The 72089-nt window shown below is 40.6% G+C and overlaps 4 protein-coding genes and 1 pseudogene across 4 annotated transcripts; 3 read left to right on the top strand and 2 right to left on the bottom strand.

The window, feature by feature from the left end:
• Positions 1 to 6725: 6725 nt before the first annotated feature.
• Positions 6726 to 12115, top strand: LOC143592439 (phosphoinositide phospholipase C 6-like). Its single transcript, XM_077072352.1, has 9 exons — positions 6726 to 7267; positions 8043 to 8239; positions 8593 to 8728; positions 8818 to 9000; positions 9675 to 10057; positions 10586 to 10703; positions 10776 to 10928; positions 11625 to 11711; positions 11790 to 12115. Exons 1-9 carry the CDS (start codon positions 6911 to 6913, stop codon positions 12078 to 12080), a joined length of 1905 nt encoding a protein of 634 aa, XP_076928467.1. The 5' UTR covers positions 6726 to 6910; the 3' UTR covers positions 12081 to 12115.
• A 1577-nt stretch (positions 12116 to 13692) lies between these two features.
• LOC143592440 (putative F-box protein At1g32420) lies at positions 13693 to 14805 on the bottom strand. The gene has a single exon (XM_077072353.1). The coding sequence runs from the start codon at positions 14803 to 14805 to the stop codon at positions 13720 to 13722; it is 1086 nt and encodes a 361-aa protein (XP_076928468.1). The 3' UTR covers positions 13693 to 13719.
• A 4400-nt stretch (positions 14806 to 19205) lies between these two features.
• Positions 19206 to 19763, top strand: LOC143592443 (uncharacterized). Its single transcript, XM_077072356.1, has one exon. It carries the CDS (start codon positions 19206 to 19208, stop codon positions 19761 to 19763), a length of 558 nt encoding a protein of 185 aa, XP_076928471.1.
• Positions 19764 to 22514: 2751 nt separating this feature from the next.
• LOC143592437 (secreted RxLR effector protein 161 pseudogene) lies at positions 22515 to 23258 on the top strand (annotated as a pseudogene).
• Positions 23259 to 25913: 2655 nt separating this feature from the next.
• On the bottom strand, positions 25914 to 39048 carry LOC143592441 (putative F-box protein At1g47790). Its single transcript, XM_077072355.1, has 3 exons — positions 38965 to 39048; position 38558; positions 25914 to 26595 (listed from the first exon to the last, which is right to left on the bottom strand). Exons 1-3 carry the CDS (start codon positions 39046 to 39048, stop codon positions 25964 to 25966), a joined length of 717 nt encoding a protein of 238 aa, XP_076928470.1. The 3' UTR covers positions 25914 to 25963.
• Between the last annotated feature and the right edge of the window lie 33041 nt (positions 39049 to 72089).

A 72089-nucleotide genomic window follows, 5' to 3' on the forward strand; every position in this document is an offset into this window, starting at 1 on the left:
ACCACCCACAGACTAGTGGGCAAGTGGAAGTGAGTAATCGGGGAATCAAACGTATTCTCGAGAAAACGGTTGGTTCAAATCGTCGGGATTGGTCCAACAAATTAGATGACGCTCTGTGGGCCTTCCGTACAGCCTACAAGACTCCGACTGGTTCCACACCATTTCGGATGATTTATGGGAAGGCCTGTCATCTTCCTGTTGAATTGGAACACCGCGCTTCATGGGCCCTTCAAAGGGTTAATCTTGATTTACCCGCCGCAGAGGGTAATCGTTTCCATCAATTACATGAATTAGAGGAGCTCCGGGATCACGCATATGCACAATCATTTCGGTATAAGGAGCATACGAAGGAACTGCATGACAGGAAATTGAAGGGTAATAAGCAGTTCAAGTGTGGGGATAAGGTTTTACTGTATAACTCACGGTTGAGGTTATTCCCGGGAAAGTTGAAATCCCGATGGTCGGGACCCGTTCACGGTCACTGAGGTTTTCCCGTATGGCACGATTGAGATACAAGATCGAAGCGGGAAGTTTAAGGTGAACGGCCATAGATTGAAGCACTACATAGGAGAGCCGATAACTGATCAGATAGTCGAGGTATTCTACCTTGACTCATTCACCGAGGAATAGGCGTGATGGATGCATCACGCGGGAGACAGCCCGAGTTGTGTTTGTATTTTATTTCTTATGTTTTTGTTTTCTGTTTTGTACGCCGCTACATGCGAGCGAGTTTGAGTTGTTACAGGTATTATTATGCGCATGGTAGCTCTGATGGCGTTTTGGAACTGGTTCACCCTAGGTTGCGGTCGCGAATGAAATGCTATACGGTCGTTCGTTTGAGTCATACACAGATGATGAGAAATCTGCATCTAAACCAGGGGAGTAACCCGTTCTCTATTTTAATTTCTGTTCTCTCAAGTTTTAATTTTATGCTTTACGTTTTATTTTTATTTATTTTCCTTGTTCTCATCGAGGACGATTTCATTCTAAGTGTGGGGATGGGAATTTATTTTACTTAGTTGTAAAAAAAAATGTCCCTTGTTTCTAGTGTTTTTTGCATTAAAGTGGGAGATGATGATATTTATCGGAAATCGGTTTTTCAAACTACTAATAATATGAGATAAATAAAAGAAAACGCACTTAACTTGGGATGTGTCGGTAGGCTCAGCCTTGAAAATGAAAGGGCAAATTTGATAAAACGGTTAAACGGAAATCTTTTGTGGGTAAAGCGTTTTGTCCGTGGAAAATAAACAATGAAAGGTCGGGCCATACTCAAGCCTCAAATTTTGGTATGAAAAAGTGGAAATATCATGAGTTTTAAAAATTTGAATACGTTATCATATGATGCTTGGGTAGGTTTAACGTTAGAGTATGCCGTGTAGCCTGTGATATAAATCTTAAAATGCTAGTTTAGTGATTTACACCTCATCGGCGTATGGTTTTATAACCTTAAATCCTGTATTGATGGGATGCTTCTGGTCCGGAGACCATGGGTCTGTATGCAATCTATTTAGCTGGGTATTCACAATTCCTAAGTGGGGTTGTGTATATTTAAAATAAAGCCAAAGAGCAAACCCTTATAAGTCTATAAACATGATCACAAAAAGTACGAAAGTACAAATACACTACAGACTTGATCATCCACGCTGTTAGCCATGTGGGGTCCCCTTGCTCGCGTCTCATTACCATTAAGAAACGGACCACAAGGGACACGCTACATGTAACCCCTACAGATAAAATTTTGCATACTCACCTATGGTGATGGATTTGGGGTATTGCTTGATAACGGGGGTATGTCATGTTGTGGGGAACACTAGCTATAAATTAATTGAACCTTAATCATATCTAATGGCTGCTTGGTAGACTTTGATGCTTAAGCTTAGGTGGATAAACAATACCCTTGATCGTATTAACTATTCATAAATATTGAGCAACAAAGTTTTAAATCTGTTAATTTTGAGGTTTAAGTCAAGTTGGGGTGGTCTGGTCCAGTAAAAGCAGAAAATAAGCAGGTCTTAATTGTGTAAACCACTAAGTAATATTATTGTCGGATCTTATTTGTCTCGGTAAAGATTAAGGCATGGGTTTAGGTGGACAACAGTATCGATGATCGCGGTTTTTGCGTTTTTCTGAGCTTTAAAATATAACCTATATGTTTGATTTAACTTTGATTTTCCGATTCTGATCCAACTGCATTAGACTTTTTCAGGGACGAAAAAAGGTTTAAGTGTGGGGATGTTTGATGTGTAGTGAAACACACTTACTTTCCGTATCATTTTTATCATGTTTTAATTGTTTTTAGTATAATTATTAAGTTTTATGGTTTGTTTATGCTTAATATTACAAAGATGATTGTTTTCTTGTAAGTTATGAAGTTTGGTGGAAAAAAGAGTTAAATTGAAGAGTTTAGGGGCTTAATTGTGCAACTTTCAAACTTATAAGTCAAGGCCCGACCCAAGCCCACATCTTAAAGGCCTTATATAATATTATATTAAGTTGATTAATAAAGTTACCAGCCATTATTCAGCTACTAATCCCGAAAATTAAAAGAACCCTAACCTAAACCCTAAGTTCCGATCGCAAACAGCATCAGCCGGAAAAGAAGAAAGAAAAAAAGAAAGAAAGGAGGCGGCTGCTGGTCTTTGGCGGCTGGAGAAGGAAGAGGAACATTGGGGCAGCAGCTAGGGGCTTCAAACAAGCATAAATCTCAGCCATACTTGATAGTAATTCATCCATAAACTTTACTTTTTGTTCAAGAACCCTAACTTTGTTAATTTGATCTTTTGATTTGAATTGTTTTGCAATTGATTGATAGTTTGAGTTGTGATTGATTGTGTTTGGATCTTGAATGAGTTTTATCATGTTTATATTGATGTTTATGATGTTTACTTTGATTGTATGCTGCTGTCCAAAATTAATGAGTAGCTAATCTTGCTTGTTCTACCTAGGATAGATGATTGTTGAGTGGTTTTGACTTGTTTAATGGATTGTTAATGTTCAAGACTTAAATTATTGATGTAAGGTTTAACTAAACCATAAATTAGATTGTGTGTGATGGCTGTGTTTTATGTTTTATTACTTATAATCCTCTTGCATTAGTTAATTGAATTAGTTTTGATTAATTGATTGCTTGTTAGACTCTTGACTTGGTGTTTAGGGTTTATTTGCGGGGTGTACAACCGTAGGGATAAATGGGTAATATAAATTATCTAAAATCAGTTAAAATACACCTTCTTTGAGACCAAGAGGTGATAAGAAGTAATATTGTCTCGTTGCTTTTACTTGTTAGAATTAAGACCGCGCGAGAGCGGGTTTTTGTCTTGTCAAGTTTGAGTGTTTATGTGCAATTAGTTGGTTTAATTTGGGTTAAGTTAAATTGTTCCTCTATCCTTGGTGACATAGTATTTGTCTCCATTAGGATAGTGTGTCGGTGAGACCGAGAGGAGAGTCGTCATTTGAACACGTTAATAATTGTTTTTCCGGTTTATTCTTTAAAATCAACTAAAATAAGCTAGAGTTTGTTAGAGAGACTGAGAGGTAATTTGACTTTCTTAAACAAGTTTTAGTTGTGTCATCTTTTATAACCGGTGTCGTGAATATTTTCAATCCATTGTCTTGTTATTTCTGTCAACATGATTCATTCCTAGGTATACGTCTTTATTCATTGAATTTAAACCAAAGTTTTCAAAGTATTTTGTCAAAAGTTTTCGTTTAATTAAGTTAAGTAGTTTAATCAATTTTAAATATTAAAAATCATTTAAATATTATTTTGGTGAGTCTTAGTTAGAGTTTAGTAATTAAAAACGTTTTCACGTGTCTTCGAGTTCGATGTCCGGACTTTCCTTATCTGTGCTATACGCGATCGGTACACTTGCCATTTGTATGAACTAGGATAGATTGTTTGGTTTTTAAAGCTTAGTTGCGACTTGTGTTTTATTTATATATATATATATTCGCACATCAGCCACTAACAACAATTAAGGTCCAATAAGGCCCATTGATGAAAGTATGACATATTATTGGGCGTAACCAAACCATGACTCACTAAACTCATATTCAACCCTTTTAGAGCAACTATGATATGATAGAGACTACAATGGGTCACTAACAACAATCAAGGCCCAAGACGGCCCATTAATGCAAAGTATGACGACCAACTATGACTCACTACACTCCTATAACCTGTTAACGTAACTATGACATGATAGAGACGATATTGGCCATTAACAATCATCAAGGCCCAATATGGCCCATTAATAAAAGTATGACATGTTATCGGGCTTTGACACATGCTTATGGCTCACTACACTCATATACAACCCTCTTATAGCAACGGGGACATGATAGATGCTATAATGACCACTAATACCAATCAAGGCCCATTGATGAATGTATAACATGTTGGGCCATTGAAACAAATCAAGGCCAAATAAGGCCTATTGACAAAAGTATGGTGTGTTTCAGGCGTTAACACCTAACCACGACTAACGAGACTCCTATACAACTCTTTTAGAGCAACCGCGACATGATAGATGCTATAATGGGACACTAACACCGATCAAGAACTAGTATGACCCACTAATGAAAGTATGGTTTTTGGGCGTTAACACTGATTACTACACTCTTATACAACTCTTTTAGAGCAACTATAAATATCACTTATATTTATTTTATATGTTTTTATATTTAAAATACATTTTTAAATATGTATTTCACTTGTTTGATGACAACAGTTTGCTGACAGATTCGTTTTCCTTTATTTATTGGTATGTAACTTGATGTTAAACGATGATTACTGAACGATTTTTGATTCTAGGATATAGCACTATGAGTCTAGTTTCCAGAAAGGTAAAGTTTGTAATTTTTGGACACGTTTTGAATAGTTTTTATGATTTTACAAAAACATTGGTCAAAGCTGATTCGGGGAGTTATATTTTGGCCTGTCTTTCTGACACCATAACTCCCTAATGACAAAACCAAACGGGTTGTTTCCAGTTCTGAAGTTAGTATTATGAGTTTTGAAGACAACCCAATTGGTCTTGCACAATTTAGATTAATGAGTTGACAGAACCATTAAACAAGTGTTTGTTGTGCAATATGCTGAACTATTGGTACATATTTGTAATGGTTGAATTGTTGTGAGTTTTGTATGTATGGGAAAAATATAATAAATTTTTTTTGAGAAACCTAATTCATATATTCTACTGTGGTAAATTTTGTAGAATTTATACTTAATCTTTTCTTAGTGAATAAAATCAGTTTGTACACGCTATAATCTATCTCGTGAACTAAGTGATCATAAGTTAAGTTGTATGATGAATGTTTGGTTGATTTGTCATGATACGATGTGTGAATACATGTTAGGACTTTTTAGTACAGTTGATATTGATTATTATCACCAACGAGTCGTCGATTCAAGTTTTTGTTTGTGTATACATTATGTCTAATGTGATTGTGCGTGATAGTCGTCATGCTTTGAGGTTTCGCCTCACATTAACCCTTTACTAGTTATGATGCTAATATTTTAACAATTTTAGATTCAAAAAAGTTAGAGCCGAAATGGAAAAAGATGAAAGGAAGTCAAGAAACGAGTTGAAAGAACGAGTGCACCGAATGGAATAAATGGAAAAAGAACTTGAGGAAAATGAAGAAAGGAGGCAAAAACAATTTGATGAGTTTATGAGAAAGTTTGAGGTCGGTAGTAATTAGTAGTAGTTTCAAATGTTTTGAATTCATAACTTATTAGTGAAGGTTTGTTAATGTAACTTGCTTTTGAATCTATGTTATTGTGTTTGTTAAACTTATGAAATAGCCACATTTATCTATGTGTGACCAAAAGTATAAGTATGATAATAGCCACACTTTATATTACAAAAGCATTATGTGTGACAAAGTGTAAGACAATGGCCACACCACAAACTACAAAAGAGTGTTTGACTGGCAAGTTCACATTTTTAGCCACATTGACAATAACCTCCAGTGTCTATATGAAATGATTAGCCACACAATACCTCACTATGTGTGACGAAAAGTTTTACAATAGCCACACTTTAAATTACGAAAAACATTATGTGTGACAAACGGTAAGACAATAGCCACACTATAATCTACAAAGGAGTGTTTGAGTGGCAAGTAAACATTTTTAGCCATTTTTAATGTAATATCCAGTGTCTATATAATATAATTAGCCACACTATTATTAAATTTAAGTGGTCATTGCTTTGCTATATCCACACGGTATGGGTCACAATGCACGCTTAACACAACCCTATTGGCCACATTATTATAAAATTCATGTGACTGAAACATTAATTCATGTGGCTCTATACTTGCAATGGTCACTCATAGTAAATAGTCATGTGGCCATTTTCGACCGTTTAGCCACACTTATTGGAGAGGCTTCTTGATGGCCAGCAACTAATGCTTGTAGCCTTTAGCCACACTTATTACCACATAAGATCACTAAAAACTGTGTGTGGCCATATCATACCCACGGTGTCGCGACCTTTGGCCACATATAACCTGAACCAAATGTGTGTGGCTAAAGGCCTACGGCCACACTTTTTTCGTGTGGCCGAAGGTCAACATTCACGTAGTGACTTTACTCTTTATTAAGAAATCATAAATGTTATATACGAAAGGAATTTCTATTAATGAATGATAATTTATTCTTTTGAAATGATCCATTCTATTCCGCCTATTACATAAACAAAACAATACTAAGTGTCACATTATTCAAATTATCAAAATCAATATATCTAAGAAAACAAAATAAATAAACAACATAACCTCAAAAAACTCCCAACACATTATAGAACCGTTCCATGCGATCACCATTCTCCATCTTGAAACCCTAATTTTGACGTTCATCTTCATACATGCATGCAAACCCAAACCCACAAGAACCCACATGTACGACGATGGTGAGAGCAGAGATCAAAGGGTTAAAAGTGGCAAGTATAATTGTTACAAAATGTTCGGCTGTTTTGAACGCAAGTTCAAGATTACCGAACTGGGCCCACCACCGGACGTGATCGACGTATTCAATACATATACCAATGGTGAATTGGAGATGTCACCGCACAGGTTTTTAAGATTCTTGGTTGAGTTTCAGGGAGATGAAGGCATCACAATTCAGGATGTGGAACGGATCATGGACCGGGTTCTTGAGCCCTCAAGGGCCGATCTGACACGTTATGTTTTCACTGTTAATGATCTGTTTACTTATCTGTTACTCGATGACATCAATGGCCCCATAAAAACTCAGGTGTGTGTTTCTGTTGAATATTAGAGTTTAAGTGGCACCCACAGAAAAAAGATTGTTAGTTTCTTGAATGTTTTAAGCGGAATAGTAGTATGTAGATAGCTAATTAATTTGTACATTGTAAAGCAACATTGTCACTATATTATTATATTTGATGAATACGGATACATGTAAGTTTAGTGAAGATTATGATGTTAATGTAATACTCTAGTTTGATGTTAGGATCATATATATGCCATCGAATTAATTGCATTTTGTTGGTATATTTTTAGAATTTTAGGTCAATTTTAGAGTTGAAAATCCACAAATTTACCTAGAAAGTCAAAGTTGAGGTTCTTGGGGATGATGGAGATTGAGGTAGAGGTACCCCACATAAAAGATTGGTTCTTTACCAAGTTTCTTGAATGTTTAAGTAGATTAATATGTAGACTAATTAATGTGCACATTGTAAAGCTAACTTGGTCACATGATTCAACTATATCATTAAGTTTGATGAACACCAATACATTTAAGTTTGATGAGCTATCAAGCTTTTGTGACTTATATTAGCTTTTCACATAAGTACTAACAGTTTCAGTAAAAAGGTTTCAAAGCCTGACTATAGAGTATCGGCCATTAGGATCCAAATACAAGTAGAACAACAATGCTAGATGCCCACGAAAAAACCAACAACACACCCAAAAATACAATCTTTATGTGTTTACACGTCTATTTGCATAAAATATTTTAGCGTTTTTATGTTTGGTGTTATGCCCGTTAACAACTCGTATCATTTCAGGAACATCATGACATGACCGCTCCATTGCAACATTATTTTATATACACCGGTCACAACTCGTACCTTACTGGAAATCAACTGAGTAGTGATTCTAGTGAGGTCCCAATCATAAAGGCACTTAAAAGAGGTGTTAGGGGGATTGAACTTGATATATGGCCAAATAGTACAAAAGATGGAATTGATGTACTCCATGGCAGGTATGTATGCATTTATGATTCGACCCATTCACTTATGAATGGTTTATCTAAGTTGTGCTTTGTCCAAAACGGGCTGAACAGGTTGGAAGTCACCCAAAGTCTATATTTAACACATTAAATATTTAAATTACTTTTTATTCAAAAGGTTCAGATTATTAGTGTATAATATTGCCTTGCAAACGTTATTAATGAATTAACTATCTATACATTCTTTTAGAAATGGGCACAAAGTATGTTTGCGGGTCGACTCGACTTAGCATGTTTCGACTTGACTTATCATGCTTTGCGAACAAGCTTTCCTTTCATATCTACGAATTACAAGGTTTTGTGTTCATTTTTTTCTATGGGAATAGGACGTTGACAACTCCAGTAACACTTGATAAATGTTTAATGTCGATTAAAGAACACGCATTTGTTAAGTCTCCATACCCTGTTATAATCACTTTAGAGGATCATCTTACACCAGATCTTCAAGATAAAGTTGCGGAGGTTAGTTTTCTATTATTCGTTGATGTTTACAGTATAAAAAACTTTCTTTATCATTTTAGAGACTTAGTATTTCTTATGTGGATTTTTAGATGGTAACAAGCATTTTTGGGGATATGCTATATTTACCAAAGGAAAGTGACAAAGAGGAACTCCCTTCACCGGATGCATTAAAACATCAGATCATTCTTTCAACGAAAGAGCCGAAGGAGTACCTTGAATCCAAGAATGTGGACAAAGAACACTCGTCTGATGATGAGCCGGATGATCAAAGGGTGAATTGGCTAGAAATTTATTTATTTTTAAACCATTCAATCAATTTCATTTTGGTTAGGACCCGTTTTGACCCAAGCCATGTCGATACTTTTTTAAAGTAGCCCGATTTGACCCGAACCCATTTTGCTCACAACCCGCTCTGATATGAACCTGGTTTGACCTAGGGCTGTAAAGGAGCCAAGTGTAGCTGAGCTTGGGATCGGCTCATTTACAAGCCAAGCCAACTCAGCTTGGTTTGACCTTGTGACTCGTCGTGCCAGCTCGTTTGTTTTTCTTAATTAAGATAATATTTTTCACATATACTGACATTTATAAAAGAAAAAAAGTGTTATGTTATTATGCACATAATGCGTACTTAACAAACTACAAAATGTACAATTTATATATATCAAAATTTGGGTTATAATTTTGTGTTATGATTTGTATATATTAAAATTTGGGCTTTAATTTAAACGAGCCGACGAGTGAGCCAGCTAAATGAGCCTAATGAGCGGGCCAATGAGCTGAGCTTACCTTGGCTTGGGCCATGCTCATTTACAAACGAGCGGATTTCGAGTGAGCTTTTTTGAGCGAGTCGCAAGCTTTTTGAACAACCATAAATAAACCACACGCTAAGACAGTTGAAAGTTTAATCACTCTTTGGGTTTGTTTCAACTCGGTTTCTTAATGGCAGAGCAACAGTGATCATAATGCTGCTGCTGCTGATGATAATGAGAGAGTCAACTCAATCCTTGTCAAAAATGATGTAAGTAATAAATCTTGTGCAAATGAAGCATGCTCTAGCGCAACCCGACCATTATCATTATCGGAAATCCTTGGTGTGGATTATAAAGATGATGATAATGAAGAAGACGACGACGACGATGATGATACTGACGAACACTTTGGGCAAAAAACGACCCTTGAATACAAACATCTCATTGCTATTCGTGCTTCAAAACCAAAAAATGGAACAAGAAATGCACTAAGGGACAAGCCCGGGAAAGTGAAACGTCTTAGTGTGAGTGAAGATTCCCTTCTAAAAGCTGCAAATCTTTATGGAGATGATATTGTCAGGTAAACAAGTAACTATTATTTTTTGAGCGCTTAAATCAATTATACACACACACACGTACAAGAACAAAAAAAAAATAAAAATAGATCATTCGTTTTTCAATCTTAAAAGCTTTTAAATATAAGTAAATGATTGAAATCTAATGTTTATTCATCTTTCTTAAAATTCAAAAGAAGAAACAATATGAATAAATTTCATTTATGTATCACTAATTCAGTATATGACCTACACATGTGTAGGTTATTTGTATGCAATATATACCTACACATGTTTATGTAAACATTTCAAAGTTAAAATAATCACAAGTATATGTAAAAACTATTTTTTTTTAGAAAATATAAACCATTAGTAAACAGTTGAATCGATTTAGATTTGTTCTTTTTATTATCACAATAATTTAGTGTTCTGGAACAATACTTTCAAAGTCCCCTAAATAATACTTGCAATGCCAATTACGTTTTTGACATTCGAATGTAAGCAAGTGGCTAGTTCTTCTATTTGAGACTAAATAGGGGTTCACTTGCATATAGATTCACTCAAAAGTACATCCTCCGCGTGTTTCCAAAGGGAACACGGGTCACCTCTACAAACTTTAAACCACTTACTGCATGGATGCACGGTGCGCAAATGGTTGCCTTCAATATGCAGGTGAGTTTTGAAGTCAAATTTCTTGTTGAATCGATTTTGTTTATTTCTTACATGTTTATTGATTTTAATTAGGGGTACGGGAGATCGCTATGGATGATGCATGGTATGTTCAAAGCAAATGGAGGGTGTGGTTATCTTAGAAAACCCGATTTTCTTATGAACAAAGGCCCAAATGATGAAGTATTTGACCCCAAGGCGGAATTACCAGTGAAGAAAACTTTGAAGGTTAATAAGTCATTATACGAATATTGTCTGTCATTTAGGGTTAAGCACAATTAAGCAGTAGGATTAGGGGTGTGCACGAAACCAAACTGTAACCAGAATAACTGGCGTAATCGAACACAATAAAAACCGACGGTTTGGTTTTATGTTTTCTATAAATTAACTTCTCAGTTCAGATTCGGTATTGCATCAACCAAACCGAATGGTTCAGAACCGAAAAACTGATAAAATAATAAATTGTGCAGCCCAAAAATTTTTGGCTTAAAGTATAATTACCATATAATCATTAATTAACAAATAGTAATAATAAGGCCCAAAGTTTCAAGCAAATTCATTATTTTGGGCCATTTTTTTGCCAAAAGTTTTCAAGCCCAATGATAAAACAGACCGAACCCATTGTAAAACTGAATACCAAGAAAACCGACACGAAATAGCTTCCAAAGGCCAAAAACCGACCCAAAGCCAAGTTTTCATTGGCCTAGTTAGGGTTAGGGGCCGTCTGGCACCTGGCTGTACATTACGTAAGATTTCATATTAATATATGTCCTAATGAACCAGTGTGCACGAGTATATAACCCTTATGAGCTTAACTCTAATGGGCTTAACATTAAGTTACATACAGAATTTATCAGTCATCAATTTGTTTCTTGGATTTCAAGGGCCTCGAAATACTCTATAAATATGTGTTTTTATTTTCAGGTGAAAGTGTATATGGGCGACGGGTGGCGTTTGGATTTTAGTCAGACTCACTTTGATTCATACTCACCACCTGATTTCTATACAAAGGTTTTTATATTTCCTTATGAAATAAGATTCAAGGCATCTAAACAACTTTTAACAATCTCAAATAATGTGATCCAACAGGTGTACATGGCTGGAGTATCTGCTGATGTGGCTAAGAAGAAAACCAAAGTAATTGGAGATGACTGGACACCTGTATGGAATGAAGAATTCACATTCCCATTGACAGTCCCCGAGCTCGCTTTACTTGAGATTGCAGTACAAGAATACGATGTAGACAGCGATGACTTTGCGGGCCAAACATGTTTGCCCGTCTCTGAACTGAGACCGGGGATTCGTGTGGTTCCGCTTCATAATAAGAAAGGAGAGAAATTTAAATCTGTAAAGCTTCTAATGCGATTTTCGTTTGTATAAACATAATCACAGTGATCTCTATGCAAAAAAATAGGAAATTTTTACCCTTTTACAAGAACTTATGAATATTGTTTATAAGATATTTTCTTGATACCAGTCAAAATTTACAATAGTTTTAAAAAACTGTTTTCTTGAAAGCGCAAAAAGGAAATTTTGAAACTTTAAAAAATGTGACAAAAGAGGATTACATAATATAGTGATCATTAAAGAGGATTACATGTAACATATGTGCAAATGTCGATAGATAAAACATACATTATTTGCAATTTGCTAAGAGTGAATTAAGGCAAAAATGTGTGGTTAGACCATTGACTAGGATTGCATACAGTACTAGTGACTTGTTAAAAATAGGAATGATTATAATGATTTTTTTTTCAATTTTTTTTAAAGCAGTGATGTTTACGTCGCAATCGTATGAAAACGATTAACACAATGCGCTGCCAGCTTGTTGGATGCATGTTTTTTTTACTAAAAAGGTTGTTTGATGCGCTGCTAGATGATTTGCTGAATCACGTCAAGGAAAGCCTTGGCATTAGAAAGATGACATACATTATTGTGTGTCATATGTTTTCATGTTTAAAGCTCATGTTCTACTCAGTATTAGAATGGTTGTGACTTGCAACTTAGGGGAAGGTGCATCACAAGTTTACGGAAGTTATGCCCTGTGAATCTGTGATTGTGAATACATTTTTTGACACACCAATTCATATATACTTGTAAGAAAACAAAAGATTGTAGAGAGAAATTAGTGTATATTACTCATAAACATGTTTACATTATACAATAACAACATGAAGAAACTTAATAACATACACTAATGGTATTATTGTGATTTAATAAAATGGCTCAAACAAATTAGAGTAAAAGATCACTATCTGCTATTACCATACATTAGCCAAAAGTAAGGTTTATGTTTTCTGCCATTTTCTATGGATTAACCCATATACTGGGTTCATTCACACTTCACTGAGCCACTTTATTTTTTCTTCACAATTACGTTCATACAATATACGTGTGGCATACTATGGGGCCTATTTTTCAAGGTTTGTCAACCCCTAAGAGAATCGAATATTACCTTGGCTGTGAAATAAAAGCTGATTTGGATCTCAACAATGACTGTAGGAGTTTCGCAGTGACGTATCAAAACTGAAACGGGTCAAAAATGCCAAAAACATCTGCCAGTATATATAGTGAAATAATGAGGCAATACATAGATAACTGTAATGAAATCGTTACCACTGAGTCTATGTGTTATATTGAGTTTGAATTTGACTTCAGAAAAAGATGATACTAGTCATTAAAAACTTGACAGGACGTTAATGTGCTTCAAGTTGACTGCTGTTTGTACACGCATCGCCTTGCAACTGGCGTATGCAACTGTTAAATAAAAATCTAGCATTTACTCATATACTAATTAAGCATGTTTATAGTCAAATGATAATAGGTAATGATATTTTTCAGGTATGGTATTGGATTGGAAGCTAGACTAAAGCTATAAATGCTATTCCTGTGACACAGAGGCTTCATAGCATTGATATTTCAACTAATAAATGTTCTGTATTTCTGACAAATAAAAATAAAAAATAAAACAGCACAAAAATGAAACAACAGATGCATGATGCAATAGGGCCAACATCATCTATGAACGAATGGTAGAATCAGTGTAAGTGTAATTAAGCAGAAGTAATGATTCTGTGTAAAAGGTCATCATGAAGGCATAACCATAAATCCCAAGACCACTAGTGTGTCCTGAGAAGGGATCATAAACTCCAAGTTCTTTTCTGAGAATACTACTTCTGTACAAATGCTCGACCATCAGTTGGCCATTCTTTTGAAATCCAATTATTCTACCATCTTCCAACTTATGCATAACAGTGAATAGTTTTGTAAACGAGGATTGTGGAACACCATTTTTCAACATCTTCCATACATCACAAACTCGTTTCCCTGCATCATCTTCACGGTAGTTAAGCACGGCAAGAGACTCGTTGAGCCAAAATATGTGCCGACTAAACACACTTCTATAGTCCGCTAAAGTATCTGGAAGATCTAGCTCTCCAAATTCTTCACTTGTGAAGTCAAATGAAATAATTCTATAATTACTTGTAGCCAAATCAAAAGTATGCCAATGAATAATTACCCCATCAATGACTACCTGGGAATATGAAAATACAAGTGATTTATAAGGCAGATTCCTAAATACACTCCTCCAAGCCCTAGAGCTTAATGTGAAATCAGCCTGCCAATTATCACGTGTGATCTTGACAATCTTAGGGTCGCTAGTTTTAGGACAAACCCCAAAACCAATAACTTCGGAATGATACGGAAACATTATACCAACAGATTTCCTAATTGAGGGATTCCAAACAACAATCATCATATTTCCGTACCGATCAAAACTGAACAAACACACCAATCCGTGAGAGCAATCGAGCATTAACGGATAACTAGCAGGCTTAACAGTGAGAGGAAGTATAGGATAAAACATGCATTGGGAAAAGCTATCATCATCAACAATAGAAACATGCTTATCTTCCTCAGGAGCTACTTTGTACCTTATCAGCAGATGATGCAGGTTGACGTTGTGATGTTGAGAGGTGATAAATTCAGAGCTATGAATCACAGACTTCCACTGTTTCGAAACCGACCTGAATCGAATAAGAGATTTGGCAGGAAGATGTTTGATGATTTCTATCTGGATATCCAAAGGAATGTTGGGGGACATTGTTGTTAGGATTAAGCACACACACGAACCGAACACACACGCGAAAGCAATAAACGGACATGAGGATTTAACGTGGTTCAGTTTAAACTGGCCTACGTCCACGGGTGGCAACTAGATTTTCTTTATTAAGTGGCAAAGGATTACAAGTACATAACATTGTTTAAATAGAGACTAGTCTAGGGTTTGTAAATTATTGAACAAGAATTCCAAACCAGGCCAGGCTTCGGTCTGGCCACCCTACACCCGTCTGCCCTTTGGACTTCAAATAATAAACCGGGCCAACAAGGCCTATGAACCCAACAATCTCCCACTCGGAAGCCTTGAGTACTCTCGTCTGCACTCCTCATTGTACTTCTATAATCTATCATTAAACTTCTAGCTGTCACCGCCTTCTCATCAATTAACCTGAAGGCCCTGTTGAAGCTCCCCGGAACTCCAACACGTCAGTCACGGCTAAAACTGCCCCTGACCCGTTCTCTGTCCCTACCGGCTCCCACTGAAACAAACTACCGGATCCTGAGATACCTTGAGAACAAACACTCTCCATATTCAGCAAGTAATCCACTGGAGAGACTTTTACAGCTGGAATACTGATTTTCTTAATCCACATTCGACATGGAACTGTAACTGAAACACGACATGTGCCCCACTGTCACGATGTCCTTTGACTGATTTAACCTTCCTAGCTCGTTCAACCTGAATCTTCACTTTGGCTCTAGGTTTGTTACTTGCAAAACGAACCTTCTTCTGCCCACGAGATTCTGTAAACCGGACTTTGTCTTTCACCAAAACTGAATCCACTCCTTTCAGTGACATATCGACCATATACAACGAACTCATTTTCTTGCCACGAACAACCACGAGATTCCCTTTGACTACTTTCCACTGCCCATTCCCAAACTTAACATCGTGCCCCTGGTCATCCAACTGCCCAACTGAAATCAAACGTTTCTTCAAACTTGGAATAACCCTAACATCTTTCAAAGTCCAAGAAGTATCGGCTGAAGTTATCAAATCAACATCTCCCATACCCATAACCTCTAAAATATCATCGTTCGCAAGTCAAACCTTTCCAAAATCCCCAAACTTTAGATTCTTCATTGTTTCACTACAGTGAGTGGCATGAAACGATGCACCGGAATCCATCACCCAAGAATAAACGTTACTCTCAACACTGCAAACCAAAGCCTCATCACTACTGACTCCGTCATCTGTGTCGTCTTCTGTAACGTTCACCTCTTTCTTACCTTTTGGACACTGATTCCTGAAGTAACCCTTCTCTTTACAACCCCAGCATTCAATATCTTTACGAGTCTTAGACTGACTCCTCTTCCTGCTCCCACTGCCTCGGTGTTTTCCCCTACCTCTGCCTTCTGTGACTAATATATTACCTGCTGATTCACCTGAACTTCTGCGTTGTGAATCTTCTCCAATAATCAAATCCCGAATCGAATCAAAAGTAATTTTTGTAGACGAACTACAAACCGCAGTCACTGTTTGCGACCAACTATCGGGAAAAGAGGATAATAACAAAAGACCTTGAACTTCATCATCAAACTTAATGTCGACTGACACTAAGCGGGACAGGATTGAATTAAGATTATTAATATGCATTGCAATAGACCCGCCCTCTTTCATTTTTGTAGTAACTAGCTCTCGGATAAGATAGACCTTATTTGCTGCAGAGGGCTTCTCATACATGTTGGACAGTGCATCCATCATACCACGCGCTGTGGTTTCCTACATGATGTTAAATGCCACATCTTTCGACAACGACAAAGTAATACATGCTCGAGCCTTCTTGTCTAACTTCTTCCAATATGCTTCTGACATCTTTTCTGGTTTTTCATCTTCTAGCACTACATCCAAGTCTTTCTGACAAAGTAGCGCTTCAACCTGCATCTTCCACCAACCAAACTTTTGTCCATCAAACTTTTGTATCATAACCTTTCCGTCTTCTGCCATGACAATGACTAGGCGAAACTTGAATAAAAAATAACCCCCGAAAACCACAACAAAACCACCCGGCTAAACTGCACGATAAACGCCAAAACCCAATAATCAAAAACCGTTGCAAACTCACAAATCAACCCCAAACCTAAACAATAATCAAAAACTGAAACGAACTAGAAACGCAAACCTGCTTTCTCTAGCTTCTTTCTAATTAAAAGATGGCTAAAAAACAAAGCAATATAATTGTTTTTATTCTATTGTTGGTCGATGCTCAACGAAGAAAAACAAGGCCACTGTTATTTGTTTTTCTTTCTTCTTTGGATGATTCAACACAACAAAAACTTTGTTGATTTTTTTATTTAACTTGGCGTGGTGGCTGTGTGTTCACAAAAGAGAACAACCTTTTTACCTATTTTCTTTATTGTCTCTTCTGGTTGATGGACCCAAGAAACAGCGGCGGGGTTGACTACTGTATAGATCGAATAATCAAAGTTGAATTAATGGCCAACTGCCAAAAAATATAAAAAACGTAACCCAAGTTAGATCCACACAATTTCTCTAGCGACTGTGTTTCTCCTGTATGTAACCGTAACTTCGACTCTGATACCACTTGTTAGGATTAAACACACAAACAAACCGAACACACACGCGAAAGCAATAAACGGACACGAGGATTTAACGTGGTTCGGTCTAAACTGACCTACGTCCACGGGTGGCAACTATATATTCTTTATTGAGTGGCAATGGATTACAAGTACATAACATTGTTTAAATAGAAGACTAGTCTAGGGTTTGTAAATTATTGAACAAGAAATTCAAACCGGGCCGGGCGTCGGTCTGGCCACCCTACACCCGTCTGCCCTTTTAGGACTTTAAATAATAAATCGGGCCAACAAGGCCTACGAACCCAACAATTGTGACTTACTTCAGTTTGATTTTAGGTTTTTAATTATAGGATTAGTTTTATAGATAATGAGGGCTGGAACTTGGATGACAAGATTAATTCGTAGCCCATGCAGAAGTTGGGTTGGTTAATAACTCGTTTAACTTTAGTTCTTTTCTTTTCAAGTCTAGTGTGAAGTTATGTCTAGATTTTAATTCACGCTAGCAAGTTTACAAAATCGAATTCGACTTAGGTTGGATTCTTTATTATAAACACGTACATCTTTTTATACATATAAGCATTATACATAGAGGACTGCTCTGATCGAAAGTTGATTTTATATACAAAACGTACAAAGTGGGGATTAATCACACAATCTTATTTACATATTCACATAAATAAAAATGCAAAGTTAATAATAACCTGGTAGCTTTATCTATGTTTGACTTGTAATAATGAGCCTAATGACCAAGCCAAAGAGCTAACTTACATTGGCTCGGGTTTGGCTCATTTACAAACGAGCCGATTTCGAGTGAGCTTTTTTGAATGAGTCGGGAGCTTTTTAACAGCCGTAAATAAACCACACGTTAAGACAGTTAAAAAGTTTAATCACTCTTAATTTATAATGGGAACCGGTTTGTTTCAACTCTGGTTTTATATGTGTTGTGTGTGATAAAGATTGTTAGACAAAGATACATGAATGCTTTATTTTTTAACATTGGGACAATTGATTATTATAGGGATAATATATATATTTTAATTTTATTTGTCGGTTTGATCTATTTTATTTTCCATTTATTTTTCAAAGTTATTGTATTAATTAAAATTATTTGATAAACAAATCCAGATGGTGCACGGAGTCCTAATCAATTGTTTCATCTTTTGTTACATAAAGTCCCATATTGTTTCGTCTTTCGGTTAATTGAAATTATTTGTAAATAAATTCAGACAGTCATAGTATAGTACATAGATACCAGTGCATCAAGGTTTTTTTCAGTTTCTATACTTAACTGAGTCATTACTGACCGAATTCCCGTTACAACGTGCGGGTAATTCTGCTAGTTATATATAATTATTATTTATAGCATAAACTAACTGGAACTTGTAATTGATATGTTTTGTATGGGCAATGGAATTGACGAGGGAATGAAATGGTTGTGGGAATGGAATGAACAAGGTGTAAAACAGAAGCAACACTCGAAGCAAGGGAGGTTCGGTTCGGTCTCATAGGGGCGGTTGGAGGAGATCAAGGCTTGGTTACTTGGTGACCAAGTTACCTATCTTGTTGGTCAAGTTATTTCGTTAGTCGATTAATAAAAGAGAAATGAGTCGCTCCATCGTTTAGAGCAAACTTGGTGTTCGTGTTTGTTAGTTTGGTATTCGATATTCACTTGTGATTGTTTAACAAGTGGTATCAGAGCCAATTCACCAAAGCATTTGTCGTACGTGTTCATCGATCGTAGTCCAGCCTTTGTAGTTTTACTCGATTGATTGCTTCTGGCGATTGATCGACTGTAGATCAAAGACAAACCGGTGAAAAGAAGAAGGAACACACCTGTTAGTTATGGCAGATTTTCAAGGTCTTGGGAACGTGAAGAAGTTGAATGATTCGAATTATAACACATGGTCCACTTGTATGAGTTCGTATCTACAAGGGTCGGATTTGTGGGAAGTCGTCAACGGAGATAGCATAGAGGAACCAATAATTGATACTAACGGGGCAATACACAAGTGGAGAGTTAAAGTCGGAAGGGCGATGTTCATCCTAAAAACAACCGTTGAGGATGAACTGCTTGAAAACATTCGAGATATCGCGACACCAAAGCAAGCCTGGGACGCGTTAGCTATGTTGTTCTCTAAAAGAAACGATGCGAAACTACAACTACTTGAGAATGAGCTATTTTCTGTAAGTCAGAAAGAACTCTCGATTCCCCAATACTTTAACAAGGTAAAAACACTATGTAGGGAGATCGGGGAGTTAGACCAAGAAGCTAGAATCGGTCAAGCTCGTATGAAGAGGATTATAATTCACGGGTTAAAACCCAAATTCAGGAGCTATGTGGCTGCAATACAAGGGTGCCCAACACAACCCACTCTTGTTGAGTTTGAGAACCTGTGCTAAACAGATGGCCGACGTGTTGATTGGTGAATCGATCAAGAAAGAAGAGACGGCTATGTATGCTAATAAAGAAAAGGGTAAGTATCGATTGCAAAAGGTCAAAACCACAAGGGCGAGTTTGATAGGTCCAAGAAACAAGGAGGTCAAAATTATTATAAGGAACAAAGTTATAACACGGAGTTTAGTGGAAAGAAGGAACGAAACATGGGAAAGAAGTTTCCTAATAAATGTTATAATTGTGGTTTGAGAGGTCATATGGCTAGGGATTGTCCAACTAAGAGGGATGAAGAGGGGAATGTTGCAGCGACTCGTGAAGAGGAAGGATGGGATGTTGAAGCCCATTATGCAAGTGAAGAACCAATCATGGCTTTAACAACCACGAAAGAACGTAAGAGTTGTATGATGGAAGAATGGATTGTGGACTCGGGTTGTTCAAATCACATGACGGGAAATAAAGAGAGACTGAAAAATCCCGTTAAGTATGAGGGCAGTCGAGTCGTCGTGATTGCCGATGATTCACGACACAATATTGCCCATGTCTGGCATGTTCGGTTTCACCCTAGAAGCTACAAGGATGAGTACGTGTTGGATAACGTCTATCATGTACCAGGTAAGAAGAAAAACTTACTTTTGGTACCACAAATAATCGAGACGGGTAGATATGTTCTATTCGGGCCAAAAGAAGTCTTGGTGTTCGATGAGCTTAAGACCAAGTCGAAACCAGTCTTATGAGGGAAAAAGAATGAGGCGGTTTATGTTCTCTCGGCTGGTACAACATATGTAGAAAAGACGAAGTTAAACCAAAATATAGACATATGGGATAAACGGTTAAGTCATGTGGGGTGCTTAGTAGTTGGTCTACCAAAGCTGGAAGTTAACAAAGATGTGGTTTGTGCCGGGTGTCAATTCGGGAAGTCTAAACAGCAGCCGTTTGAAAGTTCCACACATCGATCAACCAAACCGCTAGAGCTTGTGCATTCCGATGTGTTCGGACCTGTGAAGCAAGCTTCAATCTCGGGTATGAAATATATGATAACCTTTATTGATGATTTTTCTAGGTTCTTGTGGGTTTATTTCATGAAGGAAAAGTCTGAGGCCTTCAGCAAATTTAAGGAGTTTAAAGGCGAGGCTGAACGGGAGACAAAGTATGATGTCGAGTGTCTTCGGTCTGATAACAGGGGAGAGTACACATCAAGAGAGTTCAACGAGTATCTAAAGGAGTGCAAGATACGAAGGCAACTTACATGTTCAAACACACCACAGCAAAATGGTGTATCCGAGCGAAAGAATCTAACTCTAACCGAACTATCGGGAAGCATGATTCATGATAAAAACGTACCAAGACGTTTTTGGGCAGAATCTATGAAAACCGCAGCCTATGTTAATAACTGAACACCGAAACAAAATATGAAGTATTCATCAGCTTTTGAAAAATTATTTAATACTAAACCGAATGTTAGCTATTTTCGTGTTTCCGGTTGCGTTTGTTATGTATTTGTGCCAGGTTATATCCGACACAAAATGGAAAAGAAAGCGGTTCGATGTATCTTCGTAGGATATGACAACCAAAAGAAGGGTTGGAGATGTTGTGACCCTACAACCGGAAAGTGCTACGTGTTTCGAAACGTGATCTTTGATGAAGCATCGTCTTGGTGGTCAGATAATCATGAATCCTTACCCGACTCACCGTTGTTGAAACAGAAAAACAAGAAAAACTAAATCTGGGTGTTCCATCTATATCATCATCAGACGATGAAGATCTGGTTAATGAAGGAAGCCAGTCAACAACTTCCAGACGCAATCCATGGCGAACAGGAACCAACTTCAACAATAATCATACGGTTGAAACAGAATCTGGTGAACAAAGTGTTCGGCGGTCTACTCGAGTGCGGAAGCCTAATCTAAGATACGCTAATGTGGCATTCTTAGAAAATTTAGAAGATTCAGAACCGGAGTCATTTGAACAAGCAAAAGGCAAAGATCAGCGGGTGAGTGCAATGAAAGATGAGCTTGATGCACTTGTGAAAAACCAAAACAGGGAGTTAATTCCAAAACCAAAAGACGTGAGGCCCATATCTTGTAAATGGGTATTCAAGATTAAAAGAAAAACCAATGGGCCGGTTGAATGGTTTAAAGCTTGCTTAGTAGCTCGGGGTTTTTCACAACAGTTCAGGTTAGATTATGAAGAAACATTTAGCCCGGTTGCTAAACTCACAACGGTTCGTGTATTTTTAGCCATAGCCGCAAGTAAAGATTGGATGTTATGGCAGATGGTTGTGAGTAATGCATTCTTGTATGGGGACCTCGATCATGTTATATACATGGATCAACCAATGCGGTTTGAAAGTCTTAAGTATCCAAACCATGTGTGTAAGCTCAAGAAGCCATTGTACGGGTTGAAACAATCACTGCGAGTGTGGTTCGGTAAAATTGGAGAATTTTTAGAGGCGAACGGGTTCGTTTCTACTTTATCCGATACAAGTTTATTTTTTCGAGTCTAATGGAATAAAGTCGTGGTGGTACTCGTATACTTGGATGATCTTATTGTTACCGGTGATCTAGTTGATGAAATTAATTAACTTAAACTAAATATGTGTGTCAGGTTTTGTATGAAGGATTTGGGTAAATTGAAGCATTTCCTTTGATTAGAAGTTGAGTATAAACCAGAGGGGATTGTGTTGCATCAACACAAGTACACAGCAGGGTTGTTGAGCAAATTTGGTTTGGCTAGTTGCAAAACCTGCTGTGACACCGATGGAGTGTAATGTGCGATTAAGGGCTAAGGAAGGAAAGGTTCTCGAGGATCCTATCATGTATCGGAAAATCATTGGTAGTCTTATCTATCTAACACTTACTAGACCGGACATATCCTTTGCGGTTGGCGTTCTCAGTCGTTATATGCAAGAGCCGAGGAAGCCTCATTTGGAAGCAGCTCGACGTGTGCTTTGGTATGTAAAGTTGAGTCCAAGTTATGAAGTATTGTTCAAGAGGGAGGCTAAGATCGAACTAGTCGGATTCTGTGATGCTGACTATGCTGGTAATCTGAGTGCTCAGAGATCACCCACGGGTTACGTATTCATGGTTGGGTCTGAAGCAGTGTCGTGTTGTAGTAAACGACAACCAACCATTTCGTTGTCCACTACTGAAGCCGAGTATCGTGCGGCTGCAATGGCAGCTCAAGAATGTACATGGTTAGCATTGTTGCTGGAAGAGTTGAATCAAGGAAAGGAGCACAAAGTCACGTTGTTTGGTGATAATTTGTCGTCTATAAAGTTTGCAGAGAATCCAACTTTTCATGCTAGAACCAAGCATGTTGAAGTTCATTACCATTTCATACAAGAGAAGATGCTTAAAGGCAAAATTGATTTGAAGTATGTTAACACGGAAGAACAGTTGGCGGATATGCTAACGAAGAATTTATCTGGCGCCAAGTTGATCAAGTTTTGCCAAGGTATTGGAATGGTGGAAACGAGTGTTGAGAGGGAGTGTAACACATAAGCAACACTCGAAGCAAAGGAGGTTCGGTTCGGTCTCATTGGGGCGGTTGGAGGAGATCAAGGTTTGGTTACTTGGTGACCAAGTTACCTATCTTGTTGGTCAAGTTATTTGTTTTTGGAAAAAGAATCGTTCAGACTTAGAATCTGATTATGTTTCTATTTTCTAGTCTTCTTTTTTTTACAACTTCTGTTTTTCCTATATAAGGATTATGTCTTTTATTTTCTTATATTGAATTTCGTTAGTCAATTAATAAATTAAAGAGAAAAGAGTCGCTCCATCGTTTAGAGCAAACCTGGTGTTCGTGTTTGTTAGTTTGGTATTCGGTAATTCACTTGTGATTGTTTAACACAAGGTAATCGAATGGATCATTATCATTTCATTTTTTTGTTTGGTTATCATGTGGGAATAGAATAAATTATAACTTTGTGTTGTTTGGTAGACGAAGGAATAAAATAAATTTGGTGGTGACTCGAGGTGGTGGTAGCGTGGGGTGTAGTGGTGGGCGGCGGCAGTGATCGGTGGTGGCCGGTGGTGGTAGGTGGCGGCAACGTTGGTAGTTGGTGGTGGTGATGGTGGCGGTGGTGGCCTGGTGGGTGATGGCAGTGGTAGTGGTGGGAGGGTGGTGGAGGTGATGTAAGGTGAAAGATTGAATGGGATGAAAAAAATAATTGTAGATAAAATGAATTTGTGATGTTTTAGAAGGAATATAACCCATTCAATTCTGCATTTCATTCTTATATACAACGCTACCTGAAAGTGAATGTGAATGTGAATGTGAATGTGAATGTGAATGTGAATGTGAATGTGAATGTGATTAATTGTTGTTTTTACAAACTGTTCTTAACAGCCCTATATAAACAAACTAAGAGTCACGATGTTTGACGATGAGATCGATTAGAGATACTTTCTCGGACAACCGTCAACAACCATAGACACTAGTCAACCATAGACATATTTCTTATATATCGTAGGAATATTCATCAAAACTCACATAAATAATGTGGAGTTATCTAGGAATTTAGCAAGCGTCAGTGACAAATAATTAACTTAGTGAATCATCACGTCTAGTGAATAAACTTTGGCCAAAGGGGTGACCGAAGTCATGGAAAAATATTTTGGAGGTGCCAGACTCAATACCTATAAAAAATTTCAAACAAAATCATGAAAATTTACACTACGAAACGAAAAAACTGGAACCGGGGACACGCGGGTCCCTAATAACCTTCGCCCCTGATCACGTCGGTCATGTCATTGGTATTTATGCCAATTAGATGGAAAAAGATTATAGTGGATGTCTAGTTCGATCAATACAAGTGTCTTTATACCGTTCATCCCAGTTCTTGTTGTTTATTCTTGATTGAATGTTTGCTTACATAAGTCCTTAGGTCCTTAAGTTTCTAATCATGAATAAAGCTTCTATTATAAAATAGGTAGATTTCAACATCATGTTTGTAATATGTATTGTCTTCATATTATAAAATAATGTACATGAACTGAATAACATATCCAACTTTTGTTGATACACATACACAACATAATATATTCAGAAGTTAAATTAGAAGAAACTTATAAAACACATGCAATCAACGATATTGAAACAAATTTGGTCATCGATAGCGGTTTAGATGTTGGTCAAATGTGCCAAAATCTAGTGAATCAATATTACATGGGTCGAAAGCATATATCAATCAAAATAGGAATGGGTCAAATGTGTCAATATATATATATAGTGAATCAATACTAAATGAGTCAAAATATATTAACCAAAATTGAAACGGGTCAAACCAGCCAAAATAAATGTGCCAGTATATGTAGTGAAATAAAGTTAAACGAGGCAACATATAGACAACTATATATAGTGAAACCGTTACTACCGAGTCTATGTGTTATATTGAGTTTGAATTTGACTTCAGAAAATATGATACTAGTCATTAGAACAATGCTAGATAATCGGCTAGCTACTGAACCAAACAAAAAAAAAAGTCACTAAAAACTTGATCGGGCATTAATCATGTGTTTCAAGTTGATTGTCGTTTGTACACAAATCAGCCATGCAACTGGCGTATGTGACTGTTATATAAAATCTAGTATGGTTTACACATATACTAAAAGCATGTTTATAATAAAATGTTAATAGGAAAGGATATTTCCAGACTGATGGAAGCTAGACTAAAAGCTATAAACGCTATTCATGTGACACAGAGGTTTCATTTGTATTGATATTTTTAATTATCAAATGTTCTGTATTTATGAAAAAAAAATGAAATAAAACAGCAAAAAACTAAAAAGTCAGAATGAAACAATAGATGCATGATAAAATAGGGCTAACATTATCTATGAAAGAATGATAGAATCAGGGTAATTAAGCAGAAGTAATGATTCTGTGTAAGAGGCCATACTTAAGGCCAAACCATAAATCCCAAGATTATTAATGCGTTCTGCAGAGCGGGGATCATAAACTTCAAGTTCTCTTCTACAAATATCACCACGTATATACCATTGTCCAGTTATCGGTTGACCATTCTTCCGAAATCCAATTATTCTACAATCTTCCAATTCAAGCGTGAGAGTGAATAGTATTGTAAACGAGGATTTTGTGCCGCCATTTTTCAATAACTTCCATACATCGCAAACTCCTTTCCCTGCATCATCTTCACGGTAGTTAAGCACGGCAAGAGACTCGTTGAGTTTATATATGCGTGGACCTAACACCTAGGCCTTGCTAAAGCATCCGGAAGATCTACCTCTCCAAATTCTTCACTTGTCAAGTCAAATGAAATAATCCTGCAATTCCTTGTAGCTATATCATAAGCCTGCCAATGAATAACCCCATCAATGACTACCTGAGAATCTGTAAACTCAAGTGATTTATAAGGCAGATTCCATGATACGCTCCTCCAAGCCCTAGAGCTTAACGTGAAAACCTCAGCCAGCCAATTATCACTATCACATGTCATCTTGACGATCTTAAGGTCGCTAGTTTTAGGACAAACCCCAAAACCAATAGCATGGTATTCATACGGCAACATTATACCAATAGATTTTCTAATTGACGGATTCCAAATAACCAGAATTTGCGTCTTTTGATCCATATAACACACCAATCCATGAGAGCAATCGAGCATTAATGTATAACTTGCTAGCTTAACAGTTGAAGGAACAGAAGGAGAAAACTTGTGTAGAGGGAAACTGTCATCATCAACAACAGAAACATATTTGTCCTGATAAGAAGAAACGTCCTTGTAGGTTATCAGTAGATGTTGCGGCTGAGCCTGGTAGACACTGTGATCAGAGATAAACGTAGAGCTATCGATAAGAGACTTCCACTGTTTCGAAACTGAAGAGGTATGTACCCGCCTCAACACCAAGCAAGGCGGGTCAACCCACAAGATAAAGACATTATGAAGGCACAAAGCCAAAACCTATGCGCATGGCGCATACAAAACATGCTCAGGCATCATATGCCCAGGCACACATATGCTCGCGCATCACATATGCGCGCAGCGCATCAGCGCGCGGCGCATATCACATGCTCGTGCATATCACATCTGCGCATGAAATATCTGCGCGTGAGAATAAAGAGAAGACCCCGCGCATCCTCAGGGTGAGCGCATATCATACGTGCACATAATCAACCTCGTCCTTATCCAAATCAGGATTAGGGCAACCTTGATTGTGCACATCAGACAACCTTCCAGAAGGTATCTTTTTAAGGAGAAAGAATATGCTGATGTTGATAGCTGCCGAATGAAAGGTCGACAACTCAGCATGACACATGTGTTACCACGTGATTACAACCAACGAGAAAGCGCCAGGTGTCCCAGAGGACACGTGGCGCAGTGCGATTGGAGGAAGCCAACGAGGTTGAGCCCAACCGGTGGTAACCCTAGCACTATAAATACAGCATCAACTCCACTTTTATGACACATTCACACTCAATCATTGACAGTTACAAGCAGTGATATCACATTCAATCATATTGAATTATATTCACTCACAGTCAGTTACAGAAAACACGCAGTCACACAATCAAGAGTATTCAGCGATTCAGCAATACTCTTGAGATTCACTGACTCACACATTATTATCTTCTCCACAAAGATACTGATTCTCACGCCGGAGGGTTACCCCAAAGAGGACCCCTCTGTCCCTTTCTGAGGGGTAAGTAACGGCGTTGTTCATTTTGTAGGTGGAAGAACACGGATTCAGAGGAACCATCGGTGAAACAGTTTAATCATACCCGAGGAAAGTAGATCTGCTACCAGTGAGTAGATCCACGTTTCTTCATTGGCGCCATCCACTGTTACAAACGGCAATCAGATCTAATCCAGATCTACAAAAAAATCAATCACCATGGTTTCTGGAGTTCGTAACGTTGATCAAGCTCTGGAGGATATTGAACGTGAGGGTGTTAACGACGGACAGCAGGTTCTGAGGGTTCCGCGTGATTCTACGCATACCACCAGCAACCGTCCCTTCGTCACAACCCCTCACGGCCAGACTGAAACTCCTCCAGACGATCACACGTTACAAAATATGGCCGGCGCGAAGCTGAAAGGACCAATGGGTCCAGAAGATGAAGCAAATGATCCGAATGAATGGCTCATAAACGAGCAGCGGCGTCTGATTGAAAAGTACAACGAAATGGTCAAGCAGAAGAAGCTAGCCGACCAAACACAAAGGCAAGCTTTTGATAAGCAGACTACAAAGAGGCCACGCGCGCCGGAAGAGGGACATTCTGTTCACACTGCACACACTGAGTTCAGTGATGAAGAAGTGCATAGCATGAGGAAGACACGGGATACTCATGCAGGAGGCTCACAGCTCCGCGCGCCTGTGAACATGGCGCCTGGAGCCAGAGCAGATCTGGATCTGCACATGCCGTACAGCCCACCGGTCAGAGGGCAAGTAGACGTAACCACGCCCTACAGACCAGCCATCCTGGTAAAACACTCAAAGTTTACTGCGCGTATCGCGCAGGCTCCCATCCAGCACAAGACAAAGATGCCAAGTGGTCTGGGCAAATATGATGGCACAACAGATCCAGATGACTTTTTGCAAGGTTTCTATAACACGGGAAACCTAGAGAGCTGGACGATGCCAACATGGTGTCATATGTTTGCTCGCTGCCTCACGGGCGCAGCGCGGGTATGGTTCGAGAGCTTGCCGACAGGGCAGATTGATGGGTTCGAGGAACTATTAGAAAAGTTCCAAGCCCACTTCGTACAGCAGCGCAGGCACACGCGCGATCCTGATGACATCATGCACTGCATACGCAGGAATGATGAAACGATTGAAGATTACATCACTCGTTTCAATCAGGAATCCCTGGCAATCGGGGGTATAACTGAGCAGCTCCTGCGCGTGGCCTTTATACAAGGCGCGCGCAGTGATCAACTCCGCCGGGCTCTCGTAAGCAAAGATGGTATGCCCACCACGTGGGCCAAGTTAATGGAGGCATCGCGAGTTTTCGCGAGAAATGAGAAACAGATTGCCCAAGATAGGGCAAGAGAAAGAGCGCATCAGGCAGAATCACCGCGCAGCAAAGATAAGAGGGCCAAACAGAACTCTGTATGGTCCAGGTTGCAGCCAACAAGTTTTTCTTCCGCGGAAAAACAAGCGCAACCAACCTCACCACAGCCCCAAAAAGAAGTTCGTAATCGCGGGGAGGGTGACAAGAGGGAGGGCGGCAGAGATCCTAGCAGACCTCTGCCAAGAATATGGACGCCCCTCACTAAAACACCTTCACAGGTGTTAAGTACTGAGAATGTCCAATTCAAGCCCCCCAAACAACTACACTACAAGGGACCGCAAAACAGTGGCAAATATTGTGAATTTCACAGGTCCCCGGGCCACAACACCGATGCATGCCATCATTTAAAGGATGCGATCGAGAAGGATGTAAAGTCAGGCAGGCTGGCTCACTTGGTAAAAAACCAAAGAATAGAAGATGAGCAACCGGAAGGAGCCTCTGCCAACAAGAAATATAAAAGAATCTGTGTGGCTGAGGGGGGACGACAAGGGCAGACGTCAAAAAAAAGAAGCGCGCAAATCCACGGAGATTGGCGCGAGGAGCAAGTCATCTTCCCAAGAATCAGGGGAGGCCCTTCAATAAGCAGTCCTCTCGTCATCACCACATACATTGCTCATTACGAAGTGTCAAAGGTCCTGGTGGACACTGGAAGCGAATCTGACATTATGTATGAGCAGTGTTTCAGAAAGTTAGACCCGGCAGACCAAGCGCGGCTCGAAATTGTGAACGCACCAATCTGTGGTGTCTCAAATGAAATCATACATCCCCTAGGCCAGATTCAGTTTGAACTAACTATGGGGGATGATGAGCACAAGCGAGCCGAAGTTGTCAACTTCTTGGTCTTGCCCACCACGTCATGCCACAATATGATCCTGGGTAGGGGAACGATTGCCCAATTTAATGCTGTACCGTCGCCAGCGCACGGCGCATTGGGGATCCCTACACCAACAGGCGTAACATTTGTTTACCGCGATCATTTGTGCGCAGTGACAAGCACGCCGCGGGAAGGGAGAATGAAACTTCCAATGGCTGACAATGCGCCAGAGAAGTGGATTTTAAACCCAAAATTCCCAGAACAAACGGTCACAATTGGCGCTACCATTTCAGACGAAACGAGATTGAGAATGAAAAAGTTGCTCACTAAATACACGTCGGTTTTCGCGTGGCAACACTCCGATATGACGGGAGTCCCGCGAGACTTGGCGCAACATTCTCTTAACACGTTCAAGTCGGTGGAGCCAATTGCTCAGAAAAAGAGAATCATGGGGGATGAAAAGGCGAGGGCCATGAATGAGCAAGTGGAGGACCTGTTGCGCGCAAACATCATCCGCCCGATCCGATACCAGACATGGGTAGCCAATCCTGTGATGGTAAAGAAAAGCAACGGGTCATGGAGAATGTGTATTGACTTCAAGGACCTCAACAAAGCATGTCCGAAAGACTGTTACCCCCTCCCAAACATCGACGCAAAGGTGGACTCCGTGGCGCCATTCAAGCTAAAATGTTTCCTGGATGCCTACAAAGGCTATCACCAGATTCAAATGGCACCACAGGATGAAGACAAGACTGCCTTCAGAACCAACAAGGGTGTTTTTTGTTACACAAAAATGCCCTTTGGTTTAAAGAATGCGGGCGCAACCTACCAGAGACTTATGGATTCAGTTTTCAGTGAACAAATCGGAAGAAATCTAGAAGTCTACGTTGATGATTTGGTGATCAAGAGCAGGGAGGAGAGACAAATGCTCAAAGACATCGAGGAAACTCTTCAGCGCCTAACGGAAGTTAACATGAAGCTCAACCCGAGCAAATGTACTTTCGGCGCAGAAGAGGGGAAATTTCTTGGTGTAATGGTCACTAAGGATGGTTTCAAGGTGAACCCTGAAAAGGTGGAAGCCATCCTTGACATGCATTCACCATCCACCATGAAAGAGGTTCAGAAGCTGAATGGTAGATTGGTGTCAATCAACAGGTTCCTAGCGAACCACGCCAGCAAATCTACTCCATTCGTTAACACCTTGAGGAACTGTTTGAAGAAGAGCCAATTCAAGTGGACGCCTGAGGCTGAGCAAGCTTTCACTGAGATAAAAGAATGTCTCATAAAGTTGCCAGCGCTCACAGCTCCACTTCCTGGCGAAACCCTTACATTGTACCTGTCAGCTGGAGACCGCGCGATCGGCGCAGTATTATTGGTGGATCGCAAGGGGATACAAACGCCAATATACTATGTGAGTCGGGTGCTCACAGACCCTGAGACGCGCTATTCCATCATGGAAAAGTTAGTTTTGTCACTAACACACGCGTCGCGCAAGCTCCATAGATACTTCAATGGTCATCCTATTGAAGTTCTGACTGGTTACAACATCCAGCAAGTCTTGCGACGCCCCGCGCTCTCCGGAAGGCTGACAAAGTGGGCGCTGGAATTAGGTGAACACACGATCACTTATAAGCCCCGTCCAGCGATAAAGGGTCAAGTTTTGGCGGATTTCATCACGGAAATCCCAGACGGAAAGATTGAAGAAGCTCAGCGCGAGGTAGACCCTCCGCGAGCAAATGATGAAGAAGATGTTTGGAGGCTATTCACTGATGGAGCCTCCAACAGCGAAGGGTCCGGCGCAGGCCTCAAACTGGTGGACCCTGATAATCATGAATATACTTATGCTATCAGGTTGGACTTCAAGAGTACCAACAATGAGGCTGAGTATGAAGCCCTGCTGGCTGGTTTGCGCATCGCGCGCAAGTTTGGGGTTAAAAGACTAGAGGCGCGTGTTGATTCTTACTTGGTAGCTGCTCAGGTCAACGGCCTATATGACGCCAAGGAGAACACAATGCCTCTGTATCTAGAGCAGGCAAAAAAGCTCGTTGAGCAGTTTGACTTCTTCAGAATCATACACATCTCGCGCAGCGAAAACAAGTCCGCTGACGCGTTGAGTAAAATGGCATCAACTAATTTTGATCACTTTGGCAAAGATGTCAGGGTGGAGGTAATGAGCAGCCCGTCAGTGCAAACGCAATCGGTCCTCGTAATTCATACAACCCCTTCATCCTGGATAACTCCAATAATGGAATTCCTGAAGAAGGGGAAGTTACCGGACGATCGCGCACAGGCGAGAAAGATAAGACACAAGGCACAGAACTATGAATTACTTGATGGTACATTATATCGGCGCTCTTATCTTGGACCGCTCATGAAGTGCCTGGATGCTGAAGAAGCAACCTATGTGATAAGGGAGATTCATGAAGGAATCTGTGGAATTCACGCTGGTCCGCGCATGGTGGTTGCCAAGGCGATGAGCTCAGGCTACTATTGGCCAGGCATGTACTTGGATGCGCTAAAAGAAATCCAAAAATGCAAGGCATGTCAGAGCTACGCGCCAAACACCATGCGTCCAAAGAACAACTTGATTCCAGTCACCTCCGCATGGCCTTTCCACAAATGGGCCATTGATATTGTGGGGCCCCTGCCGCAAGCGCAAGGGCGAGTGAAATTTTTGGTAGTGACGATAGACTATTTCACAAAATGGGTTGAGGCCAAGCCACTAGCAAAAATCACAGCTGAGGCGATGAAGCAATTTATCTGGAGCCACATCATTTGCCGTTTTGGCCTTCCCATGGAAATTGTGAGCGACAATGGCAAACAATTCACTGACAGGAAGATATCAAGCTGGCTCAAAGAATTGCACATCAACCAAATCTTCACGTCCGTCTACCACCCTCAGGGGAATGGCCAAGTGGAGCGCGCGAATCAAAGTTTGCTAAATGGGCTGAAGAAAAGGTTGGAGGGAGAATCCCATTCTTGGGTCGAAGAGTTACCTAATGTCCTGTGGGCGCACAGGACATTAAGCAAAACTAGCAATGGCGAATCCCCGTTCAGCCTAACCTATGGGACAGAGGCTATGATCCCAGCAGAAATTGGATGCCCATCCCATAGGGTACTCATGATGAGCAAAACTGATAACGAGCGCGAAAGAAGATTGGACCTTAACTTGCTTGAAGGGCGCAGAGAAGCGGCTATCATTAATGAAGCCAGATACAAGAAAAAGCTGGAAAAATATTATAATCAGCGCGTTAAAGAGTGCCACTTCAAGAAAAATGATTTTGTCCTTCGAAACAATGAAGCTAGTCGCGCAATACCCCCAGGAAAAATGTCCCCCAATTGGGAGGGACCTTATCAAATTTCAGAAGATTTGGGGAAAGGCGCGTACACTTTAAAAGATTTGAATGGAAAAAAGATACCGCGCGCGTGGAACGCGGCACAACTTAGAAAATGCTTCATGTAAAAAGTTCAAATTTGTAATCAAGGCTTTTAAGCCATCATGAATGATGATTCGCGCTATCTTTCAATATTTATCGCGCTATCTTTCAATATTTGTTCTATAAACCTTTGCATACATGTTTCACGCTTCCTTTATTAATTTGGAGCAATATGACAACACTATATTGACTTCAAAACAAAATAAAACGAAGTAAAACATACATGCGCGAGCCTTAGCTCAAACACGTTAATGAGTCTTAACTCTAAACACGTCAGGGCCTTAGCCCAAAACAAAGAGCCTTAGCTCAAAACACTCACAAACATCCATCTAACATCCCGCGCAGCTTGATCATAAAACTCCTTAAACCTAAGGCAAAGTACATGCCATAACATAGTTGTTAAGGTCTCAGGTCGAGATCGCGCGAGGAATCAAAGTGGATATCTGACTAACACATGCTGACATGTAATGGCTAAAACTCATACTTCCATGTAAAAACAGCGCGACTATGACGCGCGAAAAAGGAATTGTGAAAAGTTATCGCGCATGTCAGCATAAACGAGATACTGCGAAACCACTTACAAAATAGGACTATGGTTAAGTGAATAATTTCCTTACAACCTTGTTCTTATTTTAACGTGCAACCATATCTTATATCTATACAAGCAAACATGAAGAGATGAATGGAAATGCACGAGATGAAAGAAGGAGAAAACAAGTTTCATTCCATTGCATTGAAATTTACAAGTATGAGGAGTTACAAATTTGTAAATAAAAAATAAATGAAAAAAAAAAATAAAAAATAAATAAATATACAAAATTTGATGAAGGGCTTCTCAAGTCTCCACGTCGACGTCAGCCGCTTCATCACCCTCATCATCTCCCGCAGCATCTGGCGCGGTCTGCTCCTCATCCCCGAACTGACCATAGTCAAGTTCTTCCTCCTCATTGGAGTCTTCGATCACAACGGTGTCAGGAGCAGATTCTTTCGCCGCGCCAGAGCCGCTGGCAGGGGCAACATCCCCCGCGCCACCATCATTGCCACCAGCCCTCTCGCAATCATCAAGCAACTTCTTTAGCGCGCCGAGGTCGGGCTGGTCAGCAAGCGCAGCTATCTGTAAATCATTAGAAAAGTAATGAGTACAAAACACTTAGAAAAGTTAGTCAAGTAAAACTCATTAAGATCAAGGTACCTGCATAAGGATGGGGATGGGAGTATTCATATACTTTTCCCCCACCGCGGCCATGTCCGCGCAGGCCGCATCGCTCTTGTAAGGGTACTCGGATGGGTTCCTCCTCAACATGCCATACTCATACCCATCCGTAAACCCTTCAGCTCGGCCCACCAAACGCGCGGCGGCATTGCAGTCCATCACAAGGGCTTGAAACTCGGCGGAATATTTCATCGCCAAAGCGCAGCGAGCCATGCCCTGTGACACCAGCCATTGGCGATCCTGCGCGAGGCCAGCAACAGACGTCTCGAGGGCAGGAACCTGAGAGTTTAATAACTCAACAGTTTCCTTAGTCTTTTTTAGTTCCTCCTTATCAGACGCTGCTGCCGCCAAAATTTTTTCTTTCTCCGCCTGCGCAGCACCAAGTGCTTCCTGGCTAGACGCCGCCGTCGCCAAGGCCTCATCTCTATCGGCCTGCGCGGCCGCCAAATCCCTTTTCAGGCGCGCAACCTCGCTCTCCAGTGATGATTTCTCAGTGATACTCTGGACGATAGCTTGGTCACGCGCCTCGGCCTGCTGTTCCAAGACACGCACTCTGCGCGCGTACTTGGCAACTTCGGCCTCCGCCAACTGCTGCTTCTCCCGCGCAGCTTGGAGCTCATGCCCGTGCTTGATGTATGCGGTGTTGGCACTTGCTCGGTTTTCACTGAGCTCCGCCTGGAGTTTCTCAGCTCGCGCGCGAGCATCAGACAGGTTCCAGGCGGCCACCTTAGCCTCTCGCTGGGCTTCCACAAGAGCGTCGCGTACTTTAATATAATCACGACGAAGCTCTTGGGAAGCAGCGAAGAAAGCCGACCCAGCGAAAACATGGTCGTTCAGCAAGTCCGCGCGGGTGCGCTCCTCCTGATACCTCCTTTCAGTAGGAGGCACGGCATGAGCCCAGAAGTCCTCGCATACGCCCATGGATTGAAAGGAACTCTCTTCATTAATATTCCATCTCGGGCGGTAAACGTGGTCACCTTCCTGCAAAACACAAGAAAAGTTCTAAGTCATAAAACATACTTATATGGAGGTACGCGCAGCGGACCAACAAATCAATACATACCTGCGGGGATGAAGCAGGAAAGTCAGCACCAGCCCCACCAGAAGTCTGCGCTGCGAACACTTGCGGCATCGCAGGGCTGGCGCGGTCTCCCAAGGAGTCTTCAACTTGAACCCCCTCGTCCTCCTCGTCTTCTTCAATAGGCCTCTTCTCCTGCGACCTGGAAGGCTCCAAACCAGCCTCGCGGGGAGGGCTGCGTGCAGGAGGAGGCGAGGGAGGTCTCGACGCCGCCAGTTCGGCGCGCAATACGGTTTCCTGCTCCTTGGTAATCCCAATAAGGGGAGACTCAGCACTAGCAGGAGCAGGACCAGAACCAGCGGCGCCGGCAGCGGCGCCAGGAGTGTCACCAGCAACTGTTGCGCCAGCTACAACTCCTATGAACAAATAAACAAGGAAAAATGGTTTATGACTGACTCCAAAGGGAAAAATTCAGAAGACATATGTGCAAAACTTACCTTGGCGCAATTCTGTTCGCGCATCGAACATCGCCATAAAATCCATTCTACCCTTTTCAGAGGGTAGAACAGGGGACTTCGATGGAGTCCCCGGCGCAGCCGTGGCACCTTGTGGCGCCTGCGGCTGATCTGTTACCGTCGCTGCCTCTGCAAACATTTAAAGGAGCAAAGGTTTAATAACAATTCAGCCAGATGAAGATAAATAAAGTATACCTGTTGCAGGCGCGGCACTGCTTCTCTCTTCAGCCGCGCGAAAGGAGGAGGCGACGCCACCATACCTCAAGTGGACAGGAGGTCTGCCCACTCTCACAGGCAGAGAAGCTAAAGAAACCTTGGTGGTAAACACCTGGGTTTCCTTAGGTCCCTTCGTTTGAGCATGGGGATGAGCGACAGGGGTGTCATCTTTCTTCTGTTTCTTACTGGCCCCTGCGCCAGATTTCCCCTTAGCTTTGCGCTTTAGTAGGGGCGCCTCCTCTTCCTCCTCCTCCTCTTCCGCGAGCTCTAGCTCGTAGTTTTCAAGCGCATCTACAAAAACAACCAACACAACTGTTAATAAACTTGGATATTCTATAGGAATGAGCATAAGTGCGAAGGCTTACCAGGCGCGTCACTGTCAAAGTCAAATTCCAGATCCACTGGGATGAACATGTCATCGAAGCGATCTGGGAAACCAACTTCCCCAGCGCCAAGCGCGACGGAGCCACCCTCCACTTGTTCATCATAAGCAGCAAGGACATAATCCTTGGTGACTGCGCAAAAACAAATCAAGTGATATCAGCAAAAGAATTATGTTCGCGCAGAAAAAATAAATAAACCAATGAAATTAACTTACACAACCCGTCGACTTGGATAACGGGCTCAAGCGCGCTATCGGCCCAAACCTTACTCATGCCGACCCCAACCAGCGCCTCCTCGCAAATTTTCTTCGCGGGGGATGGTTCGGCGGTCAGTTTCTTAACCCAGGCGCCAGTTGGGTTCTTGAGGACACCCTCATCCGCAGGCGCAGAAGTGATAGAGCGCATGGTCATACGGATGGGGATCACACCGGCCCTAATGTAAAAAAACCTCTCAGACCAGTCATGAAGGCTCTTGAATGAAACAGTGGAGCACTTCACCTTCTGACTGCGAGGAATAAAAGAGATCCAATTGTCTTGGATCTTGGCCTTATAAAAATACTGAAAGCGCCGAGGAGTGGGTTCCTCGCGCTGGGATTTGCACATGAACTCAAAGTGAGTCACGCGCACGAGTCCAAACGGATGGACTTGGGATATATGAATCCCATAGAACTTCAGCAGTGCACCCACAAACCTGGTCATCGGGAGACGAAGGTTGCAGTGGGTAAAAAAGTGGCTATATAGGGATATATAGCCGGCAGGCGGGTCCGCCGCCGTTTGCCCGGACCTAGGCAACATGCAGCCAAACAGGGTGGGAAAGCCCTGAGAGGTGATGAGGTTGTCGAGATCTGCCTGCTTCAATTTGCAGGGGATTTCATTCCACCTTTTGGTGGCCTTGGTCCTCCCTACTTCCTCCGATGTGGTCTCAACAACCTTCTTCCCCTTCCCCTTTTGCTTCAGTGTCGACATCACCACAGATTTCACACGGCGTCTTCGAGAGGCAACAGAGGTGATTGAGGGGCTAGACGAGTCTGAACTATCAGACATACAACTGCAGCAGCAGATAATCAAGAAATCGAAAAGATGAAAACACTCAATTCAGAATATGAAAGGCAGAAACAAGAAAATTATCAACAATGAAGATGAAGATAAAAATTTCCTAAGGGCCTCCTTTTATAGGCCCAGGAGAGAGAAATGTGGCAGCTGATCGGATTTCACGCGCCCCCACTCGCGGGTCCAAGCCAACGAGGGCGCGACACGTGTCCCTAACACTGTTGAGGGGACATAAAATTGTAACCGACCTGCCACGGAGCAGAGACGCGCCCCCACTCGCAGGTGCTAACCAATACGAGCGCGACACGTGTTCAAGACAGCTGTGTGAGGGGACGTGAAAGGCAACTGTAGCACCTCGAGCACACGAAACGTCTGACATGTTTACGGCGCACGTCACCACCAACTAACCACGTGTTTGGACCCTTCGTTTTCAACCAAATGGATAGAACTTCGCGCAACGATGGAAGCAACCAGGAAAACGACAAAACCCCATTAAAAGACAAAAATCAGTAAGTCTAATATCCATCTTACCGCGCTCGCGCGAGATAAGACACACATTAGACTGGGGGGGCTTGAAGAGGTATGTACCCGCCTCAACACCAAGCAAGGCGGGTCAACCCACAAGATAAAGACATTATGAAGGCACAAAGCCAAAACCTATGCGCATGGCGCATACAAAACATGCTCAGGCATCATATGCCCAGGCACACATATGCTCGCGCATCACATATGCGCGCAGCGCATCAGCGCGCGGCGCATATCACATGCTCGTGCATATCACATCTGCGCATGAAATATCTGCGCGTGAGAATAAAGAGAAGACCCCGCGCATCCTCAGGGTGAGCGCATATCATACGTGCACATAATCAACCTCGTCCTTATCCAAATCAGGATTAGGGCAACCTTGATTGTGCACATCAGACAACCTTCCAGAAGGTATCTTTTTAAGGAGAAAGAATATGCTGATGTTGATAGCTGCCGAATGAAAGGTCGACAACTCAGCATGACACATGTGTTACCACGTGATTACAACCAACGAGAAAGCGCCAGGTGTCCCAGAGGACACGTGGCGCAGTGCGATTGGAGGAAGCCAACGAGGTTGAGCCCAACCGGTGGTAACCCTAGCACTATAAATACAGCATCAACTCCACTTTTATGACACATTCACACTCAATCATTGACAGTTACAAGCAGTGATATCACATTCAATCATATTGAATTATATTCACTCACAGTCAGTTACAGAAAACACGCAGTCACACAATCAAGAGTATTCAGCGATTCAGCAATACTCTTGAGATTCACTGACTCACACATTATTATCTTCTCCACAAAGATACTGATTCTCACGCCGGAGGGTTACCCCAAAGAGGACCCCTCTGTCCCTTTCTGAGGGGTAAGTAACGGCGTTGTTCATTTTGTAGGTGGAAGAACACGGATTCAGAGGAACCATCGGTGAAACAGTTTAATCATACCCGAGGAAAGTAGATCTGCTACCAGTGAGTAGATCCACGTTTCTTCAGAAACCGATCTGAATCGAATAAGAGATTTGACAGGAAGAAGACGTTTGATGATTTCAATTTGGATATCCAAAGGAATGTTGGCTGACATTGTGACTTCAGTTTGATTGGTTTTAGGTTTTCAGTTATAGGATTTTATAACTAACGTGGATGACAAGATTTGCAGCCCATGATGAAGATCTTTGTAGCCCGTTTAACTTGATCGACTTCTTTTCTTTTCAAGTCTTATTCCGAAATTTTAGTTCACGCTAACTTGTCAAGTTTACAATAGCGAATTCCACCTAGGCTCGATTCTTTATTAACTTATCAATCATCTTTTTATACAAATCATTATGCATAGAGCAGAGGACTCCTCTAGTTCTCTTGTAGAATAAAAAAAAAAAAAACAACATGCGCATGAAGTGTCAAATCAAATTTGATCGGTATCCGGTTACGTCACTCGAGCAAACAAAAAACAGTTTATCAACAACCATATACAACATATAAACTCATTTAAAACAACAAAAACAATTTGCGTCTTGTGGTGACGAACCAACACGAATTGGACGGTAACAACGGTAGCAAGAAAAAAGTCGGTGCTTAATTTGCGGGGTCAAACTGATTCGATCGGTATCAACAATAAACATAGCGTTCGGTCATTGTCGGCGCTACTGGCCAAACATATAATAATAATAATAATTAGAGGAAATAATTTGTGACATAATTTGTGAATACTTGTATTTGTTGTGTTTACATCCTTTCCTTGTATAAACGTTTGACTCTCCATAATCATAGGAGAGATTTTTTGTATCTTCTTCATTATAAATAATATTCCATCAATCTCTCCAAATCATTGGAGGTTGATTTCTTACATGGTATCAGCCTTTTTTCTCCTCTCCTTTATTCTCTAATCTCCTTCCTAGGACCTCCCATGGCATCCCAAATCACCAATACCACCTCAAGCCCCCACTTCTCCCCTGTCAAACTTTCGTCCTCCACCTTTCTTATATGGCGCAATCATATGACCCTTTTAATGGCTCTTCACAAACTATATGCTCATATTGATGGCTCTCCCTCACCCTCCGAAACCGTAACTTCCGATAACAAAACCGAGCCTAATCCAGACTATGCCGCTTGGCTTGCTGCAGATCAAAAGGCTGCCCTCCTTCTCCTTTGTTCTTTAACTGAGGAGGCAGCCACAGAAGTGCTTGGCATAACCGGTGCTCGCCAAATCTGGATCACCCTTGAGAACACGTATAGCAACGCGTCTATTGAACGTGTTCAGTCTTTACGGGACTCCCTTCAACAGGTTACCAAAGGTTCGTCATCCGTTACGGATTTCTCCCGGAAATTCAAACTCATCTGTGAACAACTTGCTGCAATCGGTCATCCGGTTGCCGAAACGGACAAGACACATTGGTTTCTTCGAGGACTTGGTGCCTCTTATGATAGCTTCTCTATCGTCATTCGAAACATCAAACCAGGGCCTTTGTTTCGGGATCTCGTTGTCCAAGCGGAAAGTCACGACTTGTTCACTCAAAATCTTCATGGCACCTCAACACCTCCTGCTGCGTTTCATGTTCAAATCAAACGTGATTCTTCATCACAAAGCCGCGGTCATAGTTCGTATCGTGGTTCTTCTTCTCGGGGCAGGGGTCGTTCTGCTTATTCTCGCGGTAACAACAATCATCAGCCCCGTTGTCAACTGTGTCGGACATACGGTCACTACGCTTCGGCGTGCCCTGATCTTCGCTCGTATGCCACTCAATCTCCAGCCTTGGATGACTCCTTAGCCAAGGCATTTCATGCTAAGTGCCATGTTACAGAAGACACTCCCGATTGGATCGGTGATACGGGAGCTACGGATCATATGACTCCAACTCCAGATTGTCTTCACCATTCCACTTCCTACAAAGGTAAGCAAGAGGTTATTTTCGGAAATGGTAAGCATCTTCCAATAACACACGTTGGATCCTCGAAACTTTGTGATAAGATTAATATTCGTAATGTGCTTGTTGTTCCAAATCTTACCAGAAAGTTACTATCAATAAGCAAGCTCACTGCCGAACACCCGGTTGACGTATTATTTTCTCATTATTATTTTCATATTCGGGATCGGACAACAAAACAGGTGCTTGCTCGAGGGAAATGCGTTGATGGACTTTATGTGCTTCAAAATGAACCACAAGCCTTTGTTGCGGGTGTCTCAAATAAAGCTTCTTACGAATTGTGGCATGCTCGTTTAGGTCACGCATCATTTGATGTCATTTCTATTTTGAATAAATATGGTTTTTTGTCGGTTACTTCTTTATTAGCGAAACCGGATATTTGTACTTCATGTCAACATGCAAAAGGACAACGATTATCTTTTATCTCAAATGAAAAACGAGCATCTTTTCCGCTATATTTAGTTTATTGTGATCTATGAGGTCCCGCACCTATTCCCTCCACAGAGGGTTATCGTTACTATGTTGTTTTTATTGACGATTACTCAAGGTTTACGTGGCTATATCCACTTAAAACAAAAACGGGGTTTTACGCGGTTCTACCGTCTTTTATTAAACTTGTGCAAACGCAATGTTCGCGCAAAATTAAAATCTTTCAAAGAGATGGTGGAACTGAGTTTGTGAACCACACCGTTCGTAAGATTTTTGAGGAAAAAGGAACTTTTCATAGGTACTCATGTCCGTACACGCCTCAACAAAACGGACGTGCCGAAAGGAAACATCGCCATATTGTGGAAACCGGTCTCGCAATGTTGTTCAATGCTCATGTGTCCGCTTCTCTCTGGGACGACGCCTTTGCTTCGGCAACTTATATTATTAATCGTGTGCCTACTCCACTTCTTGAGAACAAGTGACCCTTTCAAGTTCTGTTCAATCAAGGGCCAAATTTATCAAATTTTCGGGTTTACGGGTGTCATGTTTTTCCGTACCTACGTGACTATGCCAAGCATAAACTCGAGCCACGAAGTCTTCCATGCATTTTTATTGGTTATTGCTCCTCTCATAAAGGTTTTCGATGCTTGGATCCTACCACCAATCGGGTATTTATATCCCGACAAGCTCGTTTCAGTGAGTCGTCATTTCCGTTTAAAGATTCTCATATATCCACGAACCTAAATCACCTAATGCTTACATCCTTTTGTGAGGACATACCAACCGGCCCAACAACCACTCAACCACCACCCAGCCATCACAAACCAAACCCCACGGCCCACCTATATTATCACAGTGTTGTCCTATTTGCACTTCAACTCCTCAACCCACTGAAGCACATCAACAATTCCACGTTCCATCCCAAAACCAACAAAATAACCATCCTCCTCCTACACAGCAGCCTCAAAACTCCACCAGCTCTTTAAGCCAACCCGACTCCTCTGTTGCACCCGACCCAACCGAACCATCCTCTCCTGCTGCACCTGAACCACCCTCCTCTGCTATACCCGAACCACAAATGGTTGTCCCACCTGTATCTAATTCCCATCCTATGACGACTCGAGCAAAAGCAGGAATTTTTAAACCAAATCATCAAGCAGACTTCGCTGCTCTAAATTCTTATGCATTACATGTGGCTTTGACAGCCGCTACGGAGCCGCGTGGTTTCAAATCCGCCGCCAAAGATACTAAGTGGATGGTGGCAATGGTGGAAAAAATTACGACACTTCATAAAAATAACACGTGGACACCTATTCCAAGACCAACATCTGTGAATGTTGTGGGTTCTAAATGGGTGTTTCGCACGAAATACCACTCTGATGGAAAACTTGATCGGCACAAAGCGCGCTTGGTAGCGCATGGTTTTACTCAAATTCCGGGATTGGATTATTCTCACACCTTTATTCCGGTGGTCAAGGCATCTACAATTCGCATCGTTTTATCTCTTGCGGTTCTCAACAAATGGAAATTGCATCAACTAGATGTCAAAAACGCATTCCTAAACGGCGACTTAAATGAAACCGTTTTCATGGAACAACCACCCGGATTTGTGGACTCTAGTCATCCAAGTTATGTTTGTAAATTATCTAAGGCTCTTTACGGTCTTAAACAAGCTCCTCGTGCTTGGTTTCAGCGTTTGAGCACATTCCTTCTATCCTACGGGTTTACTTGCAGTCGTGCGGATACATCGCTTTTCATTCTTCGAAGGGCTGCTCACATCATGTATCTCCTTGTCTACGTGGATTATCTTATTCTTACCGGGAATGATGAAGTTGTTTTACAATCCTTTGTCTCTCGTCTTAATCGGGAATTTGCGGTAAAGGATCTTGGAGATCTCAACTATTTCCTCGGTTTAGAAGTTGTCCACACAGCGAATGGTTTGTTTCTTACACAAGCCAAATATGCCCAAGACATTCTTCAAAGGGCAAATCTGTATGATGCTAAACCCGTACATACTCCCCTTGCTCCGCATGAATCTTTCTCTGCCAAAGGTGTGCCGTATTCCGATCCCACATTGTATCGTTCGTTGGTTGGAGCTTTGCAATACTTAACCATAACCAGACCGGACCTCTCGTATGCCGTTAATCAGCTCTCGCAGTTTCTTCATAGCCCAACCGTTGATCAATTTCAAGCGGTTAAACGCCTCTTAAGGTATGTCAAAGGTACACTTTCCTTTGGTCTTACCTATAGTCGTTCTCATCCTCCTGACATCATTGGTTACTCGGATGCCGATTGGGCACGCTGTCTCGATACGCGACGCTCCACGTATGGATACTCGATTTTTCTTGGTGGTAACCTTGTCTCTTGGGGTGCTAAGAAACAGCCTACTGTTTCCAGATCAAGCTGCGAATCAGAATACCGAGCCATGGCTAATACGGCTGCCGAACTTGTTTGGATTACTCATCTTCTCAGAGAGTTACATGCTCTACCGCCTGATCGTCCAACGTTACTCTGTGACAATAAAAGTGCCTTGTTTATGACCCAGAAACCTGTCTCTCATAAACGTGCTAAACACATTGACTTGGACTACCACTTTGTTCGTGAGCTCGTTAACTCGGGGAAACTTTACACCAAGTTTGTCCCGACCAATCTCCAGGTGGCAGACATCTTTACCAAAAGTCTCCCGCACACGCAATTTGATGCTTTCCGTGAAAAGCTATGTCTTGGTCCACCACCATTCTGATTGAAGGGGGGTATTAAAGGAAATAATTTGTGACATAGTTTGTGAATATTTGTATTAATTGTGGTTACATCATTTCCTTGTATAAACGTTTGGCTCTCCATAATCATAGGAGATTTTTTGTATCTTCTTCATTATAAATAATATTCCATCAATCTCTCCAATTCATTGGAGGTTGATTTCTTACAATAATAATAATATATATATATATATTTTTTAAATATGAGGTGGCAACGTGAGATTTTACACATCTATCAAACGAATTAACCGAGGCACAAAGCATGGTTATTAAATCTATTTACAATTATAATTGTAATAACGTAGCCTATACAACACATAATGAACACACTTTTTTTCATTAAAAAAAACTCCTTTATTTTTGTTTCAAACAAAACATAAAAATATTAACAAGATAGTTAGCTAGATGGATTTATATAAAGGGAAAAATAAATACGGTGGTGTTAAGCGTTTAAGTTTATATGAAAAACCAATCAAAACTAAGTTATTTTGATTGTAAGCTTCCTAAAATTCACTCAATAAAAATTATATCTGTTTAGGTTGTTCTTTTATATCTGTTTAGGTTGTTCTTCCTAATGCCTTATGACCTTAATTCCTAGTTTCCACCACTCGTTTGCAGTATTTTAGGGCCAAATAACAATAAACAAACTTCAAATAAAAAGAAAAGTGTGAAATAATGATTTCGGTGATGAACTGGTTAAGCAATATGAATTTAAAGGGTGATTCAATATAAATATTCTTTATATGTTAGTGTGTTTTCTTGTGTTTCCGTTCCAGAGATGGATTTGATGTGTCATGCTCTCATTTTTTCACCGTAAGTTATCAAATTTATGAAAGGTTTTTTTTAGTCTGTGTGCATGATCCATAATATTTATAAACTCATGAACTTGAATGAAATCAAGCTTAAAAAGATAACAGACACCACCTCAAGAAAAGTGAATTATAAAAAGAAGGATCTTTAAAACTTTTTTGTATTACACTATTAGGTAGTGTTTGGAATGCATAAATCACATGAGGAATGTAATAATTCATTATTTGGGAATAAAAAGAGTGGTGTTTAGTTGTTCAATGGAATGCGATCATCCATTACACATGAAATCCCATTTCATCAAAAATCATTCCTTCCAACCCCTTTTTTTTCATTACATTCTTCATTCACCCTACTTTCCCAATAACACCACCACCTAACAACATCAACCACCACCACCATCATAGCACCACCACCACCCGACCGCCACCGTCGTCGTCACCACAATAGCAACACTACCACCTGAACGCCACCACCACCTTACCGCCACCGCGGCCATTGTCACAGTAACCACCGCAACCATTGTCACCGTCGCCGCCTGGTCATCACCGTTGCCACCACTGTCGTTGCTTGAACACCACCACCTAACTGCCACCATCGTCGTTGCCGCCTACCATCGCCATCACTACCAATGCTACCATCGCTTGACCACCGCCACCCATCCCACCACCACCACAACCACCGCCCTTGTCACCTGACCGCCATCATTGCCACCGCCACAACCATTTTCGTCACCAGAGCTACCACCACTGTCACCATTGCAGATTTTTTTTATGTTTTGGTAAAAAAAGTTATTTTGAGATAAGAGTTTTTATTATTTCTATTTTATTCATACAGTTTTTATGGATACCAAACAACATTAATTAATAATTTATTTCATTCTCATATGTTAACCAAACAAGACAATGAAATGGTAATAATCTATTTCAATCCCTTGTTCATTCCATTCTTCTCCCATTCAATTCCCCCTTCATTCTATTACCTCCAACCAAACATACTTAGTCTTACATTTTTGGTTCACACAATACTAGTTATCTATGAATGGATGATGATTACACAGGGATTTTAGTTTTCTTTTGGCAAGAAAGTAATTAATAAAATCTTACACGACTATATCAGATTTTATAGATATATTAGGAAAATTTTAATCAAAACTAGTTAGTTTTAATTAGTTTTTTTGTGTAAGTTTACACGCCTAACAATATTGTATTTACTTCCCCCCTATATCAATAAAGGTAACACTCCTTCTGTATTTAGGCTGGGTGTTTAGAAATACTATCGTATGCGAAGTCTTATTTCCTAAATTGGTTTATAACCAAAATTCTTTCAATTATACTTATATGACACTAAGAATGAAATTTGCAATAGAAAGAACGTTCTCAGGTACGTTTATGCATGTGTATTTTTTTTATTAAGTTCATTTAAAAGAAATCATTTTGTGGTATAAATAAAATCAATTTATGTACACATAGTGTATATACAAACATAGATGTAATACATTTTTCTTCATACCTGTTACGTAATTATTTGCTTTACTTGTAATTTTATAATTTGGATCATCCCTGTGTGACACGGGCTCTAAAGCTAGTATGATATATACGTTATACTAGGCTAACAAAGATCACCAAGAATTCAGCATTTGACACGAAAAACATCAAACAAAGTCACAATCTTTAAAACTAAAAGAATACTTAACACAATCAAGCACAACTTGTAAGACCCAAACAAAGTAACAAATTTTAGAGAGTACTTGTTAAAACAAAAGTGAAGTAAGCAAAGACTACCACACGAAGATCATGGGAGAAACTAATAAACACGCATACAAAATAAATGGAAAGGTAGTCGTTGACTTGGTCACCCCCTTTCAATATCTATAGCGGATGGGTTTTCTGATTACTCGATGTCACTTGGTCAGCTGCATGGGCATGTTTTATATTAGACAGTAGCATCCCATGGATCGTTTTCTTCTTGCTGAATTTGGAATTTATGTACATTCTTTGATCGGAAAGCACAATACCTTACGGGAAAAATTCCCAAAATAGCCACATTGACCGACCATTTTCTAATTTTAATCATGGTTTGAGAAAATATTCATAATAGCCATCATCTTCCGTTGGATATGAAGGAAGCACAATAGCATCCAACAGAACAAAGCAGACCGTAAAAACTCGCCACATGTAAAACTGTATTGTGGGATCCGACGGAACTTTGAAGAGATCTGACATAAAAGAAAATTGTCGGCTCAACGGTACAAGAGGCTGCTTCCGTCGGCTCCGACGGTTTAACCCTCTAGTTGGATTTCTCATAATTAAATTCAAGGGCTCGTCACTTTTTTGCGTGGATTTCTCAATAATAGATGTGATTTGTGAAAAACAAATACTATGGTTGTTTTTCCTCGAGGAACTAAACGATTTACACTATGGATTTGCTTGATGTTTTGGAGAAACAGTGACAGATCTAGACAATTATTTCATGGGTAACTTATTTTTTTTTCTTAACAATAATTTAGGTTTTTTGCTATTAATTATTGGTAACACACTTATATAACATGCATTCACACCATTAATGGTATTTAAAGGTCTCCTCAGGCAGCAGAGATTGTTAAAGTCAGGTGCCTTTTAACACAGTATCTGTCATCATCAGGCGGCAAAGACCTGGTGCCTTATAACGCTTCGCTGGTTCATCACCTGATGCGGCCGGTGCTCCCGCTAACCCAAAGCCGGCTACCATCCATTTTTGTGTCGGGTCACCGGTAGTAGTGAAGGCGGTGCCAAGTATGATGCCATAATTTGGTTGTGATCTCCAATGATAGTCGGGGCGGACTTAATTGATTGGGAGGGGTAGCACCCATTACCCCTCAACTTTTCCGGTGAAGTGAAATTGTTTTTCTTTTTGTTATGTTTTATGTACTACGTTACCCCCAAAAATTATATTATGTTACCCCTCAACAAATTTGAAACCTTTTGAAACCCCACAACAATAGTTTTCAAAGTTTTAAAACATACTTGGAATCCATGATGTGATGGTGTTCATGATTTGTTGAGAGAGAGAGAGAGAGAGAGAGAGAGAGGAGTTGGGGAAGATAAGTGATAGAATCGTGTGTTAAAATGTTTAACTAAAAAGAGTAAATTAGATGTAAATTTGTTATTAACCCCTTTTAATTTAGAACTATTAAAAATTATACCCATTGGTTAGATTTGAATTTTCAAATCACCTTATAATTAACCATTTTATATTTTTTATTCATCAAACCTAGTTAAATTGAATAGATAAATAATATGTTTTATTTTTTACTTTTTAGTCAACTGACTTATTTTTTTTTAAATTTGTTATTTTCGATTTACAATTGTATTTTATTTTTTAATTTAATTAAATATTGAAACTACTATTAATAATATGTGTTTGATCTAGTCGTAAGATATTAACATAATTATTGTATTATTAAGTTAATAAGTTTGAATAATTTTATAATATCATTAAGCAAACAAGTTTGGGTTATTTTGACCTGACCTATTTTAAACCGACTTGTTTTGGCCTACATATTTTTGCCCCAACTGATACAAATTATGGATCAATCACGCAAACAAGTTACCCAGGCGCATGTACGCGTGGAAACGGGTAGCCCGACGCCAGTACACGCGTAACGCTTAACCGGGTCGGGGACACGCCAAACGTGTAACCACGTGCATGTACGATCGAAACACGTTACCGGACTCGCTACGCTCGAAATGCGTAATTAGGCCCCGGCAAATGCCAAACCAATAAAAAAATATTTCTTAATGTATCGCTAAGAAAAAAATTACGCTATCCCTGAAATAATTGTCTAGATCCGCCACTGGTTGATTGAACACACATGTAAATATTAATATCGTAAGTTAGGGTGAGTGATCGATGTCGAAAGGTAAAAAAAACATCTATAAAATACCTTTACTAGCTATGGCAAGTAAGGTGTCATATCCACAGAGAATCAGTGGAAAGTGCAAGTGAAACTCAAATTTTGTTATTAAAATAATTAAAGTGGACAAACGATGTCAAGCGGTTTAAATGAGTAGTTTGTAAACAATGATATGAAAATACCCAAACTCTAGAGTTCGGGTTTTGAAACAAGTTAGGAAAATGATAAACTTCTTAGGACGGTTTCTTGTTAAAATATGTAAATCAAAAGACTTAACGATTGGCTATGTTGATCGTCAGAACTGAATCCGAACAATTGACACTGCTTAATAAAAATCTAATTGATAATCGGTGTTACATGCTGAAACAAAAAATCAATAATATGGTTAATGATAAACGAGTCAATGACGAAAGAACTTAATCTAATTGTTGATAGCCACAAATCAATAACTGACAAATGATTAAGGAATCAATTAATAAAAACCGTTTAAGAACAAAAGCAAACACAAAGAATTGACCAATTGAATGATTAATCAATTCCAAATCCAAATTTAAAGTATAGAATATCAAAACCTAACATGCAACTCAACCCTACACCTGGAGATGGTTATGAAGCCTTTAGCCTTGCATCTCTATCTTTATGCTCTCGATTATAATGTTGGAGAAGGAGTTCATGAATTATTCGTGTGATTAGGACGTGTGTTGGTGGTGTAAAATGGCCTCCAATAAGTCCCAAAACTGATGAATAATGAATTTAATCGACATTAAGGTTTTTCCCTTTAAATGTGGCATGAAAAGCACCCAAAAGTCAACTTTCTGTCAGACCCGGCCATAAGCTACGACCAGGCCACCGTAGCCTACGGCAGTCTGCCATAGCTTACGGCACATGTAGCGTAGCTTACGGCTGTCCTCTGATTCTGCTTTACGCCCTCAGCCAGGCCGTAAGCTACGACCTGGAAGGCGTAGCTTATGGCTGGCCTTTCTCCAGTTCTCTGTTTTCTCGTTCTTCTTGATTCTCAATCATCTGGTTAAGCTCCCGGTCACCTCTCTTCACATAATCTTGATTCTTCCATCCTCTAACACTCCAAATTAGTCCCGAATAAGCTCCCTTAAGCTCCGCACACCTGTAACCATAAACGAACTCAAAGTACTCGTGTTCACAATATATAATTAATTAAAACACACGAAATTAGACGCTTAATGAACATACTTTTACCCACACATCACATCCCCACACTTATCATTTGTTTGCCCTCAAGCAAACTTTCATGCAACACATACACCTCGATCGATGGATCATTAATTATCAGTATTAATACTAGTGAGGTATAAGGTCATACCCAATTCCGAAGAACTGACACTATCAAGGTTGATAACCCACCAAACAATTTAATGATACGTTTTAAAACTTTGAACCGCCCAACGAGTGTACTTTGTTTCCGGTTAAGGCACACATGTTCATACCCCTCATAATATAATATCTCTCCACTCGGTTTAATATCTGGACCAGCAAAAAATGTGCTAGTATCTCTCTGCCCTCAATACCAAGTATGAACACAATGTAATAATTTGGGAACAAGTCATATCTCCACCCATTACCCACTGGTTACATAGAGAATAGAACTAAGGGTTTTGTTGTGGCTTAGGTTAGGGTGTGGAAGCGGACTTATTTAGTGACTTATGGTGGACGAAACCCAATTTATACAAACAAACAAACACTCGCTAACATTTACAAACAATACTGACTCAAACATTGACTTTTTTGAGGTTTTCATTGATTTTCTTTTTTTTTCAACTGACAAATGTTACATACATAAACACAGAAATTACATAAACAGATACGGACATGAGACATACATACATTGTGTAGTATGCTCGACAAATAACTCAATTACAACTCTTATTATACCGGGTTTCATCCACAGGGTTAAAATAAAAGGTCAAGGCTAACATGGCTTGTAATGTGGGTTAAAAAAACAAAGAAAAATGGGATAGGCAACAATTGGCTCCTAAGGGATACTATAGGGTAGGGAGTATTTTTTTTTTTGTTTTTGTTTTATAAGGGCAATATATTGTGGGTTTTCTAAAGTCCTATTTCTCCAAACAGGTGGTGGTATTAAGATCTCGAAATGCATGAGACACCCAAGTTCTAGATATCACGAGCATACTGGTTACTCTCTATAATGACACTCATATGACATGTGTATATACTATATATTATGTGTGTATTATATATAAAACAAATCTCATACACGTACCGTAGGAATTAGGCTACCGATATGAAGCATGTGTACCTGTCCCCATGACTCGTTATTCCCATCTAAACGGTTCATTTTAATTTTCTATTTCTAAACAAATTTGCATGGGAAGACATTCGAGAAGCCTAAAAATTGACCATGACTAAAGACCTCTACTTGGCGTTAATACTAATAATTAATAAGTTACAATTCCGGCTTTTGTGCACAATCAAGCTACTTTAAGGGTAAAAATTTAATTTCTCCATCCCCACACTTAAGATGTGCATTGCCCTCAATGTAACTTAGATTTTCAAAAATAGATGCAAAGATGGGATATTCATACCAATTGCAATCCAAGGGACAACCAACTACCCATCTCCGGATTCAAATAAAGTTACACACCATAAAATAAAACACATAAAGTTTTAAACAAAAACATAAACACCAACACCACACACACGACCCAAAAGTTCATCACGTCACCCAACCACCCATAAACACAAATATTAAACAGTCAACATAAAAAATAAATATAGGGAAAGACACATGGACCTGATCTGCGGATCAGCGAGTGCTCAATAATAAGGTGGCTGTGGGTCACCAAAGATAGACCTCATAGTGTCCATGACACTAGAGAAGTTAAACGCATCCGACGAATTTCCCTCACCAGCATCACGAGCTGCGTCCGCATGAGGATCCACCCACCTCGAATGATGAATCTGAGGTGGTGGATAGTGTGTACTCCCGTCAAACTGCCCCAATGTTGTGAAGTCAATCATTGGTTGATTATCCACCACTGGGTCACCCTGATATCACTCCTCATCTGCTCGACTCTGGAGATCATCCTCATATATGTCATTGATTTCTTGCTGCCAATTGTACGCGTGGGTTTGATTCCATAACTCCATCCAGTCATACAATCTTTGAGTCTCTCTCCGCTGCAACTCTGCATTCCTATTCTGTTGATCAAACATGTATTGAAACTCATTACCCCAACTACCATAGATTAATAGCCTCGACGCCTGAAGCCACTCCACCATCCTTGCATCGTCCTAAACCATCTCATGTGGAAGCTGAGTCGGGGCTTGTTGTGGTTGCCCCGATGAACTTCCACCCTGACCACTTCCCAATGCTCTTCGTGTAACTGGATGACCTCGAGTACTCGGAAAATACACATACAGTTCCTCAATCACATTCTCTCCATGACCATTCTTCAATGCCTTCATTTGCACTTGTGTATCAAAATGTTGGTTATAAGCATATCCCCTTCCTCATGATAAAGCAAATTCTCTTTCTGCAACTGTTCTTTATCAATCAGGTGAAGATTCTTTTCAACCGTGGGTGTGTCCGCTCGAATAGCCCATTTTGCCTTCAATAATTTGTAATCAAATGGCAGTGTGGCACAATCAACTTTGCCTTCGACTCCCTTGCCTTCCAAATATTCATCATAACCAAATACCGAAAAGAAATCTTCGGTGTACCCGTCATCAATGCACGCAACACTGGAATTTCCCATTTCTGATTTGAGTTTTGTCACCTTGCTTCGGCATGACATTAAAGACCACCACACTCAACAAAAACCTCGCTTGCATCTTCAGATTGTTTCACAGCATCGTATGGGCAAGTCCCGGTTTAAAGAGATCAATTTTCATTCTCTCTTATAAAGGATGTTTATCCGGGTTTGCATGCAATTCATCTTCCAAGGGATACACATACTCTCCTGATTGTTTTGAATCGAATGGTGCTATCCTACGCAAGGTGTCCAACGACATAACCACATCTTTGTTATTTGCCTTTCCAATCAACCTCATTGACTTGTTCGGATTACTTCCCCAATCAAATCTCAACGATGCAACCCACTCTTGAATAGTATCCATGTAAATTTCCTTATCTTCATCATCATAACACTTTAAAGCCGCCTCCCCAAATTCTCAAACATGGTTATAATACCAAACAGCCTCAACAGATTCTTCGAAACCTGTTTCTCACGCATAAACCCATCTCTTTTGTTTTTTTCAGCTTTTCTTTCTCATCATTAAATAAATCTACTTGCTAATACGGATCCATTCCCGATAGCGAGCCCCCACCCCAAAGTGGCTTAGGGGAGGCGCCATTCCTTCGTCTTCGTATGGTTCTTGCATTGGGTCCTCCTCATCCTCATAATCTTGTAAAATCAATCTTCTCTTGGGTATAGGAAGTGGGTCGGCCGACGATGAGGCAACTTTCCCTTTGTTGCTTGGCGGGTTTTTCCTACTATCACCAGTCCTTCCCATCCTACACAATCACAACCAACGAAACAATGCAAGTCAAACAACATAGTCCAAAATAATAAACCCCCAAACGTCCCCACACTTGTTGTTGGTTATGGGTATAAAACTTGTTGATTTAATGCTTATAAAAAAACAATTCAAACTCTAACTTTTAAAGTCTCGATCTATGTCATTAACCCAACATGCTTTCATTAATTTTATAAACATCAACTTCCAACTTGTAAAATTTCAACAAGTCAACTTAATCAAATCATTATAACAAATGACACCCATATACCAATCCCTCAACAACTTTAATCTTACAAGTATGGAGAAATTGTCACCATAACAACCCCTAACCTCAATCAATATTCACAATATAAAAATTGAGCTTCATCACAAACCTTAGCCTTCTTCAATCAAAATTAAGTGAAATGCATACCTTTTTAGTGATGAAAATTGATGTACTAAGCTTCAATTACAAGAAAAAACACCTAAACTTGAAAATCCCCAAACTTGATTTTTAGGGTTCTTCGCACCCTCACGAATCCAGAAAAAATCGAGTGAGAATTGATGAAAACCGACGCCACACGTGAGTTCCTCTCCAAAAAATAATGAGTTTAGAATCCGGAATCAAGAGATTTGGTTGAGTAATAAGGGAGTTATGGTGTGGGTTATGGGGTTTAAGAAGAAGAAGAAGAAGGTAGGTTAAGTTTGTGGTGGAGGTTAGAGAGAATAATATTTAATAATATTTTATTTTTTTTTATTTTCGGAAAATAGCTGACCCCGACTGTAAGCTACGGCTGTGGAGCCGTAAGATACGGTCGCAAATAAAAAAAAATACCGGCGTAAGGCAGTTTCTGAAGTCCGTAGCTTACGGACCGGCCGTACGCTACGGCTTGCCGGCCGTAAGCTACGGCGTGTATAGTGATTTTTTTTTAATAAAAACAAAACAAAAACGCTCGGGTTGCTTCCCGAGAAGCGATGAATTTAGAGTCTACAGCCCGACGTTACCTGGCCTTTAACATTCGGCTGAATATGATGGTGAAATAGCTATAAAGCTCACCACCGACTCATGTACGCTCTTATTCAAGTTTGCATCTTCCAAGTATGGTTTCAACCCATGTCCGTTAACTACCTGCCTTAGATGGTTGTTAAAATATTCAATTTCGACCTCGCCAAACTAACCGACACGCTTTACCTGATACGGTCCCATCCATTTACTCTTTAATTTACCTGGGAATAGTTTTGCTCTCGAATTGTATAACCAGACCCGCTGTCTTTCTTCAAAGTCTTCCTCTTGATCTCTGCATCATGCACTTGTTCATCCTGTCTTTATATGCTGACACGCACTCATACGCTTCCTCCCGTAGCTCCTCCAGCTCACATATATTCAACTTTCTTTCTTTACATGCACACTCATAATCTAGATTAACATTTTTCATGGCCCATAAAGCACAATGGGAAAGTTCCACAGGTAAATGACATCCTTTCCGTAAAACCAACCGATAGGGGGGTGGTACCAATAGGTGTTTTAAAAGCAGTATGGTAAGCCCATAAAGCGTCATTTAATTTTGTTGACCAATCTTTTTTATCAGGTTTTACTCTCTTTTGTAAAATTTCTTTAATTTGCGTATTGGATACCTCGACCTGGCCACTCGTTTGAGGATGATATGGTGTGGCTATTCGGTGGTTTACGCCATACCGTTTAAGTAATTTTCCAAAATTAAAGTCAATAAAATGAGAACCCTCGTCACTTATAATAATGCGAGGGGCATGGTCATTTGTTTTGGTGGCGATTGCTTCAACCCATTTTGAAACATAATCAACCGCCACCAAAATATAGTAATTCCCGAAGGAATTTGGGAACGGGCTCGTAAAATCAATCCCCCAAACATCAAATATGTCCACAACGAAGATTGGTTGCATGGGCATCTCATTCCTCCTAGAAATGCTACCTAACTTTTGACATCTCACACAGTTCTTAGCATATTCTGCTGCATCTTTAAATAAAGTAGGGCAATAAAAACCACAAGCTAAAATATTATGACCCGTTTTCTGCCCGAAAAAATGTCCACCGCATGCAAGTGAGTGTGCATGTGACAACACACTTCGAATCTCGTCATCTGGAATGCACCTCCGATAGACTAGACCAGCCCCAACTTTAAACAAGTCCGGATCTTCCTACACATATTGTTTCACCTTAGACATGAATTGATGTTTCTTTTTTTTGCCAGAATTCTGGGATGGTACCTGCAACAAGATAATTAATGATGTCAGCATACCATGGTAAGATATAAACAACAAATAGTTGCTCGTTCGGGAATGATTCATTATAACCCTGGTATTCTCTTCCTCTTGACCTGTCAGTCTAGATAAATGATAAGCAACCACATTCTCGCTTCCTATTTTATAACGTATCTCCACGTCAAACTCATGGATCAACTAAATCCATCTAATTAAGCGCGATTTTGCATCCTTCTTCTCCATCAAACACTTAACAACGCTGTGATCTCAAAACACAATAACCTTGCTCCCACAAATATAAGATCTAAACTTATCCAATGCATATACTGCAAGCAACTCCTTTTCTGTAGTTGTGTAGTTTATTTGAGAATCAGAAAGGGTTTTGCTTGCATAGTATATGGCAACGGGTTTCTTATCCACCCGTTGACCCAAAACAGCACCAACCGCATAATCACTTGCGTCACACTTACTTTCAAATGGAAGTGACCAATCAGGTGATAGCAAAATTGGGGCTTCAACCAATTTGTTTTTAAGAACGTTAAATGCATTTAAACAAGCTTCATCAAAAGCAAATGGTACATCTTTTAAAAGAAAATTACGGTTTTGTGATGACACTAAAATTTTTAATGAACCGTCATTAAAATCCGGCATGTCCCAAAAATTACCGGATTCCTTTTACATTTGTAGGAGGTGGCAAATTAGATATGACATTAAATTTTCCCCAGTCAACCTCAACCCCCCTACTCGAGATGACATGTCCTAAAATCGTTCCCTCTTGAACCATGAATGGCTCTTTTCCCAACTTAAGACAAGATTCGTTTCAACACATCTTTTTAAAACCTTTGTTAATTCGTTTAAAACATGAATCAAAAGATGAGTCGAAAATAGAAAAATCATTCATAAAAATTTTAAGTGATTCCCTGACCATATCGGAGAAGATACTCATAATGCACCTTAGAAATGTGACCGGGGCATTACACAAGCCAAAAGGCATTCTCCTAAATGCGAAAGTACCGTATGGACATGTGAAAGTGGTCTTATGTTGGTCATCGGGGTGGATCGCAATTAGATTGAACCCCAAGTAGCCATCTTAAAAGCAATAACATTTCTGACCTAATAATTTTTCGATGATTTGGTCAATGAACGGTAGAGGGAAATGGTCTTTAGATGTCATGGTGTTTAATTTCCTGTAGTCAACGTAAATCCGCCATCCGATCACCGGTCAGGTGGCAATTTCTTCACCTTTTTCATTACGGGTTATCCAAATGCCCGCCTTCTTTGGAACCGTTTGCGTTGGACTCACCCAATTACTGTCCGTAATAGGGAAAATAATTCCCGCATCCAACCACTTCAGGACCTCTTTCTTCACAATTTCCTGAATATTCGGATTTAACCGTCTTTGTGCATCATGTGCGGGTTTCACCTCAGGATCCATGATAATCTTATGCATCATGAAAGATGGACTAATTCCTTTTAAGTCCGCAATCGTCCACCCAATTGCTGCTTTATGCTCCTTCATACTTCCATCAAAGCTTTTTATGATTTTCTTCTAAACTTGAGGCAATGATGGCAGGTAATGTGTTGTTGTCTCCCAAAAACATATATTTGAGGTGTTTTGGGAGTTCCTTCAACTCCACTGCCGGTGGACTTTCAAGTGAAGACCTCAAATTGGAGTCAATAACGTCCGATAGTTTTCTACCTGTTGAGACCATGGTGTAGGTTCCTGGACGCGGATCGTACACGGGAAATCTCTAACAACGCAGGTGCGGAATCCCTGCGTATATAGGTACGAGTGTAGATATTGTAGAGATTGAATACACGAACAATGAACACGAGCTATAAGGTAAAACACGTTATATTGAATAACTAAACACGTGACAGTAGGTCACTGTTACAGAGAACAAAACGAAACAAAACGTAAAACCAAAACCCTAACTCACGTTCTCTTCTGTTTCGGCTGAAACAGTGTATTTAAACACGACAACTTCGCCACTGGCGAAGTTGTCAGTAACCTTGCTAAATCAGCAAGTTCGCCATAGCGAACTTGCTGATAACTTCGCTAGTTTACAAAACAAAACATAAACAAAACATTAACTATATTACAGACTCGATAACAAATACTAGACTATGAACTACTGACAAACATGTACCAACAGACTCCCCCTTGGCAGTAGCTTCATATCTTGATCTCTGAGTCTTGTAATCTTGCACTTTCACGCGTGCGCCCCTTCTCTCACACAAACCGACACAACTCCTTGATATTTCCTCGCTTGATCCTTCCAAGCAGGAATGTAGAAGATCTTCTTGTTGTTCAGCACTTCCAGATCAGCCTGCGATAGATTAACAAGATGCATCGGGTCATAAACCCGAAGTACTTCTTGTTCGTCCTCATCTTCCATAACCGCCTCAGCTGTCTCGCAATCCACATACCACCATTTCAGATCTTTCAGTACATTTTGAGGCATAGTTTTCATGGGTACCTCCTTGATACATCGGACTGGTTTGTACTTCATCACCATCCACGGTTTACCATCTGCTCTCATACCTCTTTCTGTATCCTTCACTAATTTTCCCTTTTGTGGCTTTAGCAACTCGAACTTCTTTTCTTTTACTCCTTCTTTCCACATTATCTTCTCAATCATTCTAGCCATATTGTCGTTGCTTCTGTTTATCAGGCCCAACCTGGCCAAGTCCTTTACTTCGCATTCAGGCAATGTGTTGAACGATCTCAACATTCTCTTGAAATATTGAACGCCATCATAACGCTTCACCACAAACAACTTGAGCTGTTCATCATAAATCCAACAAATAATCCCCTTTTTCGCCTCTGCATACCCTTTAATGTTGTAGCTCTTTCTGAACATGGTTGGAACAGCAGGCTTCTTGGTCTTGACAAACCAATGAGCATATTCTTCCTTCCATCTAGGCTGCTCTTCCCACACCATCTCATCTACCACATTCTTATCCCCAAAATCTGCTCTTTCAACAGCTGGAATCTCATGTTCCACTGCATCATCCACGATCTCTCCTTCTTCCAACACATTTACCACATCAATCTTTTCTCCAATCCTTTCTATCTCCTCCACGGGCAACACGTCATCATCATTCACACAGTCATCATCCTCCTCCTCATCTAAGTCCTTCAAAGCATCGATGACATCTTCAACATCAGCATCGTCATCAACATCCACAACATCATCACCCGCTGCATCAGTTGACTCCCCCTCAGTTGTGGAAGCCCCAAGAGCCTGAGAGGTTCTTGGCAGCTCACCACCTGCACCCGAAGGTGCATTGGGATCATCGTCATGATCTTGTCGTCTCTTTGTTCTCAACTCATCGCCCCTGCAAGTCGTCTCCCCCTGAGATGCCAAGAATTCCTTGAAGGCATCGATAACTCGTCCGTGTTCTACCAGGAGGGCGGCTTGGATTTGATTGGCTTCCACTAGGCGTTCAATGGTCTTCGATTGTTCAGTAACAATACGCTCCAGCGAAGCAATCCGTTCAGAGTCTGAAGCAGGCGATGGAGTTGGTGGAACCTCAGTAGCAGAAGTGACCGCAGGTGGTACCCTAGGTAACCCTGCAGTTGTTGTAATTGTTGATTCGACGAAGCGTGCAACTACCACCGGGGGATCAACCAGTTGGGGTGGTAGCGACACAACTACTGGTGCCGACGCCTCGACCGCAGTAACCTGTGCAGTAGTAGGCAATAGAGACATACCTGACAAGGCAGGCGGAGCAAATCGTACGTACCTTGAAGTCTCCCCCGCTCCAGTGGCCATACCTTGTCGTTCTCGACGTGAGCGTCTCAGCACAACTTGGACTGCCTCTTCCTCATCTTCATCATTTTCATCCTCATCCACAGCCCTCGGCCGCTTACCCGTTGTCCTCTCCCGAGTCACCAACAACCGTCTGGCCTCAGCAAATGTTTCATCCAGCTCGGTTTCAGCTACCGAAGTAGCCGCTGAGGTAGTACCCAAAATCTGTGAACCCGAGAGATCCATATCGAACAGACCGTGTCCACTGAAAGCAGCATCCAGATCAATGTTTTCAGCAGTAGACACAGCCTGCGATGAAGTAGCTGGCACAGCAGCAGAAGTGACAACAGGCGCAGCAGATACAGCAGGAGGTGCTGCCGCCTGATGTTGTTGTGGATCCCTGAACTCATCCCCGCCTGCATGGACATACTCTGGGTTAATTAGATACCCGAAAAGAGGAGTATGCCTGGGACGACGCTCAGGGTTGCTCCGTGTGCTTGACGTCCTGCACTGAGCGAAGATACGCTTGGATACACCCTCAACGTATCGGATTGGGCGCCGTTGCGGTAGAGACGGAGCAATGTGATTGATAATCATCTGCAAGAAGCGCGGATACATAGTGAATCGCTCGCGCGCCGCAGCCCGTATTTGGCGATCAATCTCATAGAATATCATCTGACTAAATGAGTATCTGCGATTATAAGTCAGCGCAAGCATAGCCGATTGCATCGTCGCCCCCATTCCGTCTGTCCCCGCCTTCCTGCCGGACATGCAAACAATCAACACATGCATCAAGAACCGCCATTGGTCCAGCAGAAAGCCTTTCCTCCTTTGTGAGTCCCCCAGTGGACCCGAATAGCCCATTCTCAAATATGCTCCATCACGGAAAGGAGCTGTGAATTCCGTAGGGTCATCTCTGGTTTCTGCACCGAATTGCAGAGCCAACCGTATATCCTCAGAAGAGAATTGTATGTTTTGGCCATTTACGGTTGCTCTAATCACCGAAGGCTCAGCCCTGCAATCAAGGTAAGCTGTCTCCCAGAAGTCCTCAATGTTTGGTAGGGAGATGGGCAATGTTGTCGTTATAGCATGAAATATCCTTGATCGCTGGAGAAATGTGATAATCTCCCTGAAATCATCTAAGCCTCGTGCATCCGGATCTAAGGTGATATATTGGTTGTGGGATGGAAAGAATTGTCGTCGTTGGTCATCACCGTCATTACCACCAGTTCCTCCAACAGCAGCCATATCTGCACAAAACAAATCAAGTTAGAACCGTTTAAAAACCGAAATCACAAGCTCGCGGTTTACCAAGTGCGAAGTTGTGAGGTAACCAGTACAGGCGATGTTAAGGATGAGGCGAAGTTGGAGACAACTTCGCTTCGTCCTTAAGTTCGTCTGAAAACTGATAAGGCATTGGAAATAGGCGAAGTTAAATTCTTGGCGAAGTTACGGTTAACATCGCCACTGGCGAACTTAAGCCGAGGGCGAAGTTGGGGACAACTTCGCCATTGGCGAACTTCAGCCACTGGCGAAGTTGATGATAACTTCGCCAAAACCTTAACTTCGCCAGAACCAGAACCAGCGACTGTTGAGATTCAATCGATTTTGTCCGATGGTTTTCGGACAAAATCGATGATTTATAAGTGAAGAACAACATATTTCAAAGGATTTGAGACGTAAGGCTCGTCCATGAGCACGTAACAAAGGGTCGGAAAAACTTGGTTTTGAAAAACCGACGATCCGAGGTCTCGAACCGGGTAAACTATTACGAACGAGAGAGGTAAGACGCAAGAGATAACACATACCACACGAATAATAGTAACAAGAAACACAAGATCGAAAAGACGATTGAGTATAAAGATTGCCGTAGGGTTTAGTGAATATATGTTCGCCGGAAGATAACAAATGAGCACAGTGACATAACGTATATAGGGCGGAGTTGTGTCTGGCGAAGTTACGATTAACTTCGCCATGGCGAAGTTAAGCACAACTTCGCCAAATTCAACAACTTCGCCAAATTCAACAACTTCGCCAGTACCTTCAAAATCAGCCCTTTAAGTTTGAAAAATCTGTCATTTAACCTTGAAAACTTCCAAAAAGAGTTATAACTAAAATGATTATGTCCAAGTAACCAATAATAATAAAATAATAAAAATAAAATAACTACGTAACAGAAAATACTTATATAATTTTAACGAAATAAGGGATCAAATTTCAGTCTAGTCAGGGACCACTACGTTTTTGAAAAGATCCGAACAGGAATCATACTAGCTATGTGACTGTCACTTGGATCCGTGTTTGGCTGTATTATGACATAGAGAGACAGGTTGTAAGCATGTAATAACTTAAATGGTTATCATTGTTTCTGTGATACGGATTAAGGTTCAGTTAAGCTCAAAAATTTAAGATGGCAACAACTCAGAGGTAATGATGACTTCTATCTATTCTCAAAGCGTATTTGGCTATACCCACGTCACCCCGAATTGACTTCGACCCATAGTGTCTGATTAACTTGTAGATACTTGTTGTCTGCTTCCCGTTTTCTTCTTACTCCAAACTTGAGAAATCTTGAGAAGTCTCGGTTCTCGTCTTGATTGTCACTATTTCTCATAAGTACAAAAATGATACATGAATAAAATTTTTTTTTTTTTTTTTTTGAATCAACATCAGTATTTACATCGGAGTACTAAACTACTGCAAGTCCCGAATCTGGATCACTGCAGTGTCTTGAGATGCTTTCTTTACGGGAATCAGAACACTCACGGGCTCGTGTATGACTGGGTAGTCGCCTTTCTGCCTATCATTCGAAAAGATATGTATGAAGCCATGCAAAACTCTTAAGGAGTTTCCACATAAATTCGAGTAAATTTAAGTTAGTATCACATACACTTTTACGCACCATTAAAATCACCATGACATACAATGACTGTTCTAAAGCCTTTTAAGCCTAATAACTTCACTAGCTAAGCACACACAATCAGTATATCTATCATTTTCCAAGGTTGGATCAATTTTCTGTTAAACATAGCAAAGAACTTCTTACGAAGTAATAGACTTGAAAAGTAATTTCATTTCCCAAAAAAAATTTTGACTTCAATTGCCCCAATCATGTCAAAGTCATCAGGTAAACGGCTATCCTGAAGATCCTTGGATCAACTGGACCGACCACATACAAGTATGTGTCCTTCTTACTAAGAATGACCGACTAATTTTCAGCAACTGAAAGAAAACATGTCAAGACTGCCCCAGTTACTTTCAGTCTTCCGGTTAATGGCTATCCTCATCTCCTAAATCGAAAACAAGGACCAAAACATATCCGAGGAGATGTCCATCAAACTGAGATAACCGACTAATTTTAAGCAATAAAGACATTTTTTTTTTTTTTTTTTTTTTTTTTTTTTTTTTTTTTTTTTTTTTTTTTTTTTTTTTAAGGTAGAACATGGTTACTCGGGATTGACCATCCCGTTAAGCTCAATCAGGTTAAGAAATCTTGATTTATCAAAAGCTTTTGTGAACAAGTCAGCAAGATTTTCAAGAGTATCAACTTTTTCGATCTTTATGAGTCTCTTCTCAGCACAATCCCGTATGAAGTGATGACGAATGTCAATATGCTTTGTTTTACTATGCTTCACGGGATTGTTAATGACTGAGATTGCGGCAGTGTTATCAATTAAAATGGGAGAGAGTAGAAAATTCAAACCGTAGTCGCGCAATTGTTGCTGAATCCATAAAACCTGGGAGCAGCAGTTGGATGCTGCCATGTATTCAGCTTCACATGTTGAAATTGCAACCGATGTTTGTTTCTTGCACTGCCATGAAACTAATCTTCCTCCAAGAAATTGGCAGCCTCCCGTTGTTGACTTCCGACTCTGATTACAACCACCATAGTCAGAATCCGAGTATGCTATCAGTTCAAAGTCTCCACCTTTCGGGTACCACAACCCTAGTTTCGGCTTGCCTTTGAGGTACCGCAAGATCCTCTTCACACCTTTCATGTGAGATTCCTTTGGGTTTGCCTGGAAACGAGCACAAAGACAAACAGCAAACATAATATCAGGTCTAGAAGCAGTTAAATACATCAAAGAACCTATTATCGCCCGATATTGAGTAGGGTCCACATCCGCGTCACCGTCTGATTCAGTTCCCAGTTTGTGATTGACGCAGATTGGTGTGTCAAATGGAGAACTGTCCCCCATCTTGAATCTTTCCAGCACATCATGAACATATTTCGTTTGATGAATGAACATACCATCCTTCCTTTGATCCACCTGCAAACCTAAAAAGAAAGTTAGTTCACCCATTGCACTCATCTCGAATCGTTTCTTCATGACGTCCTCAAAATCCTGACACATGGATACTCTTGTGGCTGCAAAAATTATGTCATCCACGTAGACTTGAACCAGCAGGAAGTCACATCCATCTCTCTTTACAAAAAGCGTGCTGTCTATCAACCCCCTCTCGAAACCATTTTCCAGCAAGTAATCAGATAAAGTTGAATACCAGGCCCGAGGAGCCTGATGTAACCCATATAATGCCTTGCTCAACCTGTATACGTGATCAGGAAAGTCCGGGTCTGGAAAACCCGGAGGTTGCTCAACATACACAACCTCATCAACTTTCCCGTTAAGGAACGCACTCTTAACATCCAACTGAAAAACCTTCATCTTCTTAAAAGCAGCAAATGCCAAAAACAGTCGAATTGCTTCTAACCGGGCAACAGGAGCGAAAACTTCATTGTAATCAATACCCTCTTGTTGATTGAAACCTTTAACCACCAGCCTCGCCTTATTACGCACGACTATTCCCTTATCATCTCTCTTGCATTTGAACACCCATTTTGTGCCTATAGCATGCACATGCTTTGGTTTTTCAACCAAAGTCCACACTTCCATCTTCTTGAACTGAGCCAACTCTTCCTGCATGGCATCGACCCACGAGCTGTCCTTTAAAGCCATTTGATAATTTTTTGGTTCAATTTGGCTTATAAAGCAGGAGTACAAACATTCATTCAGTATACCTGTGTCTCTTATGCTGGTATAGACACAGGTGTTCTCGGTCAAACTACTTCTGGTTTGTACACCGGAGGACACATCACCTATAACATTCTCCAGTGGGTGATTCTTGTGAATTCTCGTGGTCGGTACAGCACCGACATGCAGATTGTCTTCTAAGTTTGAAGAGAGCTCATCTATGGTTGTTTCAGGCTGAGAGTGAAACGGATTAATGAATTCGTCTTCAGTTGAGGCCGCAGGGGTATTGAAAGGGTTTGACGTGGAAGGTTGAGATGTTTCAGTCATCTGATGGTGCAGTAAATTCTCTTCCTCATCAAAAATCATCTTCGTCGCAGTAGTTTCTTCCACTTCAGAAATCTCCAGATCAGGCACGTTAAACGACTTAAAAAGTTTAACATAGTCAAAGAGCTCCGCCGGTCCATTGCTTGGTTTTGGCGGTTGGTAACTAGTAATGTCAGTGTTACAGACCACCTCCACCTTGCAAGTGGAAGTATTGAAGATCCGTCTGTTGGGGGTCCCAACAACGTAACCAACGAGGATTCCCTCATCAGCTACTTCCCCAAATTTCGAGTTAGGCTTCAAAATCGAACAAGGAGACCCAAATGGCTCAAGACCGCACAAGTTGGGCTTCCTTCCTTGCATAAGCTCATAACACGTTTTTCCAAGCTTCTTAACCGTTAACACCCGATTCAGAACATAGCAGGCTGTAGCCACCGCTTCAGCCCAGAACATCACAGGAAGTTTTGAGTCAGCCAGCATAGTTCTGGCTCCTTCTATCAACGTTCGGTTCTTCCTTTCAGCCACTCCATTCTGTTGTGGAGTATACGGAGCGCTGAATTGATGCTCAATGCCCTTCTGAAGACAGAAGATTTCCATTTCAAAATTTTTGAACTCCGTCCCATTGTCACTTCTGATGTACTTAACTGATTTGCTCATGATATTCTCAACTTTTGTAATTAGATTCTTTACCATCTGAGCAGTCTCATCTTTAGTTTTCAGAAAGTATACCCACGAGTATCGCGAGTAATCATCAGTTATCACCAAGCAGTAGGAAGTACCGCCAAGACTTTGTACATTCACTGGACCGAAGAGATCCATATGAAGTAACTCTAGAGTACCACCTATTGAATTAATCTTCTTGGTGAGATGGCTTTTCTTATGTTGTTTTCCTTTCTTGCATGCAATACATTTATCTTCAAAGTTGAAATTCTTTAAAGGAACACCAATCACAAGCCCATTTCTGACAAGGTAGTTCATCTTCCGAAGATGAATATGTCCCATCCTCCTGTGCCACAGCTCCGATTCAGATTCGCTAGCTTTTGTCAGTAAACATGATTCTCCAGTTATCATTACAGTTGACCTCATATCCATCACATAAGTGTTTGTCTCACGTGGAGCTTTCATCACAATCCATTCTTCTGGTATTTGAAAACCAGGCTTTAACACAATCGCTTCATCTTTCGTGAAATGGACAGTATAATCTTTATCACAAATCTGCGACACGCTTAGCAGATTGTGCTTTAACTCCTCCACAAAATTCACATTCTCTAGTGTCATCCTCCCATTTGACACTGTTCCTCTTCCAGTTATTCGTCCTCCACTTTCACCAGCAAAACTAACTCTAGCTCCCTGAACAGGTTTCATATCTTGCAACAGATGTTTGTTGCCAGTCATGTGCCGGGAACAGCCGCTATCTACAATCCAAAGATTGTTTGCAGCCCTGTTCAACTGTTCCTGCACAATAAAAACAAGAGTTAGAATCGTGGGACCCAAGACCTTCTGGTCTTGGATCGATACATCCCGTACCCTGGCTTTCTCAAGTTAGCATCAGGATAATATCTGTGAGTCCTGTTAGGAAATCTCCTTGCAGATTGTGTTTGAGACCTTTCAAACCTGTTTCTATTGAAAGTATTATATCTAACGGTTTGATTGAAGAACTGAGGTTTGCTTGTATAAAAACTTGAGTTTTTCACATTTTTGCATTTTACAAAGTTTTCATTTTTAGCAGTAACATAATTACGCGTATCCTCAGTTGTTTGTGGTTTCACTCCTCTGAATCTCGGCTTCAAAGGGCAGTCTGCAACAAAATGTCCTAATTGGTTACATCTAAAGCAACATCGACTTTCCCTTTTCTTGTCAAATGTTGGTTTGGATGTAGAGGCAGTGTTACCAGCCGTTTGTCTCACATAAGGTGGGACATACGGATTGAGTGGAGAGCTCTTTTTAGAAATTTTATTTTTGTCTCTACCAGTTTGTAACTCTGCCTTCTCTTTTGTCCGATCTGATTCGGGCAACTTGTCCGAATCCGATGAGACTGGACTCGAAACAGAGATATTCACACTTGAAACAGGCGAACTCGTTTCGCCACAGCTAACACTTGATTCAACCCTGGTAATCTTAATTGGAGTTGACTGAGCAATCTCGAAATCAACAGATTTCTGAACACTTGGATTATAAGTGTAATTATGGTTAAAGGGTGGTGGAACCTCGTGATATCCGATTCCTGTCCTCTTTGCAGAGGTACTTGGATCACTCACAAGGTGATCAAGGATAGCCGAGGAGTTTCTGAACTGCTCAAGTTTGCGGTTCAGTTCCACTACCTTTACCTGGTGGTCAGCAATCTGTTTATCTCTATCAGCAATCAATTTTGTCTTTTCTTCCAAAACTTCATAGCTAAGATCAATAATTTCTATTTTCTCAGCAAGTTTAGTTTTAAGACTTTTAATGTCTTTTTCACAAGCCTTTATCTTAATTTTATAACTGTTTTCTCTTGCTTTAATGAAATGGTGATCTTCTTTAACAGTTTTAAACTCAGCATCTAATTTAACGTACTGATCAGTTATATTGGTTAGTTGCTCAGTCAAATTTTCACAATTAGTACAAATAATTTTAGGACATACCTTGGATCCACCATCCTGGTCGTTCGCCATGAAAGCAGTTTCTTCTTCATTTGCTTTCTTCTCTCCATCAACCTTCTCAACCTCTTCAGCTTCAGTCTCAGCCATGTGTGCTTGTTCACCCAAACCACTTGAGTGTTGGTTCCAGTTGTATTCTCCTGCCTCTCTGGACAACATGGCATTAATCTCGCGGTTAACTCCAGAGTGTTGGTTAGGCCTAACTTGTCCCCGTTCAACTCTCTCATTCCTACATTCCCTAGCAAAGTGCCCAAACTGTTGACAATTATAGCACCTTACTTTTGATTTGTCAAACCCAGGCCTACCACCAACAAACTTTCTTCCTGTTTTGTTCATAAAACGCTTGACTCGCCTTACTATCATGGCCATTTGCCATTGCAAGTCCATCTCCTCCAGATCATCAGCATCGATCTGGTCATAATCCTCATCCAAGGCAGCAGGGTCAACAATCTTTCCCTGTATATAGTTCTCGTATGAAGCAATAAATGACGCGTAGACTGCAAACTGCTCTTCAGCAGATTTTACACTCATAGGCATTTTGGTGTAATTATTGCTTGTGGGACTAGCTGAATAACCACTTGTGGAGGTTTGAGGCTTTGAAGTACTAGATCCTCCAGCAACAAAACATACGTCCCCATTTGAGTTCACAGAAACATTTCCTTCATGTGCAGAGTCAGAACCTGACTCCCCCTTCGTATAAAATGCAGCAGATTCAGGCCTTGAACTTGAGCCTGAGTTAACTTTAGCACCATACATACCAGGGTCTTGTATCTGGTCTGTAGGTGTCTCCTTTCGTACCATATTTAGCTCATAAGTTCTGAGCTTGTTTACTGCAGTCTCTAAGTCACAGTTAGGAAAGTCTCTGTCTTCCCTCATTAACACGGTGTACATTTCCCACTTCGGTGGGAGAGCATCTAGAAGCTTTTCAACGATCTCCTCCTCTCGATAGGCAATTGAATAGTTGCTAAGCTCTGTCATTAAGTGATAGTATCGGGTGATAATATCATCTAAGGATTCATTCTTCAAATATTTGAAGACGGAGAATTGGGTTTTTAAAAGTTTAATTTTTGAGGCACGTATACCCACGTTCCCCTCGAATCTGTTTTCCAGAGCATCCCAGAGCTCTCTTGCAGAAGTGTACTTTCGGAATGTATGAAGAACTTCTTGAGGTAGTGCCATAGTAATAGCAGCATGGGCCTTACTCTCAGCCTCGTACATTTTCTTCTCCTCGTCATCCATCTTACTGTACTTCTTAACCACATCACGTCCTTCGTATTGCATGGTTGGAGGTACATATCCATCCTGCATGCACACCCACATCTTGGCGTCCTGATATTTGATATACTGGATGAACCTGTCCTTCCACGCCACGAAGTCCGTTCCCTTCATCAACCTCGGGGCCTTAGTGGCTGACCCCGCCTCTACCTCCATCTTGACTAAATCTGAGATGTTAATCGCGGACATCCTTGCAAAAACCTGAAAAAAAAAAACCTGAAAAAACACAAAAAAATATTAAAACAGCTCAGATGGCGAAGTTAAGAATAACTTCGCTGGAAGTTAACTTCGCTGAACAAGAACTTCGCGGATCTTAAATTCGCTTGGCTTGGCGAAGTTAAAAATAACTTCGCTTAAAATGGGCGAACTTAGGATGTAAGCGAAGTTGGGTGGTAAGCGAAGTTGGGTGGTAAGCGAAGTTACGGATAACTTCGCTGTGGCGAACTTATGAGGTAAGCGAAGTTGTGGTTAACTTCGCTAATCCTTATATCTTCGCCGAAACCCTAATCTCCAGTGACGGCAACTTCGCCTGAATTCAGCAACTTCGCCCGATGAACGGTAACTTCGCCCGATGAACACGAAGAACAGTTCAGATCTGAAACTCGGATTTTAACGAGAATTTTGAAGGTTTAAAGGCTTAAACACACTGGTAGGTAGCTTGAATGATTAAACACACCAAAAACTCGTCCCGGTAACACCCGAAATGAGACGAAATCTACACCCGCGTGAAATCCCGAACCTCACAATCGAGCCGATGGCTCTGATACCAATTGTAGGTTCCTGGACGCGGATCGTACACGGGAAATCTCTAACAACGCAGGTGCGGAATCCCTGCGTATATAGGTACGAGTGTAGATATTGTAGAGATTGAATACACGAACAATGAACACGAGCTATAAGGTAAAACACGTTATATTGAATAACTAAACACGTGACAGTAGGTCACTGTTACAGAGAACAAAACGAAACAAAACGTAAAACCAAAACCCTAACTCACGTTCTCTTCTGTTTCGGCTGAAACAGTGTATTTAAACACGACAACTTCGCCACTGGCGAAGTTGTCAGTAACCTTGCTAAATCAGCAAGTTCGCCATAGCGAACTTGCTGATAACTTCGCTAGTTTACAAAACAAAACATAAACAAAACATTAACTATATTACAGACTCGATAACAAATACTAGACTATGAACTACTGACAAACATGTACCAACACATGGCGATTTACCGATACTTGCAACATAAATTTCCACCTCTCTTTCTTCCTTCTCCGACTAATGTGAATGCTCAACTGCTGTTCTGCAACAAATAATACACTCCTCTGTGGCATCTTCCTCATTTTCATGAGGATTCAACCCGTCAATGATGTCAGCCGCGAAGCATTCATCACTCACCAGAGGGTTAGACACGTTTGAAAAAACATTCAACCTAAGATTTTTATTCGCAAAAGCCATGTCAAATGCTCCGGTTCTACAGTTTATTAAAGAATTAGCTATTGCCAAAAAGGGCCTACCGAGAATCGCGTTCGGTTGCCGTTTTGGGTCAACTGTAACATAATCTAGAACCAGAAAGTCGACCGGGTAATAAAAATCCTCGATCAGAACAATCACATCAGTAACAATTCCCCTAGGAAGCTTAAGTGTCAAATCGGCTAACACCACGGTGGTGTCGGCTTTTCTAAGTGGACCAAAATCATATTGGTCATATACGCTTCTCGAGAGAATACTCAACCCCGCTCCAAGATCTAACGACGCCTTTGACATTTTAAAATCACCCACTTGAATGGGTATTATTGGCGTTCCCGGATCTTGTAACTTGCGTAGGAGGATTCATGTCAAAACCGAACTCACATTGGCTGTTAAATCAACCTGTTTGGGCATCTTGCGAGTTCACTTTGCGAGTTCACTTTGGTATAATTTTCACTTCATCATCACTATTTCCATTTTCCCCCAAATCTTCCACCATTCTTTCAATGAAGGATGATGATGGATTTACCCCGTTATCATAAACCTAACCATTCCTAAAGGTACTTACCTGGTTAATGTGGGTGTTCTTTCCAATTAAAGAACTGTTATTTTAATGGCTAGGATTCTTCAAGGTGTCACTCGGTAACTTGGATGGATTTCGCTTTAGGCTTGCCATTTCTTCAGCCAGTTGACTCACCTGTTTATCTGTTGCAGCAGTTGCCTTCTCTTGAAGCTCCAACCTCTAATTTAATGCAGTATTCTTAGTCTCTTGATCTGCCTTCATTTGTTTCAACAACTCCATCACATCCTTAAGTGATTCCTCTTTATTACCCGAAGAATTGCCTTGACCCTGCTGATAACTCTTTTGATAACCGTTATTATAACCCCCCGAATCTCTCTGATTGTACCCACTTTGACCGCTGCCCGAACTATTACCATACTGTATCCTGTTCGACTGATAACATGTCTTCTAAGAATTTCCCTGAAAGTTTGGGTTCTGTTGTGTGTTCGGGTCTCCATAACTGAAGTTTGGATGATTCCTAAGGCCCGGATGGTAGGTTTTCGAACTCATGTTATTGTATCTCCTTTCACCCTGCACATAATTGATCTCCTCTTCCTCAGTTTTTTCTTCTTGCACAACCCCACAAATTACAACCACATGCCTTAACTCACCACAATCCTCACATACTGGGTATGTTTTCCCGATTTCCCATATCCTTATACACCTGCAACCAACAACCTATACATCTTCTTTTCCAGTCTATCCATTCTATCATCTGACCCATGACTTTCAACTACTTTTACCACTGCCCTTTTTGCCATCCTGTTTGACTGTGCTCGCCACTTCGAATTATTTGCATGTCTCTCCAAATGCCCCCAATCCACATTTTCATCATTTGTAAGAAAAGATCCATTAGTGGTGGCTTGGAGATCACGAACGTCATCAATTAAGAGACTAGCGTGGAATGCCTTTATCAACCCCCATATGGCAATTCCATGATGTGGACAAGTTCTCAGAAGTCGTTTAAATCTCTGGAATGATTCATAAAAGGTTTCTCCGGTAATTTGCTGAAAGTTTCGAATGTTGTTGCGAGCCTCGGTGGTTCTCTACGGATTATAGTACTCATCTAAAAGCTGTTGCGCCATGTCCCCCCAAGTGAAAATACTAGCTGATGGCAACGATAAAAACCACTGTTTCGCTGAATCTTTCAAACTGAACTGGAAGACCACCATCTTTATTTCTTCCTTGGTGAAACCTTGACTTGAGATGAGTGAACATATCGAGTTGAAATCACTTAAGTTTAGGTACGTCTCTTCTGTAGCCTTTCCATTAAATGTAGGTAACCCTGCCATACTACTCTGCCTCACTGAAAAAGTCCTTCCACGTCTGACCGGAATAACGATCGGTAGAGGATTCGTAGCCACTTATGGGTTGAAATGTCTTTGAACTCCCCTGACTGGTGGTGGAACAAATGCCCTTGGGACTCCGTCACAAAATCACAGAACGCCTGTTCATGGTTTGTTGAGGTCTTGTTGCTAGATCTCTGATTTTCTGGATGATTTTGTCTAATTTATTGGTCATCACGGGGATCTTGTTGCTGATATCGACCCCCGTGTTCATCTCTAGGCTCCTCCTCATCCTTAGAATCGAAACCAAA

This window comes from Bidens hawaiensis, unplaced genomic scaffold, assembly GCF_021521415.1.
Source record: "Bidens hawaiensis isolate Kalapana, Puna unplaced genomic scaffold, B.hawaiensis_p1.1 tig00040804_1, whole genome shotgun sequence".
In the NCBI taxonomy this organism is placed as follows: domain Eukaryota; kingdom Viridiplantae; phylum Streptophyta; class Magnoliopsida; order Asterales; family Asteraceae; genus Bidens; species Bidens hawaiensis.

What these genes read in the sequence shown, in the direction of transcription:
- LOC143592439 (XM_077072352.1), top strand. Translation starts at nt 6,911, where the DNA reads ATGTACGACGATGGTGAGAGCAGAGATCAAAGGGTTAAAAGTGGCAAG. An exon ending in ATGGCCCCATAAAAACTCAG is followed by an intron (nt 7,268 to 8,042) that starts GTGTGTGTTTCT and finishes GTATCATTTCAG; the next exon opens with GAACATCATGACATGACCGC. An exon ending in TGGTTGCCTTCAATATGCAG is followed by an intron (nt 10,704 to 10,775) that starts GTGAGTTTTGAA and finishes GATTTTAATTAG; the next exon opens with GGGTACGGGAGATCGCTATG.
- LOC143592440 (XM_077072353.1), bottom strand. Translation starts at nt 14,805, where the DNA reads ATGTCCCCCAACATTCCTTTGGATATCCAGATAGAAATCATCAAACAT.
- LOC143592443 (XM_077072356.1), top strand. Translation starts at nt 19,206, where the DNA reads ATGGCAGATTTTCAAGGTCTTGGGAACGTGAAGAAGTTGAATGATTCG.
- LOC143592441 (XM_077072355.1), bottom strand. Translation starts at nt 39,048, where the DNA reads ATGTCAGCCAACATTCCTTTGGATATCCAAATTGAAATCATCAAACGT.